Source organism: Cibotium barometz, chromosome 53 (genome assembly GCF_041138505.1).
Source record: "Cibotium barometz isolate CiBa-2024 chromosome 53, ASM4113850v1, whole genome shotgun sequence".
Classification (NCBI taxonomy): Eukaryota; Viridiplantae; Streptophyta; class Polypodiopsida; order Cyatheales; family Cibotiaceae; genus Cibotium; species Cibotium barometz.
In genome coordinates this window covers 12,496,129-12,568,217 of record NC_141098.1, presented here as the reverse complement: position 1 = coordinate 12,568,217, position 72,089 = coordinate 12,496,129, and the positions used below count along the sequence as shown (strand labels likewise).

Genomic DNA, 72,089 nt, shown 5'->3' with positions numbered 1-72,089 from the left:
CCCACCTCCCTTCTTCAACGGCCCCCCTTTCCTTGACTTCTCTGCAAACTCCCTCACACGCACCCCAACCCCTTCTTGTTTATATAAAACCACCCCCTCTCTTCCAAACAGGGGACTTACACCCCCCCTTCTCTACGGCCTTTCCCCCTCTTATTATTGTCGTGCTGTTTGCGACCCTCTCGAACTCTCCCGTTCGCTTAGTCTATCATCAACCCCTCACGTACTCCCTCTCCAACTCTCATGTTCGCTTAGTCTCTCGCCAATCCCTTATGTACTCCCTCTCTCTCTCTCTATAGCCTTCCCGCTGCTCGCTCAGTCTCTCGCTAACCCCTCACGTACTCCCTCTCCCTCTCTAGTCTTCCTGTTCACTCAATTTCTCGCCAAATCCTCTCTCTCTCTCTCTCTTTGTCTCTCACTCTCTTCCCCTTATATGTCTCTCACTCTCTTCCCCTTATATGGCTCTCTCTCTCTTTATCCACATAGGATAGTATAAGAAAAAGCTCTCCTTTAAGTTTATTTCCTTTTATCCAAACCAAATAAAATTGAATGTTTAATTCTCAGTTCATATATCAAAAGTATTCATAAACTAGTGGTTGAGTATTCCTTTTATAAGTAAGAGGGTTCTCCCACTAAAGCTTTGTTGCTCTTAAGAGGAGATCCATGCCCAAACGAGAAAGCATCTAGCCTTTGTCCCTAGGGGATGGCTCGTGGTGGTGGACACGTAGAGCGAGGTGGGAGGGGTGGTCAAGAACGGATGATCGTGGTGGCGAGGTGAGAACGAGACCTCAAGTGTGACGGTAGTTACGAATCACTCACATGGAAGTAGAGGATTGGCTCACCTTCCCGTAACCATGATTATTAGGCCTCCTCCTCATCGTGTAAGTGGGACTAAGCCCTAGAAGTGTTTAATTAAGAAAGGATTATATGATGTAGTTAGCTATGGAACTTTTGACTAAATAAAGAGAAGAAAGAAAAGGTTATTTTTCTTATGTGAAAATGTTTATTTATTGCATGGATTGTTGAAATATGGATGTAAGATTACAACAAGACCGGTAATATATTTTAAATTTTTTTATAAAATAAATCAAGGGAAGTATTCTCTTGGGGGGGATAACCATTCTGAAGTGATCGGTCTGGGGTTACTGGGTATTACCCCACCCAGGGCAACCAACTCTTGAGTATTTACGGAGTTAGGGCAACTGCCTATGATGAATAACCATTCTGAAGTGATCGCTCTGGGGCAACTGGATATTGCCCCACCTAGGGTAACCAACTCTTGAGTATTTATGGAGTTACGACAGCTGCCTATGATGGTTAACCCATCATAGGGCAGGGCAAGGATTCCTTCTAGGATTACAAACCCAAGCTTAATAAGTTTCATGTTAGTGTAAGTGAGTGAGGGGACATTTCACCTTACTATATGTGATAATTTATCGTCACGACGGTCGCAATGCCTAGATTGTATGTAAGTCAATGCACTGAGGGATACTTTCTAGATTGTGTTATAATTCTCTTACTATAATTCAAGTTCATAAATGTAATGTATTTAAATGATTTATTAGCATTGAGGGATAAAGAAATTAGTGAAGGGAATTAAATTAAGGAACCTTGTTGTGTGATGCATCTGTATTAACAACGTGCTTAGTAAATAAAAAACCTCATAGATGAGACCGTATTTCGAATCTAGAAAGTGGGCAGTAGGGTGGACCCAATTAATCGAGTACTTCCCAAGCAAAATATAGGTAAATATTAGGAATTCGTATGTTGGATAGTCAAGGATTGGCTCCTGATTAGGTGAACTTCATAGAAAGCTTGGGGTGTTACTTACCACAGTGAGATTGCTCCCTACCTCGAAAGAAGAAAGGGTACGGGTTATAGGTGGTATTAGAGCAAGGTTTAGAGTAGAGAGAGAGTTTAAATTCGATAATTGAATTACATATACGACTCTGTATGAATATTGATTGAAGAATAGAAATACTCAAGTTAGCCTTCAACCACTTAATGGGGCGGTTAAACCAATTGACGAATGGAGAGTTTGAACATGCTACTTTTTAGACTTCTATTGATCACCAACATTGAGGATGAAGTTTCTACAATTTTCCTCTAATGGCGAATATATATTTGCCAGTAAATTCGAACTTATAGACATTGAGCTATGCATCCTACAAATTTTAGAGAAGCTTAGGTACTAAAATATTTCATATTCTATGGAATTGTTCCCAGATCAAATTGTAGCTGTGAATGTGGAGACTCATTACACATCCAAACATATCTACAATCAGATCACTCAATTCATCCCTAAGCATAGGATTCATTGTTGTGATAGGTTTCAGTTGAAATTTTTGGGATCACTGATTCCACAAAAATCAATGTCTTGGATCTTACCAAACAACGTCCCAAGTTTGTCTCAAGGATAAATACTCTTCGAGAAAGTATTTTTCACAAAATAATCTCTAATAAATAATTAGCATTTAATCTTATTTAATTATTATTTAACCTTGTTCACAAAATGTAATAAAAACTTTAGAAGAACTGAAGGATAAAAATAGCCTCCATCAACATACTTAACCAATTGATTGGTTGGGGGCCTCTACCGTGAACAAAGACACTTACCCTAAATCGTCTAATTTAGGGCGACCCTCTCAACCACCCTTCAATCGACTGCCAATTAGTGGTCAAAATTCACGACCACTCTTGCCTCACCCAAAAACCCTAAAGAATGAGCTAGCATGGCGAAGTGGAGTATGTTACAATTTCCACCAACCACGTCACCATTGTGCTGAATTCCCTCATCCACCCAAGGCACTTAACCTTTCAAAATTACCTCCTCCAAACTTTCCCAAGAATTCACAAACTAATCCTAGATGAATAGCTACATACATTTAATAACCCAGTTAAGTAAGAAACGGAGTTCAAGGTTCTAGAGGTAGATGACATGGAAGAGGTCATGGCAGAGGAAGAGTTGCTATGATCCAAGCTGAAGAAGCAACCCTTAAAGATAAAGAGGAGGATAGAGCCCGGGTTCATGCTGTGATAGAGCACTAAGGTAAAAATAAAGAATTTTCAATGATCCAAACACTAGTATCTCATCATGGTAAACATTTTAAATTCCTGATTATTGATTCTAGAAGTATTTATTCATTTCTTTCACCAAAGTACATCAGACAATCAGGTCTTGATCAAAAACCATGTAGGAAAATAGTCATCAAGTAGCTAATGGCAAGGAAGTAATTTCCTAACATACCATAGGGGATCGATCTAGAGTTTGATCTTGATGTGGCACTGATGTCCTTAGGTATTTATGATGTTATTCTTGGAATGGATTGGCTAAAAGCAAAAAGTGATGCCATCCACTATGTGAAAGTGGAGACTCTCATTCAAGGATGCCAAAATAAAGAAGTAGTGGCTTCAAGGAGGACTGATCGACCTAGCTTATAGCTAGTAAAGGATAGTAAATTCCTAACGGGTCTTAGGAAGAATCAAAGGGTGTTTGTAGTAAAACTTAATAATGTAGAGAAAGATACTATAGGAAGATGAACTTGATTGGCTACTGGACTACAATTGAAGGAAACTCAAGGATTACGAAAGAAACTATGCTACTTATGATCTAGAACATTTTTCTGTAATTCATGCCCTTAAGCTATGGTGGCACTATCTACTAGGTAGAAAGTTCATGCTTACCACATACCATAAGAACTTAAAGTATATTTTTACCTTGGTGGCAGATCTCAACATAAGGCAAAGACACTAGATGGAGATCTTATCAGAATTTGATTTTGAAATCAAATACAGACAGGACAAAGATAATGTAGTTACAGATGCATTGAGTAGAAAGTTCTTTGTGGCTACAAACTCTATGTCAAGTAACCCTTTACTTATGGAAGTGAAGGACAAAATAATCTTAGATAAGTACTTAGAACATGTTACAACTCATAGCCCAAACAACTCACTCTAAGAAAGAGAGAAGGATAATCAAAGACTATACTCTTAGTGATGGATGCTTATTCTATCAACTAAGGATGTGTATACCAAACATTAAAGAGTTAAAGGATCGAATTCTATATGAAGCTCATGATGCATTCTCAACCGGACATCCAAGATATATGAAGATGTTAAATGTTCTACAAAGGAGTTTCTTTTGGTCGGGATTGAAGAAGGATGTACTCAAGTATGCCACACAATGCTTAGTTTGTCAGAGGAACAAGGAAGAAAGAGTAAAGATGCCAGAAAAGCTGCACCCTCTAGACATTCCTAAATAAAGTGAAAGTGTCTGTATGGATTTTGTCACAAGTCTTCCTTTTATACAAGGGCGATAGGACTCTATCATGGTGGTGGTAGACAGGTTGATGAAAGCAGTTGATTTAATTTCTGTCAAAAAGACCTTTAAGGTAATCGAAATTGCAAGAATATTCATCAAAGAGATATTCAAATTGCATGGTTTATCTAAAAGGATTGTTAGGTGAATATGAATGACAAAAAGTTTACTTCTCAATTTTGGACCGCTCTTGAGACTCAATTAAACTTCAGCACAGCCTATCATCCAAAAACAGATGGTAAAAAAAAAGGGTAAATCAAGTTGTTGAAGACATACTCATGGCATATTGTTACAATTGTGAGCCAAAGCTGTGGCTTCATTACCTACCATTAGTAGAATTTGCCTATAACTTAACCTATCACAGAAGTACGGGTATGTTTTCTTTTAAGACTTTCTATAGTCAAGATTATATAACACCATCAAATTCTTCTAATCCAATGAATGGAGTAGAAACCTCTAAAACAAATGTTGGGGATGACATGGATTAACAAATGAAAGTCGTCCAAAAGGAGATCAAAGCTGCCCAGCATAAACACGTGGATGCTAGGATAAATCGACGATTATTCAAAGAAGGAGATATGATATTTTTTAAAGCTATGTCTAAAAAGAAGCTCTATATCTCTAAGAAAGTACAAAAATTGAGCCCTCACTACTGTGGTCCTTATGTCATTTTACCAAAAGAATCAATGATTAAGCCTATGAGCTATTGCTACTTCCTCATTTAAAAATACATAATGTATTCCATGTAAGCCTATGTACCTAGTCATGACCATATTCTAAATGATGAGCAAATTGTTATGCCATTCCAAAGCACTTTGAAAATTCAACTAGACAGAATCCTTAGTTCTAGAGAAAGGACTCTTAGAAATAGAGTCATTAGAGAAAATCTAGTTTGATGAAAGATTTCCCAGCAAAGATGCTACTGTTAGAAAGATGAATCTAAGTTGTATCAAGACTTTTCCTACCTATTTTTTAGATGAGGACATCTCAATTTCTTTAAGGGGCGAGGGATATAAAATTCCTAATTTTTTTCTCTCTGGCTTGCATGAGAACCTCCCCTTTCCACCTTTTATATATATATATATATATATATATATTAAACGAGAGGAGACGGTTAGCACTCTGCCAACCACCCTCCACGTCTCTCTCTCTCTCTCTCTCTCTCTCTCTCTCTCTCTCTCGGATTGTCTAATGCATTTAGCTAGGGAATTTGTGACTAAATAAAAAGAAAGAAACAATTATTTTTCTTATGTAAGAATGTTTATTTATTTCATGGATTGCTGCGTGAAATATGGATGCAAGATTACAACAACACTGATAATATATTTTAAAATACTTGTAAAATAAACCAAGGGAAGTATTCTCTTATGAATAACCATTCCGAATTGATTGGTCTGGGACAACTGGGTACTCTTTCACCTAGAGCAACCAACTCTTAAGTATTTACAGAGTTAGGGCAACTACCTATGATGGTTAACCCATCACAGAGTTTTGGGATCACAAACCTGAGCTTAATAAGTTTTATGTTAGTGTAGGTGAGTGGGGGGATATTTCATCTTACTAATATGTGATAATTTATCGACACAATGGTTGCAATGCCTAGATTGTATGTAACTCAGTACGCGAGAGATTTTCTAGATTGTGTTGTAATTCTCTTGCGATAATTCAAGTCCATAAATGTATTGTTTTTAAATGATTTGTTGTTGGAATTAAGAGATAAAGGAACCGTGAAGGAAATAAAATTAAGGAATCTTATTGTGTGATGCGTCTGTATTAACAACATGCTTTAGTAATTTAAAAATCTCATAAATGAGACTATTTCAAATCTAGAAAGTGGGCAATAGGATGGACCCGATTAGTCGAGTACTTTTCAAGTAAAACATAGATAAATATTAGGTAAGACCCCCCAAGATCATGAATGTATTCGTTTATCGCATAGTCAAGGATTGGCTCCCGATTAGACGATCGTCATAGAAAGCTTGAGATATTACTTATCAGTGAGATTCCTTCCTACCTCGAAAGAAGAAAGGGTAAGGAAGGTATCTTCCAGAAAAGAAGATCAACGATGCCTGTAAACACTCAAATGTAGAATATAAATCAAGCGAAAGTAGTTAAGAACGTTACACGAGTAAAGGTACTTCTTCAAGTCGTGTACTTGATAACAATTAGAGACAAGTCTTTATCTGACATTCAAAAGAATGTGAAAGAGTTTTTGTTTTTTAAAATGCCAAATGTTCCCACTCAACGAAGCTATGGTACATATTTGTCATCTTCATCAGCCCATCTATTTTAAGAAGCTTGTTATGCATACTTTCATGAGAAGGTCAAGTAAAAGATTATTAATGGTCCATTTTACTCACTTATGGTGGATGAAAGCACAAATGTATCCAATGAGCATCACATGATTGTATGTCTTACTTATTTGAGTAATAAGAGAAATGAGCCTATATGCAATAGGTTTGTGACATTCTTACGCGCAAGTAATGCGACATCTCTAGGTTTGTATGAATAACTATGCAGCTTTGGTTTACCAAAATCAAAGCTAATGGATTTCTCAATACATGGATGTAGTGTAATGATGAGAGCAAAGAACGGCTCTTATTGCTCATTTTACTAGAGAAGTTCCACATTTACTAAGGATGCACTGCATAGCTCACCAAAATACATTGTTTGCTAAAGATGCACTGTGTTCTTTTTATATCTTCAACTTTATGGAGAAGACAGCAAGAAAGTCTTATACATGGATTAATAGCTTATACAAATTACATAAATAATTGAAAGAGTTAGCCAATGAGTTTCAATTATATGTTCATGAGGTGTTGAAGATCGTGCGAGGATCATTGGCTCTCATGAGGATAGCTACTAAAAGGCTAGTAACTCTCATGTTAGCTCTTTTACGCATATGATTGTGTAAAAGATGTGAGTTATATACTATTTTTAATTCAAGATCCAATTATTTTTATATCTATAGCCGATATGCTTTATTATCTTAATATCTTAAATAAAAAGTTTCAAGCTAAGCATGTGGATATCACTTTCATTAAGACATAATTAGTGGTCACTCTTGAGGTGCACTTTCTCTCAAGTGAATTTAGTCTCACTGAGCTACTTATATTTATGCATTCTTTTAACAAGTTAAAGATGGATCCATGACTTTTGAAAGTGGCACTTAAAGATATGAGAAATATTCTCTTCATAATAAAACTCTAGGACACAAAGATGAATGTTAACATTTAATCACTTGGAATAACTACATAGATAATAACAAACAATTTGTTGGTAAAGTTATATCTTTCTTACATAGTCATTTTCATAATTTGAAGCTTTTTGAGACTACAAAGATCTTTAATCTAAGGGACTATCTTTCTGATGCACATGGTTGCTTTTCTATGGGTGCCATTTAAATAAAGACCTAGTTTAAAAAAATAGATATTTAGTAAATATTAATGTATGCAAGACAAAATATGAACATTTCATGATTAAGTTAATGAGAATATATTCTGAACAAAGTATGCATATAGCTTGACAATTTTGTGAACATGATGTTGAATGGAATCAAGCTTTTAGGGAGATGAAAAAGCTATGGTGGTTATTGTAGCAAGCATAGTTTATTGAAAGGTTTCTCAACGATGAACCGTATCAAGTCTAATGATCGTAATAGACTGTCCTTGGAAACATTGAATAAGATTATGTTTCTCTCATACACAATGGTGCAAAAGATACATTAGAGATAAATTGTGATGTAACACAAGGATGATCTAAAAGTCCATCACAATGCTAATATGATCACAATGGAATAGTGTAAAGAAGGTAGTTTTTTATTATCCATGACATTAAAACTTATTTGACGTGTTAATTATTATTCATGCCCTTAATACTTGTATAAGCTTTTGCTGATGATTTATTGTATAGAAACATTTGTGATTTTTTACTTTTATCATTTAGTTTCTAAGATACTAGATTATAATGAACCAACATGATGATGAATTTACGAGTCGAAAATTCAATGCTATATAATTTATGAGATTTATTGGTTGTACTCTTAAGTATTTTTTCTAAAAAGATAATCTTTATATTAGAGGTAATCTTTAAGTATTACTAATTGTATTTTATCTAGAAAGATAACTTTTATGTCAAGCCATCTCTCAAAAGACAAAAGAAAAAAATTACATTTCTTAGAGAAGAATAACTTAAAAAGATACCTTTCTAAAAAACAATGTACCTTACTTGCAAAAATAAGTCTATTTTTGTAAGTGAGATACCTTGTTTTCTAAGGTCGTCTCTTTTTAAATTGTCCTTCTCTAAGAAAGGTAATTTTTTTCTTTATTATCAGATGGTCTGACATAAAAGTTATCTTTAAAGATAAAATACAATAAAAGTTATCTTTTTAGATAAAATACAACAAAAATACTTAAAGATTATCTCTAGCATAAAGATTATCTTTTCATAAAAAAATGCTTAAAAGTACAACAAAAAATCTCATGAATAATGCATCATTAGATCATCAATCAAATCATCGACCCATAAACTCACCATCATGGTGATCCATTATACATAATCTAGCGTCTTAGGAATCAAATAATAAAAGAAAAATCCATAAATATTCTAATTTAAAAAAATAACCAAAATCTCATATAAGAATCAATGACATGAATAATAACCCACATGTCAAATAAGTTTCAACGTCATGAATAATAAAAAACTATCTTCTTTACACTGTTCCAGTGTCATCACATTAACATTACGATGAACTTTAAATTATCCTATGTAAGATCTTGTATCCCAATCACCTCTAATGCATCTTTTGTACCATTGTATGAGAGAAATATAAGCTTATTTAATGTTTCCAAGTATAGTCTATTATGATCATTGAATGAGAGACACATGAGCTTATTGAATGTTTCCAAGGATAGTCTATTATGATCATTAGACTTTACACGATTCATCTTTGAGAAACCTCTCACAATTCATTGTGCTTGCTATAATAACAAAACATGCATGTTATAGCTTTTTCGTCTCTAAAACCTTAATCTCATTTGACACCATGTCTACAAAATTACCAAGCCATATGCATACTCTGTTCGCACGACATGTTCTCTTCAACTTAATCATGAAATACTAAATTTTATCTTGCATATATTAACATTTATTAAACATCTAAATTTTCTAACAAGATCTTTATCCAAATGTCACCCACCATGAAAAAGCAATCATGTACATCAGATAGATAGTCTCTTGGAGTAAAGATCTTTGTAGCCTCAATAAGCTTTAAATATAAAAATCAACTATGAAGGAAAGATATATCTTTATCAATAAATTATTTACAACATCAATGCAATTGTCCTAAATGGTTAAATATTGATATTCATCTTTTTATCTTAGGGTTCCATTGTAAAGAGAATACTTCTCATACGTTTTAGTGTCACTTTAAAAAATCATGCATTTATCTTTAACTTGCTGAAAGAATACATAAATATAAGTAGCTCCATGACCAAACTTACTCGAGAGAGCACGTCTCAAGAGTGTCCATACAATCACTACTAATTATGTTATAATGGAAGTGATATATAGAGACTCGACTTGAAACTTATTACTTAAGATATTAAGATAATGAAGTACATCAACCAAAAAAATAATAAAAAGAATTGGATCTTAAACGAACTAAAAACAATGTGTAATTAGCATCTTTCACATAATCATGTGTAAAAAAGCTGACATGAGGATTACCAATCTTTTAGACCCTTGCTCTCGTGAGAACTAATGAATCTCATGCATCTTTAACACCTCATGAACATGTCATTGAAACTCATTGGCTAGCTCTTTCAATTCTTCATATCGTTTGTATAAGAGCTATTAAGACTTTCTTGGTGTCTTCTCCACAAGATTGAAAATAGAAAAACAACACAATGCATCTTTAGCAACCAATGCATCTCGATGAGCTATTAAGTGCACCTTTATTAAATGTGGAGCTTCTTTAACAAAACGAGTAACAAGATTATTCTCCGCTTCATCATGACATTACATCCACATCTCTTAAGGAACCCATGAATTTGATTTTGATAAAACAAAGTTGCATAGATACTTTGTAAGTATCTTATATAAACCTAGAGACATTTCATTACTTGTATGCAACAATGTTACAAATTGATTACATACAAGGTCATTTCGTTTATTGCTCAAATAATAAGTAAGACATACAATCAAGTGATGCTCATTAGATACATATGTGCTTTAATCCACCATAATTGAGTAAAATAGACTGTTGATAAATTTAACTTGATCTTCTTATGAAAGTATGCATAAAAAGCTTCTAAAAATAAATTAATTCATAAAGATGATAAATATATAGCATAGCTCTGTTGAGTAGGAACATTTAGCATTTTGAAAAACACTAACTCTTCCATATTATTTTTAGAGTCAAATAAAAGCTTGTCTCTAATAGCTATAAAGCATATGACTTGAAGAAGTATCTTTACTCTTGCAACCTTCTTATCTACTTCTACTTTATCTATGTTTTGCACATGAATGTTTATAAGCAAAGTTGATCTTCTTTCCTTTTGAGCCTCTATAAGAACTTTGCTTTTTCATGATCCTTTAACTTCTCATGCACCTCCAATGAAGACCTTTGAAAAATGCACCTTCTTATCTACTTTTGCTTGATTTATGTTTTACACGTGAATGTTTGTAGACATAGTTGATCTTCTTTCCTTTTGAGCCTCTACAAGAACTTTGCTTTTTCATAATCATTTAACTTCTCATGCACCTCTTATGAAGACCTCTAATAGCTATAAAGCACGATTCGAAGAAGTACCTTTACCCTTGCAACCTTCTTATCTACTTCTGCTTGATCTATGTTTTGCACATGAATGTTTACAGGCATAGTTGATCTTCTTTCCTTTTGAGCCTCTACAAGAACTTTGATTTTTCACGATCCTTTGACTTCTCGTGCATCATACTACCAACTATAGTAAACACGTTCCTTATCTTAAAAGAGTACGCATACAACAATGTATTCTCTCTTTTTTTCCATCATGCAATGCATAGCTTTATGGAAAGTATATTTTCCAATACTCTTTATAAGATCGTTGGTCATTTATCTTCTTTGTAATATTTTCTTCATCATTCAATATGACATCTTCATAAGTAGTATGTTGTTCTCTCACCTTTCGTAAGCTTCTTAAAGCATCTAAAAGTGGTTTCCCCATTTTATTATCTTGTATATTTTTCAATCGAACATTAAGATCCAAGCTCACGTTCATAGTAGATTGGTTAGATGTAAAAGATTATGAATGTGATGCATTAACGTTTGATACATATTTACCATATAAAGTGCTCGCTTTCTCTACTCTTCTTTTTCTATAGAAAATCCTCTTCTTTTTCTATAGAAAATCATCGAAAAACTCAATTATTGAGCATCCTTTTTAGGGCGGTCAATCCTTAATGATAAAGCTATATCTTTTTAAAAGACCTAATATACACAATAAAGTTGAGGAAATAGGCACACTAAAGTAAACATTGCAATCCATTTCAACTATGAACTAAGTAAGAATCTCAATAAAGAAGATATTCCTGAAGGAAAGTTGATATATCCCACTTAGTCGTGGAAGTTCTTATGGCTCTTTACCTTCGTTAGTAGAAGGTGCATTTGTTCTTCATCAAGGAAAGAAGAGACCTTAGAGAGAATATCTAAACATAAGTGATAATTCATTTCCAGTCCTTGGTTTGTAGCCAAATTCTTAGATTGACTTGCACAAGATATTGAAAGGGCTAATTAAGCCCTCCGCCCCCCCCCCCCCCCCCCCCCTCCCTTTTCTTATAGTTGTTGACAAGTGGCAAACATATGAGGAGGAAGATAGATAAGTAAATCTAAAGAAGCTCTTTGCATACTGGGAGAGTAATGCAACTAGAGACAAGAAACCATTCAATTTCAAGTGAACCATTCAACCAAGAGTGAGAGGCTTAATGTTTATAAGAGTCATTTGTATGTTTAGATCATAAAATACTAGGGATCTAGGCTCCACTCCCTACACTATTTCAAGGATATTACTAGACATTGGTAGAATTTTCATAACCAGAAGGATACGCACTTTTGTCTTGGCGCCTAATCCCAATGGCAAACCGTCTTGTTACTATGTCTACATTTGCAAATCTAAGCAAATGCTAGTAAATGCAAGCCTCATCAAACTATGAGAGAAAAGTCATTCATGCATGTCCATATGTGAAAAGATCTTCGAAGGCAAACAACCACAAACTCCTCTGTGTGTGTGTGTATATATATATATACATATATGTATATTATATATACATATACATACATATATATTATGTATATATATACATATACATATACATATACATATATACATATATATATGTATATGTATATGTATATGTATATATATACATAATATATATATACATATAGTATATACATATAGTATATATATATGTGTGTGTATCTTTATCTATGTATATACATATATATATATATATATATATGCACACGTGTGTGTATACACAACACACACACACACACACACACACATATATATATATATATAGATAAAGATACACACACATATATATCCACAAACGAGAGAGAGAGAGAGAGAGACTACTTGTTGAGAGCAGCACATGAATCACAGTGTTTCACATCATCCACCTGCTAGACAAAGCCAGTGTGACGCTTGGAAGTAGCTGAGTGCACCTTGGATGCTGTGATTGGCTTGTTGGTGGATAGAGAGACGAAGGTGCCTGCATTTCTCCAAAAAACTCCATCAAAACTCTCTCTCTCTCTCTCTCTCTCTCTCTCTCTCTCTCTCTCTCTCTCAATGGTGAAGATCATGTCTAGTTTCAAAACAATGCACCATGCTAAATCCAAATAACAAATCGCAACTAGATCCATTACCCCACCTGCAAAGCCCGGAAAGTGAAGGAGTGCATCTTTTGAGCGGACATAATCTTGGAGAGTTTGAAGTTAGAAGCATCGCTGCAGTCCCCAGGAGATGGAGTTGTTTTCATGAGTGGTAGCGACAACGAGTTGCTAAGAAATGCGAGGGTTGTGCAGTGCGGATAACATCTACTCCATGGGGACTCCACAGTGGAAGCTTCATGGACAGTGGTGACTGGAGTCTGAACGGTGGAACGGTGCCGAGTGGAGCCAAGAGCATGCGCTGGATGCTGGAGGCTCACGAGCCATAGATAAAGTTTAACAAAAAAACGAATGACTCATGGGCATGGGTAAGGTTTAACTTTAACAGCTAGTAATTATAAATTTGGTTAGCAAAAAAATCATATAATTTAACACTATATCTATCTATATATATATATATATATATATATATATATATATATATATATATATATATATAACCTTCAAAAATAAACACTGCATGACATAAATTGCAATTATATATCAAAAACGTTATAATAATGGTAAATGATATGAAAAAATAGAACTTGCACAAATAGCACTGAAAGTGTCTGAGAACTGTTTCATCTAATTCACGCTTCCATAATTAATTCCTGATGTCACATGTAAAATGACATCGACATGGAGTCTTGAGTGGTACAGAGTGCATGACATTTATATACATATACATATATATATATATGATACATACAGAAAAATACTCATCTAAGGCTGTTCAAAGGAGTCATTTCCTCCTGCAAACAAGGGCTTTATGTACAACACAAATGTAAGTATAATGCTTAAAGATCCAACAATCCCCACCCAAAGAATCTAAACTCAGTTACGAATGAAACTTGCCTAGACCCTGTTTTTGCCTAGACCCTGTTCTTGTCAATGAGCAATTTGCCAATATGGCAACCTATTTGCACTAAGTTGCACAGACCCAGTCTTAAGTAGAAGATGGGGATTCATAGCCAGAAGGTAACTGTAAAAGTCCATAGGGATCTTCAATCCCCACACATTGATAGAGTACAGACTTGGACAGCCGCTGCCCAATGCCAAAAGCCCGTTTTCGGTAACATGCCTACATCCCCAAAGGTTTAGAACCTGAAAATTTTCATGTTAGAAAAGCTTAGAAACTCAAGCAAATTGCACAAGTATGCTTCTCTGTCTGATTCTCATATCTTCTGTTTGCATCTCTCTCTCTCTCTCTCTCTCTCTCTCTCTCTCATATTGTCTTGACATCCAGTCATGGATCACATGCAGCAGCTCTTTGGTCTCATAGACCCTTTGAGTCTTTTGTAGGCATTGATACAATCTTTCTCTCTTTCTACAAACACACGTGCATATATCTATATGAAGAAAAAGTTTGAAGTAGAACAAAAAAAGCTATCCAACTACACTATTGAAAATACCTTGAGCTTTTGACAACACTTAGAAATGGCAAAGACAGAAAGATCCGTAATGAATGTGCCTCCAATGTTTAGATGTTGTAGAGAGAGAGCCTTGGACACCTGAAAATGAAACATAACAATTATGAAAAGATAAATTTTAAGAAGAGATTAAATTCATAAGACTCAAAATGACACGTGCATTCATGATGACACTGATTATTGTAAAAAATTTAATCAAGTCAGCCATGGTTTTGATCCTTCATGAGGAAGACAGCCATCAAATCTTTTCCGTAGTGGTAACTTATGAAGCTCAGCTTAATACAAAGTTCTTGCAATTAGATTGTAAAAAATCACCCTTTGCCTCTGTTGCTCAGTATTTTTGGGAGTTGGGCACAAGGTGGCACTGTTAGATCAGGTCGACGTCATTCTAAATCAACCACGATTGTTTGAAGTCAAACAATCATGGATGATGGCCTAACACAGGGAACAGGACTTCAATTCCAAAGTTGCCCAAGCCTCCATTTCAGGCTCCCTGTAGGCTGCACAAGCCCAAGCTTATGAAGCTCCAGGAGATGTTATCTAAAGGTTTGATCCTTTTGAAGCTCACGTTCTTTTGGTCAAGAAGAAGGATGGAAGTATGCACATGTGCATGGACAACAGAGCTTTGAACACATCATCATCAGAAAAAAGTTATCTCCTTCACATTGATGATATGCTGAATCACCTAGCAGGAAGCTATTAGCAGTCATCTCTTGTCTGTACACTATGTCACGGCCTCTATTGTGGGTGTGCCCGCCTGTATTTGGTGTCTTCCCATTTTTCCTCTCTCTCCGTATTTTTTCCCATTTATTTGGAGCTGTGTATGGGCTGTCGGCTGCCCCCAGATGGCTGGCTGACTGTATCGGTGATGCCCGACTGATCTGGTGCTGCCCGACCTTTTTTTTCAGTGCTGGCCGACTGCTTCTTTTCAGTGTTGGCCCACACACTCCATCATTGTGTATTGCGGGATTTTATTGGTGTATATAGCAGAGTTACTCAAGCTTCTCTCTCTCTTTCATCTGTGTATTGCTCTCTACAGCAGTTGTCTTCATTTCCGCTGTGCATTCTGACATGGTATCAGAGCCCCAGGTGGCTTGAATCTTGGAGACAGTGGGACGTCGAGGGTTTGCTGATTGAGGTGCTGATTGGAGACTGTTTGGGCTGTACGGGACTTGGAGATCGGGTAGAAGGTGGCCATCACCGTTGGACAGCCACCTTGCATTCTATTTGCAGCCTCTTCTTCTTCTTTTTCCCACCCACCCTCTCTTCACAAGACCTTGTGAACCCTTGAGATGGCAAATTTGCTTGAGATGGCTGAGAAGCACGTAAAGATCCTACAACTCCCCGGTGGACCGACAGTTGGACGGGAACTACGGCATATGGAAGGTAATGATGGAATCTGTTTTGGAGTCCTATGAATTGGCTGATTTCATTGTTGTTGGGGTTCCACGGCCGGAGTTGGAAGAAGGGGAGTTACCCTCTATTCGGAAGGAACAGGAGGCATAGGCACAGTTATGGGATCATGTTAATGTCCGAGTCCGTTCTTCATCTTCCTCAATTGCACACACAGGTGATCAATCACATAAAGCATATGACGCTGGCCAGAGGGATTTGGCAGCATTTGGCTTCTCTCTACAACAGGGTATCACCCATGAAGAGAATCTCCTTGGAAGTTCAGATGCGGGTGATGAATCCTGCAAAGTTGTCGACGATGCGGGAGCACATCAACAAGCTGCAGGCTCTTTAGCAGGAAGTTCTCCTGGCCGGGAAAGAGATATCGTCAGAGGATATGGCATAACGTTGTTGTCACACTTGCCCTCTCAATACTCAACATTTTACTCCTCTTTGTGGCAGGCTCAGCACCATCACATGGGAGGAGCTTGTACCCATGGTCTTGGACCAGGAAGAGCGATTCACGAACCCTCCACATGGCAGAGGTTCTGAGGCCTTGACTGGCCAACGGTCGAAAGGCCGTAGCAACAACAAGGGCAAAGGAAAGTCTTCATTGGAGAAGTCTTTTGAGAAGAAGCCCGATCCAGACCGAGAGAAACTGAAAGCCGAGAGGACATGTAATGATTGTGGCGAGAAAGGCCACTATTGGAGGAAGTGTTCCAAGCGGATTGGAAAGAGTGCTGATTCTTCAGCTTCAGCTGCAAAGACTCCAGCCTTTGTGCACTTGGAGATGTTAGACACTAATGCTTCATCTTCTTCGAGCGAGGAGGCAGCTGGCTTCACCGCCAAGGATACTTAGGAATGAATTCTTGATAGTGGTTCTTCCAGGCACATGACTCCTTCCCATGACTTCTTTCAGGATCTGAAACAGCAGTCAAGTCACATTTTCATTGGCGACAATTCCACCATACCAATTCACAGTGAGGGCCGGATGGAGATCATTCCCGATGGCAAAAGGGGGAAGCATTCCTCTTGTGTTCTTTATGTCCCCGCACTTGGTTTTCATCTGTTGTTAGTGCATGAGGTGTGCAAGACTGGCTTCCGGGTGGAGTTTGAGGAGCATTTTGTTGCTCTACGGGACCGCGAGACTGGCCAGGTTGTTTGGGAAGGCGGCGTGGAGAATGGTATATACAAACTCTCCGCACTCTCTTCTTTGACAGGTTCTCAGATTGGTGATTTGTGGCACTTTCGGTTTGGCCACTTGAATGTGGATGCACTGCGGCAAGCTTTTCGAGACCAGATGGTGGTTGGCTTGCCAAATGTTGGCAGCAGGCAAGGACGCTGTAGTTCTTGCATTCGTGGTAAGCAACACAACGAATCTTTTCCGAAGCACGCTTCCAAGCGGGCTTCAAAACCCTCGGAGTTGTACACACTGACTTGTGTGGCCCTATGCAGATAGCATCCTTGGGAGGTTCTTTGTACTTTATGCTGATTGTTGATGATTGTAGCAGATTCACATGGGTTTATTTTCTCTCAGGACCAAACTTTTGCTTAGTTCAAGGAGTGACATGTGATGGTGGAGAAAGTGTCTGGCTTGCAGATAAAGACTCTTAGGGCTGACAAAGGAGGAGAATTTTCTTCCAATGCATTCGTGCGGTTTTGTGCGGAACATGGCATCAAGCGAGAGCTAGCCAATACAGGTTCGCCATCAGAGAATGGAGTAGTTGAGCGTAAGAACAGAACTGTGGTGGAGATGGCGAGGACGATGCTGGAGAATCGGATGTCCATATTCTCAACCGTTCTCCGACGACTTCAGTACCAAACATGACTCCCTTTGAGGTGTATTTTGGCAGGAAACCTGATGTCTCCCATTTCCGTGTGTTTGGAAGTGATGCATATGTTCACATTCCAAAGAAGCACAGGAGGAAGCTCGACTCAAAGTCCCAAAAGCTTGTCTTTGTGGGATATAACTCTCTTTCCAAGGGATGCAAATTGTATGATCTAGAGAGGAACGAGGTCGTCATCAACAGGGATGTGATTTTTGACGAGCATGTTCCAGTTTCCACTATTGATGAGCCACCACTTCTTGGAGACCCAGACGATTCTAATGATGATTCCCAGTCGATTGCTCCAGCTGGACAGCCTCAGTCAGTTGAGGAGGTTGAGTCCACAGCTGGAGATGAGCCCCCACAACAGCAGGAGGCTCCGCGTTCTGTTCGAGTACCTAGGTGGTTGGTAGACACCCTTCTAGCTGAGGTGACAAGTGTGAGGCCACTTGTCTCACTTTGATCCACTTTCTAACAAGTGTCAGGCCACTTGTCTCACTTTGGTCCACTTTCTTGCCACATGTCCCAATCTAAAAGATGGGTCCTTCCATAAACTTTATCTCTACAAATATCCCAACTGGTAGACATTCTCTCATAGGCACTTTGCCAACTCTTGGTATCTGCTCAATTCGAGATGTAATTGATGCGAACAGAATTTCCATCGGAGTCGGGCCAAAAAAAGCAACTCTCCTAAATTTTAGGAGTGTGGTCCTTTGTATTCTAGGATAATCCCCCATTCCCAAAGCTTGTACTTTCCAAATATTTAGACATCCTAGAGTCCACCAAACCCCTTTCATACTAGGAAATGTCCAAGCTAGTGATAGCCCTTGCACGGAATACTTGGAGGAAAGCCATACAGGTGGAATTGGATGCCATTGAGAAGAATAACACTTGGGAGTTGGTTCCGAGGCCGTCAAAACAGTCTGTCATTGGTGTCAAGTGGGTCTTTAAGACCAAGTATACATCAGATGGGTCGGTGGAAAAACACAAAGCCAGACTTGTGGCTAAGGGTTATGCTCAACGGCCTGGCATCGACTATGAGGATACCTTTGCACCGACAGCGAGAATGACCACGATTCGGACCGTTCTTGCCCTTGCTTCTTCTCAGCGATGACCCATATTTCAGATGGATGTTAAATCTGCGTTCCTTAATGGTGACCTGCAGGAGGAGGTGTATGTTGAGCAACCTCCAGGCTTTGAGGTTCCAAGATCAAAGGGGATGGTTTATAGGTTGCAGAAGGCCTTGTATGGTCTTAAACAGGCTCCCAGGGCTTGGAATCAAAAGATTGATTCCTTCTTTCTACGGACTGGATTTCAAAGATCTGTTGCAGATCCCAACCTCTATCTCTTTCGGGAACACGGCATGGTCACATTGATCATCCTTCATGTGGATGACCTCATTCTCACCGGCGGTCATATGGAGCACATTGCAGTGGACGAAAGACTGCCTTGTCAAAGGAGTTTGAGATGAGTGATTTAGGCTTACTCCACTTCTTCTTGGGATTGGAAATCTGGCAGACCCAAAGGGGTTCTTTGTCTCTCAACAACGGTATGTCCATGAGTTGCTAGAGGCCTTTGGGATGAAGAACTGCAAGCCTATCACGTCACCGATGGACCCGAACACGAAACTTACAGTTAATGATCCTTGTGAGCCAGTTGATGCCTCTCTGTACCGAAAGCTAGTTGGTTCATTGATCTGGTTGCTGAACACTAGATTGGACTTGAGCTTTCTTGGGGCTATTGAGTTCATTTATGCAGATACCATTGAAGTCTCATTGGGACGCGGGATTACGGATCTTGCGGTATCTGCAGGGTACGAAGGATCTTGGACTCTTCTACACCACTGGAGGTGAAACGAAGGAACGAGTTCAACTCCAAGGTTGGAGTGACTCAGATTGGGGAGGAGATCCAGACACGAGGAGATTGTTGGGTAGGAGGGAAGCTAGCCTGCACACACATACACATGCACACAACCTCAAGCACAAAGAAACGTGAGAGTGCTAGAAAAGATGTACTCTATAATATAATGAAAGTAGCCTAGGGCAAGGTGCCCAACACACATAAGTGTGTTCACACGGGGAAAAAACCTGTGTCTAGTCACAGGAAAAAAGTGCCCGTGAGTAAGCTGTGTTCACACCTGAACTAGCCGGGAGTGGTCATGACCACCCTCAAGTGAATGGTGTGAACGGGGACAGGGTGTAGCAGACTACCCTGGAAGAGGCTATAAGCTTAAAGCTTCGCGGAAAGCTTCAAACTTTTCCCTCGAAAGAGGCTTTGTAAACCCATCTGCTATATTGGCATGTGGACACATAAGCCAAGTCAATCTCTCCTGCATGGAGCCTTTCCCTGACATAGTGATAGTGAACCTCAATATACTTTGTGCGGACATGAAATACTGGGTTTCGTGCCATTGCCAAAGCACTCTGACTGTCAGTGTAAATGGTGGTAGGGGACTGCTGTCCAACACCAAGATCGGCTAGAAGGTGTCGTAGCCAAACACATTCCACAGTAGCTATAAAGGCTGCCCTGTATTCAGCTTCACAACTAGAAGTGGCCACTGTAGGCTGCTTCTTACTGAGCCATGAGATGCATGAGTCACCAAGAAGAAAACAGTTACCACTGGTTGACACTCGCGTGTCATAGCAACCTGCCCAATCACTGTCTATAAATGCAAGCAAGCATAGTGTAGAAGAACTGCCATAAAACAAGGCAAAGTTTGCAGTGCCTTTGAGATGGCGAAAGACACGCTTACACGCTTGCCAATGCATAGTGCTCAGACAATGCATGAATCTGCTCAACTGGGAAACAGCATACTGTATGTCCAAACGAGTAGAGCATAAGTAGATAAGGCATCCCACAGCTTGCTGATAGGTGGCAATATCAAAAGGCTCATCGGCATGCTCAAGTGACAGTTTTAGACCTGGTTCCATAGGAGTAGAAACAGGTTTACAATCTGTCATGTGAAAACGCTCAAGGAGCTGCTCAACATATCTGCACTAAGATAACATGATACCACCCTCAAAAGGTATAAATTGTATGCCCAAATAGTAATGTAAATGCCCCATGTCTGTGACATCAAATGCATACTGCAAATCAGCTTTAAAAGCTGAAATATCACCCTCTTCAGGACCAGTGACGAGCATGTCATCCACATAAAGAATAAGGATGAGAACATTGTTCCCAATGTGGCGTACATAAAGTGTACTCTCAGCTAAACTATTCTGAAACCCTTCAAGTATGTATGAATTTTAGCACGAGGGGCCTGTTTAAGACCATACAGTGCTTTATGTAAACGGCATACTTTATTTTCTGAACCTTTTTGAACAAAGCCAAGAGGCTGAGACACACAAACTTCCTCCTGCAAATCGCCATTCAAAAAAGCAGTTTTAACATCCAACTGATGTACATGCCACTGCTTGTGGGCAGCCAATGCAATAACAGTACGTATGGTAGTCATACGTGAAGTGGGAGCAAAGGTCTCCTCATAGTCAATGCCCTCACGTTGGGCATACCCTTTGGCGACCAAGCGAGCCTTATGGCGATCAACTGAACCATTAGGCTTACGCTTAAGTTTGAAAACCCATTTTGTGCCAATAGCACGCTTGCCCGGGGGCAAGTCACATAACTCCCAAGTACCGTTTTGTCAATGGAGTCTAACTCCGAACGCATGGCTGCCACCCAATGGTCATCCTCCAATGCATCAACATGAGAAATGGGTTCCTCATTACAAGCGGTGGCAACAAGAGCTGTATCCACATAATGTGAAGATGCATGGCGAGAAGCAGCACGTGTACGACTTGGCATAAATGTAGACTGTTTGCTATCACGCAAAGTGTCAACCAACCATCTAGGAACAATTTTTGAATTCCTAGTATCTGCAATCTTCCTCTGCCAATGCATCACCCAAGGTATCTTGATGAATTTGAGGCATTTCAGGATCAATTTGGGGCAAGTTCAGCTGCTGATTTTGCTGGTTTTCAGCAGGCATAGGTGGCTGTAAATGAGCTGAAACTGGCTCTACATTGTCCACATTTGAATTGAATAAAGGCAACAAAGTATCAAAGACATCTTCCGGCCAAATAGACGGCTGTTTGGTACATGAGACAAGTGGTTGAGATGCATATTCGTCAAAGATAACATCTCTTGACACAATGATCTTGCCTGTATTAGGCACATAGAGTTTGTATCCTTTACTCTCAGTACTATAACCAATGAAAATGCATTTGATTGCCTTTGCATCAAGCTTATGTCTTTGTTGTGTGGGCACATGCATATATGCCAAACACCCAAAGACTCTCATATGAGTCACCACTGGAATCCTGCCATTCCATGCTTCATAAGAGCAGTCTTAGATTTCAAGGCTTTAATGGGGCAACAGTTAAGCACATAATTGGCACACATAACCACCTCAAGCCAAAACTTACTGGGCAGATCCTTGCTTTTGAGCATGCAACGTGCCATCTCCATGAGTGTTCGATTACGTCTCTCTGCTGCAACTCCATTTTGCTGAGGAGTATGGGGGGTAGTACACTAATGAGAAATACCATGTAATTGCATGTAAGCTGTGAACTCATTTGACAAATATTCTCCCCCTCGATCTGTACGCAATGTGACAAGCTTGTGTCCACAAGCATTTTCAGCCATGGGACGGAAGTCTCTGAAAGCTGCAAAGGCACCTAACTTCATTTTTAAACCATACACCCAACAAAACCAGGTGTAGTCATCAATGAACGTGATGAAGTACAAGTGTTCTCCAAAAGATGGAGCCCTCATGGGGCCACAATGATCACTATGAACAAGCTGTAATGGTCGGACAGCCCTCATAGCCCCATCTTTAGGAAAGGAATTCCTGTGCATCTTTCCAAGGATGCATCCCTCACATACATGCTTGAAGGGAACCTGCATAGGAGGAAGCTCATGCACCATACCTTGCTTCTGCAAGCGTACAAGAGATGGGAAGTTCAAGTGACCAAACCAAGCATGCCATAACTCAGTGTCACTCATCACACGGGATGTGGAGGCAATCATAGCATCATGAGAATAAGTACTCCTGTCATACGTATCAAGCTTATACAAGCCACTGCATAATGTCCCAGAAAGTATAAGCGAAGCTGAATCTCTGCTCTCATACACTGAGCAACAATGATCAGAAAACTGAACCTTAAACCCAGATAATGCAAGGGCTGAAATAGAAATGAGATTCTTCTTAATGCCTGGTACATATAAAGTGTCACAAAGAGTAAATCTATCCCCATCACATGCTATTAGCTCCACATTGCCAATGCCTTTAATGGAGTAAGAGGCATCATTGGCACACATAACTATGCCACCTGGAGGTAATTCCTGCAAATTGGCAAAGAGATCTTTGCAAGAAGTGATGTGCTTAGAAGCACCACTGTCAAAGTACCAATCTCCAGCTGAGATAGACATACAAGAAGCAGGCAAACTGCATGTAACCACTAATGCATTTCCCTCATGAGCATAGTTTGACTCGTCTTTAGTGTCCATAGTAGTAGCCAAACCTTGCTGCTTCTTTTTCTTTTCACTCTCAATGCGCTTCCTGTTGAGATATCGAGCTCATCTAGTGAGGCGGTGGACACTGATGACCCGCCTGGGGGATAGGCCCCACACTTACACCACTGGCATGGTTGGTGAGATCATGGGTGATATGCGGCTAGTGGGATAACAGGCTGTGTGTCAGCCATTCTAGAGACTGGCATAGTTATAGCGCCAGCTCATTTAGTTGGGTTCACACTATAGAGAACCCTCGTATGTGTTTGGTTGAGTACCTTTTCATATTGGTGTACTCTTATCTTTGTATATGGTGTGTTGAGTGTTGAGTGAAGAAGAAGAAGATTTTCAGCCTCTCACCTTGTGTGTTCTCTCTTTTAGGGTTTTGTGAGTGTGTGTGTGCTTGCAAGAGCTCAAGCTCTCTTCTCCCCTGCATCTTTTCATGGTATCAGAGCCTGGTTCATGCTAAGGACTGAGCTGCAAGCAAGAGAAGCACAGGAAGCGGTACGAGGGTAAGAGCTTCAACTACTCTTCCCTATTTGTGTTGGCGACTACACCCTTGTCGGGAGCTCTACGGGAGGCACCGGCAAACGATCTCTGATTGAGGAGCTTTCTTCGCGGAAGTAAACCTATAGGGCAACTATAATGTCCTATCGGATAAAAATTTTTGCGGAAGTAAAGCTATAGGGCAACTATATCGAGCACTGCGGGTAAGTCATCGATTCTCTGCAGAACTCTGTTTTAAGAACTGCAGGAAGACAGATTGGTTGTGCAGACATTGTGTGTGCTGCAAGGAGGTCAACAGTTGCCATTGGGTGTATGTATGCACATTGAGGTCACTGGTTGTTACATTTGAGTGTACTACAGTACCGCTGCAGAAAATACAGCAGTTTGTGCAGGACACACCAGAGTGCTGTTTCTGGTAAATTTGTGTCTGGCAAGATGTCAAATGATGGCATAAACCAGATTGTTGCTGAGAAGCTTGATAAGAATAACTTCCATGCTTGGAGGTTCAGGCTGACAAATTTCCTGATGGGAAAGGGTTACTGGGACTATATAGAAGGTGAGCATGAAGAGGCACTGGAGATACCGGAGATCAATCCGACTGCTGCAGATGTGAAAGAGTTCAAGGATTGGAACCAAGGAGCCAGAAAAGTTATGTATTGGCTCTCTATCAGTATACAGGACACCATGATTGGACACATACAGGATGCCAAGTCCCCCAAGGAGGCGTGGGACACCTTGGTAAAACACTATGAAACAAATACCAAGGCACGAAAGATACAGTTGAATAATGAACTTCATACTGTGGAGAAAAAGAGTATGTCTGTAAATGACTATGCATTGAAGATAAAGGGTATTGTGGAATCCCTTGCATCTATTGGTGTTTCAGTAGATGATAATGATAAGGTGGAAGTCTGTCTACGTGGTCTCGGGCCACAATACAAGGCGTTCAAGACGTCTATTCAGACTCGGAAAAACATTCCCAATTTTACAGATTTGGTGTCTATGTTGATTATAGAAGAGAAGAGCTTCGGTGAAGACTGTTGGGGTGAAGACCAACAGTCTTCACAAAACAAAAACAGTTCAGAGCAACAGGCCTTCTACACAAGTTCAGGAAGAGGACAAGGTAGAGGAGGCCGTGGACACGGCAATGGAGATGGCCGAACATGTAATCAAAATTACGGCCAGCAGCAGCAACAACAACAGTCCCAGAATTCACAACAACAACAACATGTAGGTGGAAGAGGCCAATTCAAAGGCAGGGGGAGTCAAAGAGGTCGTGGAAATTGGCAAAAGCAGTATAATGATACACGTGGATGCTTTTATTGTGGTAAGCCTGGACATGTGTAGGCAGATTGTTATAAGAAGCAAGCTGACATGCAAAATGAAAAATTGCAACAAAACAACTATACATCCTCGAGCAGAAACAATGAGGATAATGAAAGGTTGTTTGTTATGCAGGATGTCGTTAATGCCATGTCTGAAAATGTTGAAGCAGCACATAAAGATGATGTATGGTACGTTGATTCAGGTGCTTCGAACCACATGACAAGTCATGGGGAGTGGTTCAAGGAGATGAAAAACCTTGAAAGACCAGGTTTTGTGGAAACTGGGGATGACACTGCTCATCCAATTGCCCATGTTGGAGATGTGCCATTGTCTATGCAGGATGGCAAAGTGAAGTACCTTGCAGATGTACTTCATGTTCCGAACATAACAAAGAATCTGGTTTCAGTTGGCCAAATGATTGAGCAGGGTTTGCAGGTTCGGTTTAATCCTGATGGTTGTTATGTTGAAGACTATAAAGACAAGTGCAGGTTGGTTGCAAAAGGCAACAGAGTGGGCAGAATGTTTACATTGAATGTAAACATGACTGAAGTGAGTCCTGCGATGTTTGCAAATGGTTCAGGAATTGTTGCAGACACAGACATTTGGCATAAAAGAATTGGACATGTGAATGTGTAGAGAATGAAGTCTATGCAGACTAAAGGAATTGTGACAGGGCTGCCACCAAAGTTTAAAGTTGAAGGTATGCAGAGAATATGTGAAGCATGCCAATTTGGAAAGCAAACAAAGCATGTATTTCCACGTAACAGAAATGTGAGCAGAAATGCACTAGATGTTATGCATTCAGATGTATGGGGTCCTACGAAGACCATGTCTATGAGAGGCTGCAGGTACTATGTGACATTTATTGATGACCACACAAGGAAAGTGTGGGTATACTCAATGAAGGAGAAGGGTGAGGTGTTCACTCATTTTAAGAATTTCAGAGTTATGGTTGAAAAGCAAATAGGGAAATATCTAAAGTGCCTAAGGTCAGATGGAGAGGGAGAGTACTTCTCTAATGAGTTCTCTGAATTTTTGAAGAAGAATGGTATTCGGAGACAGTTTACATATGCAGATACACTCCGCAGTAAAATGGAGTTGCTGAGTGGAAAAACAGGCACATTGCTGAGATTGCGCGAGCATTGATGGAAGAGAAGAATATGCCGCATAGCTATTGGGCTGAGGCTGTTTCTACAGCAGTTTACATCATGAACAGAACTCCTGCTGCAGCCATACATGATGTAACTCCAGAGGAGAGGTTTACTGACAGAAAACCTGATTTGTCTCATCTGAAAGTCTTTGGATGCATTGCATATATGCATGTGTCAGATGAGCTGAGAACTAAGCTGGATCCAAAAGCTGAAAAATGTGTGTTTATTGGGTATTCCCTTGAGCAAAAGGGATACAAGTGTTATAAACCTGCTACACGTGAGTTGAGGGTAAGCAGGGATATTGTTTTTGATGAGATGAGCAGCTGGTATGCTGCTGAAAAAGAAGCTGTTAGGGCTGATGTGAGTGGAAATGTGGTTGCACAAAATGCAAGTCAGCAATCACAGTCTTTGAGTGGACCAGGAGAGTCCTCATCTAGTGGTTCAGTTGATAGACCATGGAGTGGCACGCTGCGTCAAAATACCAGTCCTCCAAATGTGATTAGTACATCACATAAAGGCAAAGAGAAAGTGGTTGAGACCCTTAGTATGCCTGACATTTCTGCAGGGCATTCTCATGTTGATGGAGAGTCTAGTGGCTCAAAGATGAGCCTTGATGAGGATCTTGGGATACCAGCTATGAGAACACCTGGTGTAAAGAAGGCTATGGAAGCCATGAATGCAAAGTTGCGAAGATCTGGGAGAGTAAATAATCCTATGCAGAGGTTTACCTATGATGGTTATGTGGCACATCACTATGCATACATGGCAAAAGTTGTACAGGTTGTAGAGCCCACATGCATTGATGAGGCTGTTGGAAATGTGTGTTGGGAGAAAGCTATGGATAAGGAGATGGATGCACTATATGGAAATGAGACTTGGGATTTAGTGTAATTGCCTGAAGGAAAGAAAGCCATTGGATGCAAGTGGGTGTACAAAGTAAAACATAACAGTGATGGAAGCATAAGCAGGTACAAGGCTAGATTGGTAGCCAAAGGATATGCGCAGACATATGGCATTGATTATGAGGGAACTTTCAGCCCAGTTGCCAAGATGGCAACAGTGAGAGTTGTGATAGCAGTGGCTGCATCAAAGAAATGGTCTTTACATCAGATGGATGTAAAGAATGCATTCTTGCATGGGGATTTGCAGGAAGAGGTGTATATGTTGCAGCCACCTGGTTATGAGGATGTGAGTCACCCCGAGCATGTTTGCAGGTTGAAGAAAGCCTTGTATGGCTTAAAACAAGCACTAAGAGCATGGTCTGACGAGATTTCTGAATATCTTGTCACTATTGGCTTTCATGTAGCCAATGCAGATTTCTCACTGTATGTGAGACACACTGATAGAGGGGTTGTGCTTGTTGTCATCTATGTAGATGATCTTATCATTACGGGGGACTATGATGCAGAGATCTTTGATGTAAAGATCTTGCTTAGACAGAAGTTTGAGATGAAGGATCTGGGGGAGCTCAGATATTTCTTGGACATTGAGGTGATTAGGTCACCACATGGTATTGGACTACTGCAGAGACAGTATGGCTTGGACATGTTGTCCAGGTATGGTATGACAGGCTGTAAGCCTATCTCAGTGCCATTGGATCAGAATGGTAAGTTGAGTGCAGATTCAGGAGAGATTTTGGAGGATCCTACTATGTATAGGTGCATAGTAGGAAGCTTGATCTACATGATGATCACCACGCCAGATTTGAGCTATGTTGTTGGGTTGGTGAGTCAGTTTATGCAGGTTCCTCGGAAGCCGCATTTGGATGCATCGAGACGCATACTGAGGTATGTGAGGCCTACTTTGCATTGTGGACTATTTTATGAAACTGGGACAGAGATATGTGTACATGGGTACACAGATGCTGATTGGGCTGGTAGTATCTCAGATAGGAGATCTACTAGTGGCTTCATGTTTTCTTTGGGGAGTGCTGCTGTGACTTGGAGCAGCAAGAAGCAGCCTACGGTTGCTCTATCGAGTACAGAGGCCGAGTACAGAGGTGCTGCTATGGCAGCATGTGAGGTAGCTTGGTTGAGAAAGCTACTTGCAGATTTGGGTTTATCAGTGGATAGACAAGTTGTCATTTTCTCTGACAACATTAGCAGTATACAGTTGGCCAGGAACCCAGTTTTTCATGCTCGCACGAAGCATATAGAGGTCCACTATCATTTTGTCAGAGAGAAGGTCTTGGCAAGAGACGTTGACCTTGTTTATGTCAGCACACAGGATCAGGTAGCTAACATCTTCACCAAAGCATTGGGTACAGAGAAGTTCCATAGATTCAGGCTTTGCTTTGTGTACATGAGATGGAGTTGAGCTCGAGGGGGAGTGTTGAGATATCGAGCTCATCTAGTGAGGCGGTGGACACTGATGACCCGCCTAGGGGATAGGCCCCACACTTACACCACTGGCATGGTTGGTGAGATCATGGGTGATATGCAGCTAGTGGGATGACAGGCTGTGTGACAGCCATTCTAGAGACTGGCATAGTTATAGCACCAGCTCATTTAGTTGGATTCACACTATAGAGAACCCTGGTATGTATTTGGTTGAGTACCTTTTCATATTGGTGTACTCTTATCTTTGTATATGGTGTGTTGAGTGTTGAGTGAAGAAGAAGAAGATTTTTAGCCTCTCACCTTGTGTGTTCTCTCTTTTAGGATTTTGTGAGTGTGTGTGCTTGCAAGAGCTTAAGCTCTCTTCTCCCCTGCATCTTTTCACTACATTTCTCAATAAGAAGGCCAGGTTTTCTACAATAGTCTGAACTAGAGGATCCCTTTACAGTAATCTTTGAGTTTACGTTTCCCTGCCTACAAGTTTTTGCTCATGGGATGTTCCCCGCCACCACCGTGTATCCAGAGTAGGAGTTGAAGCCCCAACACGGACATTGTGGGTTCCCTGCTCGCTGCTGCAGCCAGGAGCAACATGTTGTGTATAAAGTGACAAGTTAATTAACCCCTTGTGAAAAACCCTCAAAAAAATTGTTCAGTGTTTTGAGAGGAAGCCATAACCATACGCCTCTGCTCTCATTTGAGATACACTTCATAACCTTGCCTAATAACCTATTCCCCATTGTTGGAGCATTGGCCTTCTTGCAAAGCGCTAATTGTAGGATCCAATAAACCATAGTTATAGGCAAACCGGTCTTGGAAATATTATTCCATAATGGATGAAACATGTGATTTCATATATGAATACAATGCATCCTTGCTGAATATGCATTGAACTTGTTTACACTTCCATCTGAGTTGTATTTGATCCTATAAATCCATTTGCATCCAATGACCTTCATGTAATCTTTGTATGGTGTAAGATCCCAAGTTTGATTCTCTTGAAGAGCATCAATTTCTTCATCCATAGCCCATGGCTTTGTATAGCATCCTCAAACCTTCTTGGTTCTTCCAATTCTATTACCTTGGTCATATAAGCACAATGTTTAACCATAAAGAGCCATAAAAGAGTTTTTGAACTGGCTGTCTTTACCCTTGTAGATGTTCGAGGTTGAATTTCTTTGTCACATGCACCCATGCACTATGGTACATGGTGACAAACTGGCTCATCAACAGTGCAAAATGTCAGGCACGAGCTACGTGTGAAGAAACAACACTTTTTCCAGCCCTAAAAAGGGACTTTTTGGATATTTTATATTTTCTTTTTGGGGGTTTTTTGTCTTGGCTGCTGGCCTACACCTTTATGGTGACCGACCAACACCCCCCCTTCACTATATATAGATTGCCTATACCTCATCATCAATGTACCACTTCATCGCCATATCAGGTACCATCTGACTGCCTACAGCAAGGGCTCACATCACCGTTTTCCTCTGTTGGTCCAGGCCGCCTTCTGCAGGGCTCACATCAGCCTTACATCAGGCTGTTTTTGGCGTTTACATCAGGCTTACTTCTGCACCATATCCACGTTTTACATCTACATATGTCAGTGCCTACATCAGAGCATACATCAACGTTTATACATCAGCTTACATCTGCGTTTTGGAGCATATCGTGCGTTTTGCCACAGCCCTTGTGACAGCAGCCCTCTCTGCTACACATCGGGATGGCAGCCCTCTTTGCTACACATCGGGACGGCAGCCCTCTCTGCTTCAGGTACGCAGCACCCATGTCATCAGAGCTTGCACCACTCGGGATGGCAACCCTCTCTGCTTCAGGTACGCAGCACCCGTGTCATCAGAGACTGCACCACCATCATTGTCATCGACGTTACCTTTTTCCGCTGCCACTATCACCTCGGAGTGCTTTGCCTCACATCGACGCGAGCCTTCGTCATCGACCGTGCTTCAGCTCCGATGTCTTCTCTGCTTCAGCACTGGTCTTCTTTCTGCTCAGAGTCACCTCTCATATGAGGGCTCTTGTACATATCTGCACTCACCCTTTTATATATATTCACTCACATATTTCATGCTGTGTGGTTTTGCTCTAATCTCTCGTATATCTGGTCCTTCCGTCCTTTTGCCCTCACATATCCTTCTTTGTTGAAAGGCTTTCTTGATGACTTTGCTTTTTCACATGGTTCACATAATCTAGACAATGATTGTCCTTTGAGAGTTGGCAATCCCTTTACTAAACTTTTGTAAGCTATCTCCTTCAATCGAGAGATACTTATGTAACCAACTCTCAAAGGACAATGATTGTCCTTTGAGAGTTAGCAATCCCTTTACTGAACCTTTGTAATCTATCTCCTTCAATTGAGAGATACTTATGTGACCATGTCTCTTGTGCCAAAGCTCAACCTCTAACATAGATGAGCTTCTTGTATATGCACATGCCTCTGACGTAGGCATGGCATCCAAAATAAACATCCTTCCAACTTTTTCACCTCTTGCTAAAACCTTGAGTGTGTTAAAACCTTGCACAACACACCCATCTGAATTCATTGTTACTTATATATTTTGCTCCAGAATTTGTCCCACTGACACCAAAATCTTTATGATGCCTGGAACAAAAGAACATTGCTTAAATGTTGAACTCCTCCTTCAAGAATCTCCAAAGATATACTTCCAATAAGAGTAGCAAGATGTGGTGTATCATCTCCAGTGGATATATTCGTCGTCTTAGTGACCTCTTATTTTGATGCAAACAAGTCTTCTCTTCCAGTCATGTGATTTCTACATGCGGAATCTATGTACCATTTGTCTTTTTCCAAAGACTCTACCACTCACTGATGACGCATAGAAAATAAATTGTGTTTGTCTTCTTCTGTTCTCTCTCCTTGTGTCGAGGCACAAGTCCCTTGCTTCAAAGTACCATTCCTTATGTCTCTTTGCTTGGAATAGCAATCTCACGCCCAATGTCCCATCTTGCCACAATAGTTGCAAGCATCTTTGACCTCTTTTTGATTTTTTACCCAAGCTTTTCACAAAACTTTGTGTAATGTAAAGGCTTTATAAGCTTTTTAGAAGCTCTAGAAATGCTGCCACGTGGCCAGGATAATCCCACTTGCAAGGTTCACTAAAAAACTACAAGGATTTAAGACTTGCGTGACCACCCCTTTACAATGTTGAGGAAGCAAACAAGAAAAACAGGGCTCTCTCCTACTCCGTCAATGTGTGACAGGTCTGTCATGCGGGTGTCATCCATTGACGGCTTGTTGTTGCTAGTTTGAGCACCCATTGACTACGTTGTTACTTTCGACCGGCCGTGCTACCTATATGTTGCCGGTGTAGCTCTGCCATTGTTCACGCGAACCTGCACAACTGTGACTCCTTGGCCCTTTCGTTGTTGCCTCAGGGAACTAATGCATTGCCGTTGTGCATCATGGCGCTGTCTCAATGCCTGTAACACACCAACCCTTTTTTGGGGATGCCATCAAAAAACTTGGCTCCGAAAAATTCCACCAACCGAGCTCGATGCTGCCGGAAAATAATGCGCCCCAAGACCTCCACCAATTGAGCCATGATACCAATGTTGAAGCCAACAAACTCTCACTTGTCTATTATGTTTGGGTCCCTTATATACGAGCTTACAAAAAGCAATTTGCTTTTTCTCAAAAACATAAAGTGTGCTTTTTACAAAACACACCTAACAACAAAAAAATAACTATTTAACTTAAGAGTTTGTTCACATGCTATATATGAAATCTTCTACTTGAGCTTGTCTATTTTCAAGAACTTTAAGATACACCCACAAGCCCAATCCATCACTAGTTAGCGTAATATTGATAGCGATCCTGAGCACTCTTTACGCTTTCCATTGCAACTTTCAGCATATCCTGCACATCATGCAAGAAATCCATTGCGGATTGCAACTTGACCCCCTGTAGTCCTACGGCAATGGGTGACTTTGGCTAATAACCGTACATAGGCATAAATGGGCTAAAACCAATAGCCACATCCTTACTACTGTTATAAGAAAACTCAATCTATGGAAGATACCTTCCCCACTCAAACTGTCTCTTGGAGATATACACTCTTAGGATATCCTCCATGGTTCGTCCTCTCCGTCTGGCCGCCCGACTCGCGATGATCCGAAGATGACATGCTCAAGGGTCTTTCCAATTTGGAAAACACTGATTTCCAGAATTGTGCAGTGAATTTGGGATCCCGAGCACTAACAATCTCCTCGGGCAATCCATAGAGCTTGTATAATTGCTCCGCGAAGAGCTGAGCCAACTCGTGACCCCTACTAGTTCGGGGTAATCCAATTGCAAAATCCATCGAGACATTTTGCCACTTGTTCTCAAGAATTTACAAAGGATACAATAACCCTCCAGCTCTAAGCCTTTCAGCTTTATTAAGCTAGCATTGGCTATACTTCTGCACATAATCTTCAACAAATGATTTCATGCATGGCCATGGAAATGCCGACCAACCAAGGCCAAGGTTCTATGTATCCCCAGGTGTGTCATGGCACTCATGCAATATCAAAGATTGGACATCTAGATCACTGGGCACACAAGCCTTGCCATCCTTGAATGGTAATCCACTTCTAATGAAATACTTTTCTGATCTCTTTCTTTCAACAGCACACATCAAGGTGTCCGGAATACTCGCATCTTGTGGGTTGCAATCAACCTGGACTAATAGCCAGATTCAACCAAAATGGGAATCATGTTGGCAACACCCTTTCAGAGAGAAATAGAAGTCAGTCGTTATCTCAGTAAAAGAGATAGCATTGACCTCACGGATCCTACTAAGGACATTGCATGAGGTCAAGCCATCTGACCTTCTGACCCTTTAGGCCAGGTTGATCACAAAAATACTTCAACGAGTTGTGATCCGTCCATACAACAAATCAAGACCCATACAACTAGTGTCTCTAGATTTTCATTGCATGGATAACAACCATAAGCTCCTTTTCCTGGGTAGGGTACCTCATCTATGCATCTAAAAGCTTCTTGCTCTCAAAGGCTATGGGTCTCCCATCCTGGAACAAGGCAACACCTATTGCATAATCACCAGAATCCGTTTTAACCACAAAAGGTTTACTAGGATCCACGATATGCAACATAGGTGCTGAGGTGACTAGCTCCTTCAGTGCTCTAAAACACCCATCCAGCTTACACTCCAACCACCAGAGGACTTATGTTGCCTTTCTTGCTTGTCTCCCCCTTGAAAAGCTGAGTCAAAGGGGTAGCAATCTTGACATAAGCCTCAAGATGAACTTTTGAAAAAGCCAGTGAAACCAAGAAATGATTTCACATGCCCGATTGTCCATGAAATTGGCCATTCCAGGACCTTCCGAACCTTATCCAGATAACCATCGACAAAGATGATGTGACCAAGATACAAGAGTTTCTACTTGAAGAAGTCACACTCGTAGTGGCCATAGCGCGTCCAAAACGCAATCTTAAGCATGTCCTCAGGTTTAATCCTTATTTGATGATAACCATGTCATAGATCAATCTTGGTGAAATACTTAGCACCTAGAAGATGATCTACCAAGTCATCCATCCTTGGCAAAGGATACCTGTTCTTGACAAAGAGTTTATTTAAGCCTTTGTAATCTACACAAAAGCACATGCTGTCATCTTTCTTCCGTGACAGAAGATCAGGAGCGCCTCATGGAGACTTACTAGACTGAACAAGACCTTTATTAAAATAACCTTGCAGTTGCCGAGCAGTCTCATCCTCCTCCTTTTGGCTAAACCAATAAGGTTGCCAGGAGACAGGATTACACCACGCAATAGCTCAATCGCATGATCACTACCCCTATCGTGTGGTGGATCATTTGGTAACTCACTCGAAAATACATCACGAAATTTTTTAAAATATCACTCAAAAATACATCACAAAATTCTTTTAAAATATCATCCAAAACTTGTTGTTCCTTAGAAACCTCAATGCTTGAGATAAAATTTGTTGTTCCTTAGAAACCTCACTGCTTGAGATAGAATTACACTCACAAGCAGATGATCTTAACAAAATTGCAGCATTGAAAAGATCATGAAAACAACAATATGACTCAAAATGTGGATCAAAAAGAGCTTCATAAATATCCCTAGCCGAAGCCTAAGTTGAGTTTACATCACAAAATCCACATGGAACATCACACCGGATTACATACAGTTCACTATCATGAACAAATCAGAGCTTATAAGACCGATAATCCAACATCATCATCTACTAGGTGGAGTTCGACACCCCAACAACTTCGGACCGCGTGCTTCAGCTGAGCCTGTTGCGTTGCGCACAGCCCAGCTGTTTTTTGCACATTGACAGTATGGTTTTGATCCCACCTCTGACCCTCTTGTTGGAGTATCTGGATTCCCGGCCACTCTGTTTCCCAAGCCTCAGAAAGGAGTACTTCCACTTCTCCCCGTCATATAGAGAACAATACAACAAGTGTTGGAATCCTCGATGACAGCCGCCTCGATGCTGGCGCAGGTGACTAGGATTCCTTCACTCTGCATCAGCATTTCCTCTCTTGAGACAGTACCGCATGTCATCTCTCTTCAATGCATCCGAGGGGACCCCATTCCTTCAATGGGTGGAGCACTCACAATCCTTCCCAACCAGCGTTTTATTTGTCATCAGATGGGTCACTTCACTTGAGTTTGCCCTCATCACCAACCTAGGCGAGCTCTGCACCCCCCCCCCCCTCCAAAAAACAAACACACCACCACAAAAGAGTGGAGAGAGTAGACCAAGCACCTCAATGCCACCTCCTCGGGATATGGAAGGGGGTAGGTGGCAAACAATTGGACAAAGGCAACGTGACACCCAACTAGAGCAGCACGCTACCACCAAGCAAGATAGCCCGAAGGGACCCACGCAGAAATGGTCATATCAGAGAACTGTTTCGAGCATTTATCTCAGGATCATTCGTTTGGAGTGGATCTCCCACCGAGCCTGTAACATGCCGCGGAAGTATTCGTAATTAAGGATCCTATCACACAAGTCTCACACCGCCTTCTATATCCTGAGTTTCACGAGTCTAGCAATCCACTTTTATGACTTCAAACTTTAAGAGATTGAGAGAGAGAGAGAGAGAGAGAGAGAGAGAGAGAGAGAAACTATACACCAGATTGGGTCCCGAATTACCCACTAAAGGCCCCCTATCCCATTACCGGAATAGTATTTGCTTTTATTACTTTGAAGAGAATGACTTTGGACTGTCAATAAGCCAAACGCAAGATCTCAGAGGACCAACAGTTGGGCTGAACTGTACATGGCTGTAGAAGAACCAATAATGACCGATCTCGAGCCCATGCACTCTTCCCAATGGAATGTAGGAAGGCTGCAAATCTGACGCTGAGATATGGACTGTTTGGGACTGTTCTAGGCTATGTATGAATGCTGTAAATGAATGAATGCATGCGGGTTACCTTCACCGAAGTGCTGTAGCAAAACGATGATGATACAAATGCTGAAAACTGGTTGCAAACAGAAAACGCAAGGTTCCATGGATGCTAAATGCTGTGGTCTACTGCGTTTTACTGTTGGAGGCTGATTGCTCATGCATTGATGCTCCTAGGGGCTGTAGGATGAAACGACTGATTGACTGACTCACTATGGTTGAGGAATGACCTATGTAGCTCGTAGCTCGTGCCTGACATATTCTGGACTGAGAATTACAATGGGCTCACGGCATACGACAAATATCAAATCCTAACGGGTTCTAATACTGTACAATGTTGCACTGATGATGATGAGCCATCTTGTCACCATGCACTACAGTGCAGAGTGCATGTGACAGAGCCCCCAAAGGGTCCCCATTAGGTCTAGCCTGGAGACCGATCCCATGGAGTGGTTTGGTGCCAATCTCTGCAATTTTTCTAAACCACTCCGCGACACCACACATCCCCAAAAACCCCACTCAAGAGAATCCGATCCCCCACTATTCATGGACAGTTGATAGAGCTCTCACCGCCTGGAGACCGGTGTCTCACTTTTGGCCCTAGGCGCACATGGAGCTTGGAGGATCAAGCCAAAAAAACCAAGATGGTGAGCTAGTAAGCCCAAGTTTGGAGGCGATCCTCTTCATCTACCTTCATTATCCGCTGGCGGTCCCCATCCCCCCTACAGATACCTCTACTGTGATCACCGAGGCCCAATTTATGCATACAACCGAGCCAGAGCGGAATGGGCCCATATGGGGCATAGGACCGGGGAACACCTCAGACATCTACGCATCACGACATGCTGTGACTACTCGCCATCCAAACCCTCACCCAGGTCTCACACGGTGGAAGGCAGCTCAGACAGATCTCACCCTAGTAAACCCCTTTGATGTGGATAGTCTCTTGGAACACTGAAGGATTGGGCAGCCCGCAGTGCTGCTCTCAGCAGGGAGTCCTCTGTGAGGAATTGCAGGGATAGGAACCCTGGCATCTCCCGGCGTAAGGGTGTACTGAGTGGAGTCTAAGACTCCAGATCTAACTGGCAAAGCGCAGCCTGCAAATCTCTGGGTCATGTATCAAGCTCTTGAGTATGTGGAGGCTCTACTGACTATCCTATTGCCAAGAGAGGATGACAGGCGAATGGTCTGAAAAAGTACTACCGGCTAAAATACCCATCAAACCGCCTCATCCTCAAGCCCACTCATCAACGTAGAAACGATCCGACCAAGAGAGGTTGGAGCAAGATTGAGGAGCTATGGGAGAGCTTGGCCTTTCAAGAGGGCACAATGGTGGTGGCTCTGTCACCAGCCTGGACATTTCCTTGTCTGAAAGGGGTCTGGTGGACTCCAGGATGTTTAAATATTTGGAAAGTAAAAGCTTTGGGAATGGGGGATTATCCCAGAATACAAAGGGACCACACTCCTAAAATTTAGGAGAGTTGCTATTTTTGGCCCGACTCCGATGGAAATTCTGTTCGTGTCATTATATCTGGAATTGAGCAGATACCAAGAGTTGGCAAAGTGCCTATGACAGAATGTCTACCGGTTGGGATATTTTTAGAGATAAAGTTTATGGAAGGACCCATCTCTTAGATTGGAACATGTGGCAAGAAAGTGGACCAAAGTGAGACAAGTGGCTTGACACTTGTTAGAAAGTGGATCAAAGTGAGACAAGTGGCCTCACACTTGTCACTTCAGCTATTGTGTGGCTCTCCACTTGTCCTTGTAGCCTTCTCTTGCCATTTTAGCTCATGGGAGGCCCAAATCTATAAATTGGAGCCCTCTCTCTTCATTAATAGAGGCTCTCTTGCTGCACACTAGCCTCTACCACCGTTATAGGCTGCCCTAATGATGGCTACTCTCTTTCTCTCTCTCTTGAAGGCTGCCCATGAAGAATACCGGCCGTTGGGGACTGTTTTGGAGGCTTCCATCGCGAAGAAATACTGAAGGCAAGGGTATTTAATCATTTATTATGATTTCTAGCCATTGTACTTGTTGTACCAGCATTTGTACTTGCTGTACCAGCCCTTGTACTGGCTGTACCAACTTTTGTACTTGCTGTACCACCCATTGTACCGGTAGTACCAGCTTCTGTACTTGCTGTACCTACTGTACCAACCCTTGTACTTGGCTGTACCAGCTTTTGTACTTGCTATACCACCCATTGTACCGGCTGTACCAGCTTCTGTACTTGCTGTACTTGCTCTATCAGCCACCGTATCGGCTGTACCAGCCATTGTACCTACTGTACCAGCCACTGTACCGGCTGTACCAGCCATTGTACACCTGTTGTACCGGCTGAATGAAGAGTTGTACTTGCTGTACCAGCTCTATTGCATGAAGACCCATGGTTTTTGGGGAAGAATCAGTACCCACACGGAGGTATATGGATTATATTGTTGACCCGGCATTTCTACAGCCTATGTTCCGGCTTGGTAGCCTTGTGTTGGGCTGTGTTATGGCATTTGTATAGGGATAATCCGGCATCTCCCGTGGGGAGAGTAAGGCCCTCAAAGCTTGTACATGATATTATTCTCCTTGGGTAATAAAATACTCCAAGGGGGGGAGTCGGCCCATTCCGGCCTCTATGCGGTGTCACACGTGCAAGCTCCATTATCAGCATTTGTGGATGTTTTGTCCAGCTTTATGTTTTATGCAAAGTGATGATGGATATGTGTTAAGGCTGTGGCCATGTTTAAGTGTTTTAACATGCATTGATGGTATCAACAAGTGTGTGAAATGCCCTAGTCTCCCGGGCACCCGCCGCCGCAAGTTTCAGGCTCTGTATACCGGGCTCACTGCGATCAATGCCATTCTCCAAGAGGCAGCTCAGACCAGCCTAGTAGAGTTTAGAGAGAGAGGAGTCTCCACTGCAGCCTAGCCTCCCTTCAGCGCCTGCAAAAACTCACCCCCAACAGCCCTTGGATTGAGGCTCAGATGGCCACAGCCCGCACTGAGATCAGCTCAATAGAGGAGAGGAGAGAGGAGAAAAGATTCCATGCCCGAGCGTCTTTCTGAACTCAGGCTGGAGACACAGGCACAGGGGACTTCTTTGAGCGGACACGGCCTCACCACCGGAAGGGATGGCATCTGGAGGTTTAGAGGATCGGGACAGCACCCTTCTCTCCGAGCCACCCCAGGTTCGAGCAACAGTCATTGACTTCTTTGGTTCCCTCCTCGCTGCAGAGCCTCACTCCCCATTGGTACAAGATGCGAAAAAGAAAGGGTTTGGCAACACACACATGAGGTGGTGATCCCACCAGCTCTCTGGAGCTTCTTGAACCACCTCTCTTCCAAGGAGATTGCAAAGGCTTTGTAGGTGCTCCCTAGGGGCAAATGCCAAGGTGAGGATGGGCTCCCGGTTCCACTGTTTCTTCGTCACTTGGAGCTCATGGAGGGCACCTTCCGATTGTTTCGGGAAAGGAATCATTCAAAGCAACAAGGCTGCCTATTGTTCGGTCTGGGTGCCAAGGCCACAATTCATCTAAGCAAGGAGGAGAAATCCTAAGGTCAAGGATTCATATCTGTAATGTACTCATTTCAGCTTCATAATAGAGCCACCGAAACGTGGGAGACCTTCAGTGGGTTGCTGACACCAAATCGGGTGTGTAATAACACCAGTTAGGTGTGAATGTTCCTGGGTACCGTCTCATGAACATCAAGCTCTTCAACACTTAAATATGAACCACCAAAAACGCAACAGATAACTGAAAGTACACAACACTATACAAGATAACATTGCAAAACCATTGGGGCCATGAACAGGCCGAACCCCCCTCAATGTTGTTGTATATTATTGGAGTATTTAATCTATGTACAAAGTTCCAAGGACTTTCCAGCCATATATTCCATGCAATGCAAATAATGAATACATGTTACCCAAACAAAAGTGTGTCGGAGTAGAATGTCGATGTAGGACTTGTTGAATAGACCACCAACCTCATACACGTGGAGTGGAGTGAACACAAAACTGTAGTTCCAAGACCACATGCACGAATAGGCACTCGCACTAGAGCCTGGCTCACTCACTCGCAGAGGTTGTGGTATAAATCCTAGTAGCACAAGTACATGAACAGGTACTCATACTGTGACAATTACACAAACAGTTACTTGTAGAAGAGCAGGTATGAAGCAGGTACCCGGTGCTGCAGGTAGTAGAAGGTACTAAAGTGGATACATTAAGTTCAGCCGGTACAACAAGTACTGTAAGAACAGCAGGTACACATACAACAGGTAACCGTAGGTACAAGAAGTATGGTGGGTACATCAAGTTCAGCAGCAAGCTCGGTAAGTGCTGCGACAAGTACAGGAAGTACAGGTGTGTACAGCTGCAAGTACACAGGCAGCTGCAGGTACAGTCGGTGGAGAGGAAGTGGAGTGGGGTCCAACCCCCTTATGCCATGTAGCATTGCCCACCAAGATTAATGGTGGGCACCTCCATTAAGTGCACACACATTAAGTGGCCACAAAGTTGGTTTAAATGACCAAAAAGGGCACCCAAAGTTTGGGCTGCCCAAACATGGCTCTTGGGCCCCGGGCACAACCCAATGGTGGGCCGTCCAGATTTTAATGAATTTTGAACGCCCAAAGGTTATAAAACCTTTGCCCAATATTTAAGGCTTAAACAAGATACTTACCACCTGTTCACATGCCACAAACCATGTAGAATACAGAGCATTTGCACGGTTCACGGGTGGGCTGTGAACCACACACATAACCTGTACTCTGTACAAAGCAGTATTTTTCTAATTGAAAATCCTATTTTTGAAAATAAATATTCTATAAACCTTTATGTTGAAATAGTGGACACCCGAGGGACACAGCTGTCCCAGTTGACTTAACATGGGAGCTATGTAGCAAAAGCTGCACCAGAGATTCCTCCCTCTACATTATCGTCAAAAACTTAAAGACAAATGCATGGTCTAGAATCGGAAGTGATTTGCTCAAATACACCTAGCCATTGAATTTCAAGAGGGTGAGTCTTGCCACGGCCTGAGACCTCCCTGTTTAGATTTAAGTCAGACCTCGAGAGCTATGTCAAAGCTTTGAAAACAACCTTGCTTGATGAAGCCATTTGTCACTAGCCTAGACATTTCACAATATGAAAGGAGTCTGGTGGACTCCAGGATGTCTAAATATTTGGAAAGTACAAGCTTTGGGAATGGGGGATTATCCTAGAATACAAAGGACCACACTCCTAAAATTTAGGAGAGTTGCTATTTTTGGCCCGACTCCGATGGAAATTCCGTTCGCGTCATTACATCTGGAATTGAGCAGATACCAAGAGTTGGCAAAGTGCCTATGACTGATTGTCTACCAGTTGGGATATTTTTAGAGATAAAGTTTATAGAAGGACCCATCTCTTAGATTGGGACATGTGGCAAGAAAGTGGACCAAAGTGAGACAAGTGGCCTGACACTTGTTAGAAAGTGGATCAAAGTGAGACAAGTGGCCTCACACTTGTCACTTCAGCTATTGTGTGGCTCTCCACTTGTCATTGTAGCCTTCTCTTGCCATTTTAGCTCATGGGAGGTCCAAATCTATAAATTGGAGCCCTCTCTCTTCATTAAGAGAGGCTCTCTTGCAACACACTAGCCTCTACCACCGTTGAAGGCTACCCTAATGATGGCTACTCTCTTTCTCTCTCTCTTGAAGGCTGCCCATGAAGAATACCGACTGTTGGGGACTGTTTTGGAGGCTTCCATCGCGAAGAAATACTGAAGGCAAGGGTATTTAATCATTTATTATGATTTCTAGCCATTGTACTTGTTGTACCTGCTGTACCACCCATTATATCGGCTGTACCAACTTCTGTACTTGCTATACCTACTGTACTAGTCATTGTACATGCTGTACCAACATTTGTACTTGTTGTACTTGTTGTACCAGCCACTGTACCTGCTGTACCATGTTAGAAGTCATCTCCTATCTATATTTATACACCAGGGTCTCTGTTGTGGGTGTGCCCGCCTTGTATAGGTGTTTTATCATTTTTCCTCACTCCCCATATTTTTTTCCTGTTTTTTCCATTTTTTCCATGGTGTGGATGGATGCCAGATGGTTGGCAGGAGCCTCTGGTGGCTGGCCGACTGTCCATTCAGCAGTCCTGTGGCTGGCCGACTGCATATGCTACAATCGTGGAGGTGCTGGTGGCTAGCCGACCTGTTTATGCAGTCGTGGAGGTATCTACTGCTGGCCGACTGCTTCATGCAGTCGTGGAGAGCCACTAGCGCTGGCCGACTACATGCATGGGGCATATAAATAGGCCCCATGCCCCCCACCACTTATTCATTCAGTATTTTGCGGGATCTTGTGTATAGAGAAGAGTTTACACACCTATTTATCTGTGTCTCTTGTGCTGTCTATTTTCTGCATTCTACTTGCTCTTGTCAACCCAAGTTTGGTTATCATTTCCGCTGCATATTCTGACATGGTATCAGAACCCTAGGCTCGTGATAGATCTTGGGAGTTTTCTGAGCAAGAGGGGGATCGTTAGGTTGCTGATTGGTGGACTGTTGTGGACTGTTTTGGACTGTTTGGGAAGAGAAGGTGCGAGAGAAAGGCGGGCTAAGGTGCTGGACAGCCACTTGCAGGTTTTAGAGATTTTTTTTCCCACCCACCCACCCTTTTTCAGTTTAATCCCCGCAATGGCAGATTTACTAGAGATGGCTGAGAAGCATGTGAAGATCCCGACTCTCCCCACGTTCCCAGTGGAGTGTCAGTTGGACGGGTCCAATTACGGCATCTGGAAGGTCATGATGGAGTCTGTGCGCTGGAGTCATATGACCTTGCTGATTTCATCATCATCGGGGTTCCACAGCCGGAAGCAGAGGAAGGGGAGTTACTGTCGATGAGGAAGGACCGAGAGGCACAGGCACACATGTGGGATCGTGTCAACGCCAGGGTCCAGTCATTTATTTTCCTCAACTGCACACCACAAGTGATCAATCATGTAAAGCACATGACCCTGGCGAGAGGCATATGGGAGCACTTGGCTTCTCTTTATAACAGGGTATCACCCATGAAACGGATCTCCTTGGAAGTGCAGATGCGGGTTATGAACCCTGCAAAGTCCTCGACGATGCGGGACCACATTAACAAGCTGCAGGCCCTTTAGCAAGAAGTCCTACAAGCTGGGAAGGAGATATCATCTGAAGACATGGCCATCACTTTACTGTCCCACTTGCCTGCTCAGTATTCTGCTTTCTACTACTCGTTCATTACGAGTGGCAGGCTCAGCACCATTACCTGGGAGGAGCTTGTGCCAATGGTCTTGGACCAGGAGGAACGTTTCACGAACCCTCCTCACAGCGGCGGTTCGGAGGCCTTAACTGGCCAACGGTCGAAAGGCCGGAATAACAGGGAAGGCTTCACCGGAGAAGTCTTCTGAAAGAAGCCTGACTCAGAACGAGAGAAGCTGAAGGCCGAAAGATTCTGCAATGATTGTGGCGAGAAAGGCCACTATTGGAGGAAGTGTCCTAAGCGGACAGGGAAGAGTGCTGATTCCTCAGCCTCAGCTGCAAAGACTCCGGCATTTGTGCACTTAGAGATGATGGACTCCGACGCTTCATCATCTTCGAGCGAGGAGGCAGTTGGCTTCACCGCGAAGGATACCCAAGAATGGATTCTTGACAGTGGTGCTTCCAGGCACATGACTCCATCCCGTGACTTCTTTCTGGATCTGAAACGGCAGTCAGGTCGCATCTTTACTGGCGACAACTCCACTATTCCGATACATAGTGAGGGTCGGATGGAGATTATTCCCGACGGCAAGGGGGGCAAGCATGCTTCCCGTGTTCTTTATGTCCCTGCTCTGGGTTTTCATCTTCTGTCAGTGTATGAAGTATGCAAGACTGGCTTTCGGGTGGAATTTGAGGAGCATTCAGTTGCTCTACGGGACCGTGAGACTGGCCAGGCTGTTTGGGAAGGCGGTGTGGAGAATGGTATCTACAAGCTCTCTGCACTCTCCTCGTTGACAGGTTCTCAGGTCGGAGATTTGTGGCACTTTCGTTTTGGCCACTTAAACATGGATGCATTGAGGCGAGCTTTCCGAGACCAGATGGTGGTTGGCTTGCCACATGTTGGTAGTAGGCAAGGGCGTTGCAGTTCTTGCATACGTGGTAAGCAGCACAGGGAATCCTTTCCGAAGCAGGCTTCCAGGCGGGCTTCAAAACCATTGGAGTTGATTCACACTGACTTGTGTGGACCTCAGCAGACACCATCTTTGGGAGGATCTCTCTACTTTATGCTGCTTGTTAATGATTGTACCCGATTCACGTGGGTCTACTTTCTTTCCCAGAAGGACCAAGCTTTTGTACGGTTCAAGGATTGGCACGTGATGGTGGAGAAAGAGTCTGGATTTCAGGTCAAGACTCTCAAGGCTGATAAAGGAGGAGAATTCTCCTCGACTGTATTTCTCAGATTTTGTGCAGATCATGGCATCAAAAGGGAACTGGTCAATACAGGATCGCCTTTGGAGAATGGAGTTGTCGAACGCAAGAACAGGACTGTGGTGGAGATGGCGAGGACCATGCTGGAGCATCGTGATCTTCCTCGTCCACTTTGGGGAGAGGCTGTGGCAACCATAGTCACATGGGAACGCCGTTCCATTGGTGTGGAACGGGGGAACGTGGAGGAAGCCACCTTGGGAACGGTGGAACGTGGAGCAACGTTTTTTTTATTTTTTTTCCCTTGATTCGCGAAACGGCATCGTTAACGTTTTTTTTTTCCACGTTTTGGCAGCCCGGCAGCGTAATAGCGTATCCTTTTGTTTTTTTTTAATAAAATGGGTTACGGGTGCCCAACGTTTTGGGCACCCTTTAAAAAAGGCCCAAAAATTTGGGCCTTTTTTAAAGGGTGCCCAAAACGTTTTGGGCACCCTTTGTATTAAAAAAAAAACGGATACCTGCTTTGAGCGCCGCCACCGACCCCTAAAAAAAACATGGGAAAAAAAGAATAGATTATGCAACGTTTAAAAAAAACGTTGAAAGACGACCTGCCAGGCTGCCCTGCAACGTTCAAAAAAAAACGTCAATATCAACGTTAAAAAAAAAACGTACCTCTCTGAGAACTTATAAAATTCTGCAGAGTGCAGCTGCAAGTACAGTGTGCATAGCCAAGTACAATCTCTCTCTCTCATAGCCAAGTACAATCTCTCTCTCTCTCTCTCTCTCTCTCTCTCTCTCTCTCATAAGGGAACCAAGACAGCTTTCTCTCTCTCATAGCCAAGTACAATCTCTCTCAAAGCCAAGTACAATCTCTCTCTCTCTCTCTCTCTCTCTCTCTCTCTCATATAATGCCTCCTAAGGGAACCAAGAGAGCCAAGAAGAACGAAGCATGGTCATGGTGGGATGAGGTGGATATTCTTGAGGCCAATCAAGGCGGAGGAGCTAGGAAGTGGAAATGTCGCTATTGTGGCAGCACCAAACATGGGGGAGTCAACCGAGTTCGAGGTCACCTAATCCATGAGCCGGGACAAGAAATCCAACCATGCTTGTCAATCTCAGCTGAGAAAAAGAGAGAGCTAGAAGCTAGGCATAATGAAGTGATTTTTCGTGCTCCTCCTTCAAGAGCTATGGCTGCGAACCCATCATTCTTTACAACTCCTTCAAGCAACTTCTCCAAATCCGTAGGCTCTTCTTCCGTGCATCAACCGCCACCCCCCAAAGGCACGCAAAGAACTCTTGCGGGTTCTTGGAATCCACGCAAACGAGAAGCCGTGGATGCAGCTATTGCAAGGTTCTTCTACCATGACCACATCGCTTTCAATGTGGCAAGGTCCCCTTATTTTCGGGAAATGGTTCGTCTCATTGCTGAATTTGGACCAACCTACACTCCCCCTTCTTCGGAGAGCCTTCGAACCACGCTTTTGGCAAAGGAAAAGGAAGCTGTTGAGCAAGCCATGCAAAACGTCAAGGAAGGGTGGCAACGCAACGGTGTCTCCATCATTAGTGATGGATGGAGTGATAGCCAATCTCGCTCCATCCATGGCATCATCGCATACTCTCGAGGGAACACATTTTTTGTGTCTTCCCATGATGCCTCTCCAACGGGCAAGTATGCCGACGTCATTGTGGAGGAATGGGCAGAGGCAATTGAGCAAATGGGTCCTCAAGATGTGATCCAGGTCATTGGTGATGGGGAGGCCTCAAATCGAGCTGCAGGCGACCTTCTTTTGGCAAGGTATCCACACATCACATTCACTCCATGCATTGCACATGGCTTGAATAATCTTCTGAAAGACATTGATGGTCTTTCATGGGTAGCACCATGCATAGCAAAGGGAAAAGACATAGTTTCATTCATCACTCGGCACACATTTAGCCTCTCCGAGTTTAGGAAAAGATCCCCAAACTTGGATCTTAAAAAATATTCGGAAACTTGTTTTGCATATAATTTTATTATGCTAGAGAGGCTAGTTGCACTCCATAACATTCTCAAGCAGCTTGTAGTGAGTGATGAGTGGAGCACGTGGCCCACTGCCCGTAGCACACAAGGAACAACTTGTTACACCCACATCATGGATGCTCCTTTGTGGGTGAAGATTGAGCATGTTGTCAACATTACGAAGCCCATTATCTACATGCTGCGTATGGTGGATGGGAAAAAACCTTGCATTGGCAAAGTTTATGAGGGCATGGACAAGATGGTGGAGCGTATCCTCTCTTTGGAGCCCGACACAACAAAGAAGACAGAACTTCAAAGTTCGTGTCAAGCAAGGTGGGACCGATATCACTCACCAATGCATGCAGCTGCATTTGTGATTGATCCAGAGTTTCAAGGCAAAGGCCAGGAATCGGATGAAGAAGTCACAAATGGCTGGGACAAAATTCTTGCCAAATTGGTGCCTGATGCTACGATGAGAAGCAAGATTAGAATTGATTTGGGAAAGTACAGAGCAAAGACAGGTAATTTTGGTTCAGCAGATGCCCAGCAAGATAGGACACTTATGGGAGGTGCTCTTTGGTGGGAGAACTACGGATCGGGTACTCCATAGCTACAACGGCTTGCAATGCGCATTCTCAGTCAGAATGCAAGTTCTTCTCCAATTGAGCAACTATGGAGTGTTTTTAGCCATGTTGCCTCGAAGAAGAGAAATCGGCTACTCACTACCAGAACAAATGACCTTGTGTATGTGTCAGCCAACTTGCGACTATTAGCCCAGGTTGCTAGTGGTGACTTTGACCATGAGAGCTTCATAGATATGGAGCCACAGTCTGAGTCGGATGATGACGACCCTCCACCTCCACCTCCACCTCCACCTGCATCGATGCATGATGCATCTATGGATGATCTAGCTGACATCTTTGCACCTATTTGATATCACCTAGGACTTAAGGTTTCTTTGTTCTTAGCTATCTAGCTTTCACTATGTGGCTGTACATTGTACAAGCTATTGTACTTCTGGTTTTCTAAATATGAACAAGGTCATTGAGTTTGCTATCAAATTCTTGTCTTTTTTTGTCTACTTTCAATTGTATATTTGTCTCTTTTTGCCTGCTTTTAATTGTATATTTGTCTACTCATGTGTATTGAAATATGATAACGTGTCATTCCGGATCCCGTTCCGGATTGCAAGGGGTCCCGTTCCCGTTCCGGATTGGCCCCTCGTTCCCATATCCGTTCCCGTTCCCTGGTGACTATGGTGGCAACAGCTGTCCATACCCTCAATCGATCTCCAACGACTTCAGTACCCCATATGACTCCATTTGAGGCATACTTTGGCAGGAAACCTGATGTCTCGCACTTCCATGTTTTTGGGAGTGACGCGTATGTACATATTCCGAAGAAGCAGAGGGGGAAGCTTGACTCCAAGTCCCGCAAGCTTGTATTTGTGGGGTATAATTCTCTTTCCAAGGGATACAGATTGTATGATCCAGATAGGAACGAGATTGTTGTCAGCCGGGATGTGGTCTTTGACGAGCATGTTCCAGTATCCACTGTCGAGGAGCCGCCACTTCTTGGAGATCCATAGGAGTCTGATGATGATTCCCAGACCATTATTCTAGTTGATCAACCTCAGTCAGTACAGGAGGTTGAGTCCGCAGCTGGAGTAGAGCCCCCGCGACCACAGGAGGCTCCACGATCTGTTGGAGTACCTAGGTGGTTGTTAGACACCCTTCGGGAGTCGGGTGTCACGGAGTTACCCTCCAAGTGGACCACAGAGGACGGCCCTCGAAGATCACATAGAGTCCGAGATAAAAGCAATACAGCGGAGCTTCTTCAGGTGAACTATGCTTTGATGTCTCGTATTATGCGGGACAAGGAGCCCACTTCTGTCAAAGAAGCCCTTTCACAGGATACTTGGAGGAAAGTCATGCAGGTGGAACTTGATGCCATCGAGAAGAACAACACTTGGGAGTTGGTACCGAGGCCGTCGAAACGGTCAGTCATTGGTGTCAAATGGGTCTTTAAGACCAAGTATGCGTCTGATGGGTCGGTGGACAAACACAAAGCCAGACTTGTGGCTAAAGGTTATGCTCAGCGGCCAGGCATCGACTACGAGGATACCTTTGTATCGACAGCACGGATGTCCACGATTCGGACCGTTCTTGCCCTTGCTTCTTCTCAGAGGTGGCCCGTGTATCAAATGGATGTAAAATCTGCGTTCCTTAATGGTGACCTGCAGGAGGAGGTGTATGTTGAGCAGCCTCCAAGCTTTATTGTTCCAGGATCTGAAGGGATGGTTTACAGGTTACGTAAGGCCTTGTATGGTCTTAAGCAGGCTCCCGGGGCTTGGAATCAGAAGATTGATTTATTCTTTGTTCAGACTGGATTTCAGAGATCGGTTGCAGATCCAAACCTGTATCTCTTTTTCGGGAACCCGGCATGGTCACGATTATCATTCTTTATGTGGATGATCTCATTCTCACTGGCGGTCATGTGGAGCACATTGGAGTGACGAAGGCTGCCTTGTCAAAGGAGTTTGAGATGACCGACTTAGGCTTACTCCACTTCTTTTTGGGATTGGAGATCTGGCAAACCCAGAGGGGGTTTTTCGTCTCTCAGCAGCGGTATGTTCATGAGTTGCTTGAGGCCTTTGGGATGGAGAACTACAAGCCTATTACTTCGCCGATGGACCCGAACACAAAGTTAACCGTTACTACTGATCCTTGTGAGCCAGTTGATGCCTCGCAGTACCGGAAGTTGGTTGGTTCATTGATCTGGCTGCTGAACACCAAATTGGACTTGAGCTTCTCCGTGGGGCTGTTGAGCTCTTTCATGCAGACGCCATTGAAGTCTCATTGGGACGCAGGATTGCAGATCTTGCGGTATCTGCAGAGTACGAAGGATCTAGGACTCTTTTACACACGAGGGGATGGAGTCAGGCTCCAAGGTTGGAGTGACTCAAATTGGGGAGGAGATCTAGACATGAGGAGACCTACTTCAGGATACAGTTTTACCCTCGGCTCAGGAGCAGTTTCTTGGAGCAGCAAGAGGCAGCCAACTATTGCCCTCTCTTCGACAGAGGCAGAGTACCGGGATGCTTGTGGTGCTACTTGTGAGGTTGTGTGGCTGCGGAGGCTGCTAGGCGAGATTGGGTTTCCACAGAAGGAGCCCACAGTCATCCAGTGCGATAACCAGAGTTGTATAGCTATTGCTCGGAACCCGGTCTTCCATGCCCGGACCAAGCACATAGAGATACAGTATCACTTTGTACGTGAGAAGATCTTGGCTGGTGACATCTTGCTACTTTATTGTTCGACGGAGGACAATGCGGCGGACCTCTTCACGAAGTCTCTACCTCAGGCTACGCTCAGGCGGCACTCCAGCTCCCTTGGGTTGATTTCACAGCCAGGAGCTGAGAGGGGGTGTTAGAAGTCATCTCCTGTCTATATTTATACACCAGGGCCTCTGTTGTGGGTGTGCCCGCCTTGTATAGGTGTTTTATCATTTTTCCTCACTCCCTGTATTTTTTTCCTATTTTTTCCATGGTGTGGATGGATGCCAAATGGTTGGCAGGAGCCTCTGGTGGCTGGCCGACTGTCCATTCAGCAGTCCTGTGGCTGGCCGACTGCATATGCTACAGTCGTAGAGGTGCTGGTGGCTGGCCGACCTGTTTATGCAGTCGTGGAGCTATTTACTGCTGGCCGACTGCTTCATGCAGTCGTGGAGAGCCACTAGCACTGGTCGACTGCATGCATGGGACATATAAATAGGCCCCATGCCCCCCACCACTTATTCATTCAGTGTGTATAGAGAAGAGTTTACACACCTATTTCTCTATGTCTCTTGTGCTGTCTATTTTCTGCATTCTACTTGCTCTTGTCAACCCATGTTTGGTTATCATTTCCGCTGCATATTCTGACATACCAGCCAAGACCCGTGGTTTTTGGGGAAGAATCAGTACCCACACGGAGGTATATGGATTATGTTGTTGGCTCGGCATTTCTACAGCCTATGTTCCAGCTTGGTTGCCTCGTGTTAGGCTGTGTTATGGCATTTGTATATGGATAATCCGGCATCTCCCGTGGGGAGAGTAAGGCCCTCAAAGCTTGTACATGAAATTATTCTCCTTGGGTAATAAAATACTCCAAGGGGGGGGGTCGGCCCATTCCGGCCTCTATGTGGTGTCACATGTGCAAGCTCCATTTTCAGCATTTGTGGATGTTTTGTCCAGCTTTTATGTCTTATGCAAAGTGATGATGGATATGTGTTAAGGTTGTGGCCATGTTTAAATGTTTTAATATGCATTGATGGTATCAACAAGTGTGTCAAAGGCCCTAGTCCCCCGGGCACATGCCGCGAGTTTCACCATTGCCTTGTTGCTTTGATGTCACAGTCAGCAGAATGGGGTAAAAAGCATTAAAAGACATTCCAATTGTTATTAAGAGCACCTGAAGGGTGGCCTGAACAAAAGGGAAGAGAAGACTGAGAAGCACCTTCCAGAGTGTTTGTCCTTAGAGGAGATTAAAAACCACAAAAGGGGGAACAGAGAATTCAAAGTGGGGGTCAACGCAAGTGGCAAAATAAACTACTGCAATATTCCAAGGCATTCACACATAAAATATCAGCACAGTAGACTTAAAAGAAAAGGTTAAGAGCAAACCAATTGCATGACACCCTCATCTGTAATTGCAGTGACGCCCCAAAGTGAGATAGATGTCAGATTTGAACAGCATGCTGCAAGGGAAATTCTCTTCAGCCCAGAATTTGTGATGTGACATCCCCACCTACTGGATGAGCTGAATACAAAAAAAGCCACGACATATGTCGTCAGTCTCACCTTGAAAGCACTTCATAGCATCCAGCTGGGAACACAAGACTCAAATACAAATAAGCACAACCTTTAAAGCCTCTCTCTCTCTCTCTCTCTCTCTCTCACTTTTTTTTCTCTTCTCTTTTATTAAGCATTTCTGTGTGATGTATGACCATAGTTGTCACGGTACGAAAATACGATACCGTACGGGAATTTTCGGTACGATATGAACTTTTGGGATACCGTACGATAAAATACGGTTTTTTTTATTAAAGAACACCTACAAACATAGACATTTTCAATTTGGAAGGGTAGAGTCTAGAGAAGTTGTTTCAAACCAAAATATCATTAAAAACAACTAAACAAGTTTGAAGTGACAAACAAAAGTACAGAAAGTATAGAGGTGCGATGCGATCATGCGCGCTAGGCGCGAGTACAGAGAGGCTAGAGCCAAGGCCCAAGGAGAGACTAGAAAGGCATCACTATCAAAGCTCTCGCTGAAATCATCCTCATGAGAAGAGGACACATCAGTGGCCTCGCCGAAGTCGCCATCGCTAAGAAGGTTGCCCTCATCATCGAGCTCGGGCTCTCTAAGCTCATGTGAGAAGCCAAAGGGAGCATCCTCATCTGCAAGAGCGAGTGTGGAGCTACCCGATCCACGCCGCACATAGGTATGCACTATGTCCCTGGAAGCACCACGAACCGTGCATCCACGGCTTCCTACTTGCACTCCTCTGCCACTACCTCCACGCCCACGACGAGTGCAAGTAGGTCGTCGATCAAACGACTCGAGCTCTCGATAGATCTCTGCATAGATCCTCTCCTCCTCCTCATCCTGTACTTTGTTTACACTCTCAAGAGTGCCCCTTGTGAGCTTGAATGCATCCACATTCACCTACATTGTACAATGATCAAGTGACAAGCAATGTATGTATTAGAATTTGGTTCCAAATTTCAATAAACATTGAAGTTTGAAATTTGAATGCTTATAACTTATAACTTATAAGTTGTAACTTATACCTGTCTCGTCGATTCCATCTTTTGCATTGCACGCACCATGCACAAGTTAGCGCGGCAATACACTAGCCGCTCTAACTGTTGCGTGCTCAAGCGATTACGTAACTTCGTGTGTACAAGTGAGTAGGAACTCCAGTTCCTCTCACATGCACTTGAAGAGCAATCCTGAGCTAGGATTCTCAAAGCCACCTTTTGGAGGCTTGAGAGCGCATACCCAAATGTCTCCCACCAATAGAGGGGCTTCACAAGGGATTCCCTCTTCCAACAGGTAGTAGATGCAAACGCAGCTCCTCCCCTTTGGTCATTGTAGCTTATGAGCTCCTCAAGGAACTTCCCATGGCGATCCTCCGGCAATGCTTTGGGCAAGTAAGCATCTCGGGCTTCAAGTAGCTCCACGTTGGTGAAGAGGGCGGGTGATTTGTAAGCCGGATGCAATAAAGCGGCAAGACCATGGATAGGTCTTCGCATCCACTTCCATCTCTTCTCCACAATGGCCAACATACCATCGCGCTTCTCCTCGTCGATGGAAGGAGAAGCGCGTAACTCTGCTATGGCCTCTCTCATGAAGTGAACAAGAAGGCCCATGGTGGCTCCCTCCATGTCGGTCATCCGCAATACCCTATAGAAGGGCGTGACCGCAATGACAATAGCGCGGACCGATTGCCAAAACTCCTCCTTTAGGCAAAGCCGTTGCATGGCTTTGGCCTCCGCCGATTCTCGCTCATTCCACATTGTGGAGACCACTGTTTGGCGAAGGGAGGATTTCACATCGTGGAGGCGCTCCAAGAGGAGCCACATGTAGGCGAAGCGTGTAGATGAAGGCTTCTTCAATTCCAACTTGCTATGTTCGCGGAACATGGCAAGCACCTTCACCTTTGTGGTGAATAAGGTGACAATAGAGATAGCTTCGGTCATTACTTCCTTCATCCACACTAACTTGCCCATATCCTCCATGAGCAAGTCAATGCAATGGGAGGCACAAGGCGTCTATACTATGGAGGGATAGTCCTCCTCGAGCAACTTCCCCATCCGACGGCAATTTGAAGCATTATCGGTGATGACTTGCACTACGTTCTTCGATCCAACCTACATGTCACAATGCACATGAATGGATGCAATGAGCGTATGCGGTGTGAGACTTGAGTCATGATATAGCCACATATGATCATATCACATATACTAAAGCCTAAACTTTAAAGACTTGAGTGCAATTTGAAAGTTGAAACTTACCTCCATGATGGCTTGCTTGATATGGCGATATATGAATGCACCCGATGTTTTCCTCCCCGCCTTTCCGGAATCCATGCCCCGCACAAAGTATGTGCCAAGAGGACAAGAGACAAGTATATTGATGATGCCTCTCTTCTTCCGGTCACTCCATCCGTCGGAGAGGATGCTACACCCATACTTGGACATGCCGCCCGCACCGGATTGAGAGATCTATCGATTATCTCCCTCTCATCCACAAGCCTCTTCGTGTGCATGTCATGATAGGAGACGCCGGTCCATCCTTCACATGGACCCACATTTGCAATGGCTTTCACCATTGACTTCCATTGATCTACCTTAAGCACATGGAATGAGAGATTGCACTCAATAATGGTGCGTGCAATCTCTATATCCGCTAGCCGTTGCCGTTCTCGGAGATGTGATAGAGAAGAAGAGAACCCCCCGGTGGCTTGGGCTAGAGTGGCTTGCCTCATGGGAGACTCAAGCCTTTGTCTCTTTGAGGAGGCGGAGGCGGCACCGATGGAGGTGGCACCAATGGAGGCGGCGGGGGAGGATGTATCACAAGGCGGGGAAATGACCTCATCATCCGCCCTTGAGCTTCTACCACTATCATAGTGAGCACCCAATCCACCCTTGATCTTGTTGAAGATCTCATCGGATATAGCAAGGGGGACTTCCTTGCATGGCGCAACTTGCCCCCCCCACCTTTCCAAGATGTTGGAGAAGCCTAGTAACTCCACTTGTGTATTGTTTGCCACAATATTTACAAGTCCACCTATATGACTTGGACTTTCCATCGGCTTTCTCTACATGGATAGCATGCACATTGAAGGCTTCATTCTTCTCCCTTGTCATTGTAATAGAGAGAGAGAAGTTAGAAGATTCAAGAGATGGATAGGCTTGAGAGAGAGAGAGAGAGAGGCTTGAGAAAATGAGAGAGTGAGGCTTGAATCTTGATTCTTGAGAGAGAGAGAGCCTAAAGGCTTGAGAGAGAGAGAGAGGCTTGAGAGAGGGCCTATGGGGGGGAGAGTGGCTTGAAAGTTGAGAGTTGAGAGAGAGAGAGAGAGAGAGAGAGAGGGGGGGGGGGGGGGGGGGGGGGGGGGGGGCTTGATGGTCACTTGAGCAAGACTCAAGAGGGGGGGGGCTTGATGGTCACGACTCACTTGAGTAATGAGAGGCTAGAGCCTTGAGAGAAGCTTAGGGGGTGGGCACTTTATAAGCATGTAACATGTCCAATGGGCCAAGCAAACACATGGGCCACAAAGCAAGCCAAAAACAGCCAGCAAACGGCTACAAAACGGCGAAAGAAACGGCGCAGGCGGTAGCGAAACAGCTGTAAACGGCCATATCGTACCGTACGATACTGTACAAATTCGTAAGGTATTGTACCGTACGAACCTATTCGTACACGTACGAGAAACAACTATGTGTATGACATAAGACCCAATTTTCAAAAAGCCTTGAAGAGAAGATTTTGTTATGACGAGAGTCTAATGTAACCAATGAAGTGATAGCCCAAGTGGTCAAGGTGTTTTCCTAGGTCTAGGAGGTCCTGGGTTCAAAACCCCACAAGGTGCTTCCTCGGCAGCATCGCCTACGGGCGGGTGCCTATACAGGCGGTTAAAAACGGTAACTACAGGAGGATCTTGGGCCTAAGGCTAGTCAAGTGCGGAAAAAAAAAAGAGTCAAGTGCCATATCACACAGATATGCTTAATAAAAAGAGAAGAAAAAAGAAAAGTAAGAGAGAGTGGGAGAGAGTGAGAGAGAGAGAGAGAGAGATATGTTATTGTAAACTCACATATCAAGTTCCTGAAGACTATAAGCACCTTCCACCAGTCTTGCTACACAGTCATCATCGACTCTCCGACCAGAAAAACTAAGCTTTTCTCTATACATAAGCGCCTGTCGTACCCCCTCTCTCCATTTTCTGCAAACTTCACTTGCCCTGCAAAGAGAAGTACCAAATCATTAAAACCATTACGCTAGATTACAATTACTCTTCTTGTGTGAGTGATTTAAAACAATTTTTAGACCTTGATTAAGGAATTTAATTAACTCACTCACACCCTTTGCAGACACCTGCAGCTAACTTAGGGGCTTGTGTTCATTGCCATCCATCTCTCTCTTTCTCTCTCTCTCTCACACACACACACACATACAACCCACACGCATACATCATATTGTGCTAATTAGAGGGCTTTTATTCATTGCCATCTCTCTCTCTCTCTCTCTCTCTCTCTCTCTCTCTCTCTCTCTCTCTCACACACACACACACGCACGCACGCACGCACGGTAGAAACTTACATGGCCAAATCCTTAAATGATTGAAGGCGCAGGAGGCAGCAAGCAATCAAGTCTGCTGGAAGGACGTCGATAAGGCAGCCGTCCTGAGAAGTGTGCGCCATGGCCTCTGCTGCGTCCATGACGACTAGGATTCTTTGAGGGGGGGAAGGGTCAAAACAGGGGAGTGTAAATACATGAGGAAGCCCTAACTGGGCAAAGGAATAAGACAGAGAAGAAGGGTCTTCATTCTGCATTTGTTTGTATGATGGAGAAGGAAAGCCAAATTATAATTCTGTATTTGTTTTTGTTTTTTTTTTTAATGGAGAGGGGCGAAGCAGTTGTTTGGCTGAGAGAAGGAATCTCTGGCAGAATCTTTTATCCCAATTATTTGCCACCACGTGTCAGTGCTGAAACCCTTCGCACACCGCCTTTCACGCGAGTCACAGCACACCCGCAAGTGCTCACATAACCCAGTTCGTAGTGCAGTTTTTTCGGCTGAAATTTAGAAATCCCGATTGGAATTCGACATTGTCTTTAATTTTAAGGATTGAATTTTGTAAATTTTAGTTATAAATTCCAGCTTCTAGGGATTTTCAAGTCCAAATCTCGGTTAAGCCAAAGCATTGCCTTTAATTTTAAGGGTTGAAAAAAGCATTAATGTCGAGCAGCACAAGCATGCCATTCTATAATTAGGGGCATTATGGAGAATAGCTACGGTGCTACCTTGTGCTTTAAGCAAATTAGAATGCTTGGAAGTTGGGTCTATTATGATCTTTTCCCACGAGCCTACCTTGTGATTTAAGGAAAGTAGAAGGCTTGGAAGTTGGGTCTATTAGAATCTTTTCCCATGGGTTGTGTTTGAGAGAAAACAAAAAGAAAAAGCCAAGTTTGAGAGAATATTGTTGTGGCAGGCTAACTAGGGCATGGGAATGGTAGGTTCTTTGACATTGTCATAGTCAAGCATTGAATGAGGCACTTGGGTTGCATTCCTGCGTAGTATTGCTCATTTTTAGTCTTGGTATACTATTTTAGTGTAATGAATAATGTGTCAACAAAGTTTCTTTTATAGTTTTGTACAAGTACTTCATGGCATACATATCGTCGTTAAGTTCGACTCCTTTTTTTCCTTGGTAGTTGTTAATTGGTTGATATGCATTAAGGGTATGGTTGCATGTAGGTTACTTTGCCCTTCTTATTAGTGGTCCCCTTTGTGTGTTTAGCCAGTTTCACATCGTTGTTTTATAGAGGTCTCTAGTTTGCAATCATTAATTCATGTAGTTAATGATTACTTTATACATGTCAATGTCATCTTTCTTCGTTACTTATATACAATATGGAGCTTTGTATTTTGAGCTGCTCATGAAAGGTTTGTTAGATTACTTTGATCATAATTTATTACGTTAATCCCTTTTACACAGAATGAAATAATTTTAGATGCCATATTACAAGTGTGGAAGTTTTGTTTTTGTAATTTTGTTATCAATTTTTTGTCAAGGGTGATTAACACGCACATTGAGGGGCAAGGATACATGGTTGTGGGAGGCCTCTAACATGTGGTGCCACATGGCTTATAGTTCCATATGGTGGCTTGGAGTTTCGTACAATAAAAGACCCAAGGGTTGCAAATGGGTCAATAGAATAAACCTTCCAAAATCATAGGAATGCCTATATGACTAGACTCCTTGGAGTTATTAGTTGAAAAGATATAGAGCTATTTAACCTTTATTTTCTTTTACATTAGCTAAGCAATCAAGGAGATTATTTAACCAACATTTCTTGATCTCATAAGACTTTGTAAATAAACCATCCTTATATGCATTAAAAGATTATTGTGTTTAGACATAAGAACTAGGTAGGGATTTTTATTTTTTAGTTTATTTGTGTCCAACAAATTAGCAATGAAGAGCCTTTAGCATACCAAAAAGTTTTGGTTGGTACAACATGTTGCATACCCTTAATAAGCATCCTAACCATTGAAGTAGAGATTATATATTGTGTTTGTTGGCTTTACATCAATAATGAATATGCATGTAGCTCTTTTGTGTTACAAAAGTTCACAAAGAGTATATATTGTATTTGTTTGCTTTACATCAACAATGAACATACATATAGCTCTTTTGTGTTACAAAAGTTCACAAAGAGTATATGTTATATTTGTCAGCTTTACATCAATACTGAATATACACGTAGCTCTTTTGTGTTGTAAAAGTTCACAAAGAGTATATATTGTATTTGTCTGCTTTAGTATCAATAATGAATATCCATGTAACTCTTTTGTGTTGCAAAAGTTCACAAAGATTTACTTCTTTAGGTTTCAATGATGTTCACATGTTTTTTTAATTTTAATGATTCCCTTTGTAGTGGCCAATTCATCAGCAGGTTGAGCATCTTAGCATTTTTTTTTCAATATTACAAACCATCACAACTCTCATTTTTTTACATGGTCCAAAATAAGCAAGATGACAATGACATAGTCCAAAACAAACAAGATGGCAATAGATGCATGTTCTTGATGACTTGACTAGACATTTATATGCCAAAACATATAAATAATGCTTCATTGAATAGTGTATAGCACTCTCTTCACTTAAGGCCTAGAATTTGTCAAAAGGCCAAGTACTTTGAGAGAGAGAGAGAGATTTATCAATTTAACCTACCCAACCATGTGACTCACATGTGTTTGAAATAAATCAAGTACTTTGAGAGAGAGAACCCAACCATGTGACTCACATGTGTTTGAAATAAATCAAGTACTTTGAGAGAGAGAGAACCCAACCATGTGACTCACATGTGTTTGAAATAAATCAAGATAAAATCTAATGCATGTCTACTAGATATCAATGCTCCATCCTCATATTGTATTTCCCAAGCATTAGCTAGATCGTGTCTGTACAGCCCCCAATATGAAGAGTAGCCATGGTTGAGCAGCTTGGGCACCTTGTATCCTTGTATTCACATAGGAAGGTGGCCTACAAGGCTAGATTGTTTAAAGACAGCTTGAATTAGATTTGGCACACTACCAATAGGCAGGGGTTGTTAATGAGGGAGTATGGTGGAGGGAGCTTTCCTTGGGTGTAGGTGTGTACGTGTGTGTGTGTGTGTGTGTGTGAGAGAGAGAGAGAGAGAGTGTGTGTGTGTGTGTGTGAGTGTGTGTGTGTCAGAGAGAGAGAGAGAGGGTGCATGTGCATGTATATGTGTGTTTGAGAGAGGGAGAGACAAAGAGAGAGTGAGATCGGGGCAGACCTGGGGAAGAGAGGGAGAGAGAGAGAAAGGGCAAAAAGATATATATATAAGTATATTTCAATAAAATGTAAATATAAATATAAATAAAATATATGTGTGTATACATATGTATGTGTATTTTTATTTACATTTATAAATGCCCATATATATGTTATGTATGTGTGTGTAATAAATATATGTATTTGTCTATTTATACTATCTATTATACGCAAGTTTTTGGGAGGAGTTTTTGGAAGGGAAGGAGAAACACACATGGCAGTTGAATGATGGCCAAAAGTGTTGGGATTGGGACAGAGAGAAGAAGCTATGATGGGGGAGGGGAGGAGCCACGTGTTGGGGCAGAGAGAGAGAGAGAGAGAGGTAAGGGTATGTTGAGAGAAGAGAATTCAAATAAATAATATAATACACAAACATAAAGATATATAATAGATAACTATAAAATATATATAGAATACAAATATATATAATAACAAAATATAAACAAATAATAACTAAGGATATTAAATATATATATATATATATATATAATTAATAAATATATAATAATAAATTACATATATAATACATAATAATATATTTTAAATATATAATTAAAAAATAAAAATATTAAATAGAAAACTAAAACTCTATATAGTAAATATACAATAATATAATCTGATAATGATATATAACTCAATATATATATATAGTAAATAATATAATAATATTATATTAATATTATTATATATAAACACACATTCACACACATACATACGCGCATACATAGTCATGCACATGCATGTGGAGGGTACGTGTGTGTGTGTGTGTGTGTGTGTGTGTGTGTGTGAGAGAGAGAGAGAGAGAGAGAGAGTATGCGAAATGAGTATGAGAAGAGAGCATGTATGTACACTTGTATGTGTGTGAGAGAGGGTTGTGTCTATGCACGTGACACAGATATAGAGAGAACACATGTGAGAGAGAGACACACATATATGCATCCATGTGAGAGAGTCACATAGACACATGCACACATGCATACACATGTCGTGCACATAAATATGCACGTGTATACAAAAACACACACAAATATACATGCATTTGCACACTCACTCATACATGCTTGCATACGCATACATATGCCTAGATACATAGACACATGCATGCAGTCACACACTTGCATACACACATACGTATGTATTATGCATGTACATATGTTTACAAGCAAAAAATTCATGCCACAGCAACACGCGGGTCACCTACTTGTCACATTGAAAAGAGGACTCTTAGCCACGCACCCAATCCCCCTCATTTCCCACCATTCACATGTAAAGCCATTTAAATTCTGCATGAAAGAAAAATCCTACATGTCAGGGTAGGAACCTTGCACTTTTGCCTTGGAAGCTGGGCTCCATGAACACAGCTTTTAACTTGAGCTCAAATCTGCAACCTACATTTGCTTTATTATAGCTTGTAACCTTGTGTGGAAACTCGAATTTCACATAGAGGCTTTCACTTACATGTTTTGCACCAAAAAATCCAGTTGGCATTTGTGTAGCATATCAAGACATCCCCCTAGATTTGTGAGAGGTAGGCTGTCTTTAGCTCTTCTTCATCAGCTTTGCTTTGTTTTTTGTTGTAGGAGAGGACCCAATGTGATTTAGTTTGTTCTAGGTCACTAATGTCAGACATTAAACTTTGTTGACGTGCTAGAAAAGGTTTTTGAGTCACATATTATCATGTGGGATGTAGCCCTAAAGCACTAAGAAATGTAAAGAATACTAGTGAAGACTAACTCATGCAATAGTTCAAAAGTCAATGCGTTACTACTATGGCACTCAAGAAAATGTATATACATTTTTTGTGTGTGCTCCTCCATTAATCAGCCAATGAATGCTTAACTTGTGCTCCTCCATTAATCAGCTAGCGAATGCTTAACTTGTGTAATAGTTCAAAAGTTAACGTGTTACTATTGTGGCACTCTAGACTGTATAGTGGGTGCTCCTCTATTGATCATCCTAGTGAATACTTAACTCGTGCAATAGTTCAAAAGTCAATGTGTTACTACTGTGGCACTCTAGACAATGTACATTCCTTTTTGGCATGTACCCCTCCATTGATCAGCTAGTGAAGACTTAACTCGTGCAATGGTTCAAAAGTTAATGGTTATTACTATGGCACTCAAAAAAATGTATATACATTTTTGGCATGTGCTCCTCCATTGATCATCTAAAGGTATCATAAAGTGCTTTTCTTTGGAGAGGGGAGACGGTTTTTGACCATGGGTTATTTATGGTATCACACTTTAATGTGCTCCTCCATTGATCAGCTAATGGTATCACAAAGTGCTTTTCTTTGGAGAGGGGAGATGGTTTTTGACCTGGGTTATTTAGAGTATCACACTTGCTTTTTGTAGGGAGTAAGGGTTAAATTTGTGACCTCCACATTGGGACTTCAACACAATAAGCACTTGGCTACATATAATAGGGTTCATTTCTATAATTGGGGAAGCTCACAAAGTATGTATCTTTTAAGGGAAGGGCTTATATCATTGTATGTTGTTTATTTTAGAAATCTTGGTAAAAATGTCCAAGACCATATAGCACACATTTTTTAATTATACTAGTTTTTTGAATTTTATTATTTATGCAAGGTAAAGTTGCAACAAGAAGGTATACTATGGCAACATCAACAAACACAATATGCATGGGTTTTTCAAGGTAGCAATGTTACATGAAAGCAAGAAATTTTAAATCATTGCATGGCCTATAATGCAGGATGAGAAGCCATGGTAGCTTGGTCTTGTATAATGCTTTGCCTTAAATGTTCTTATAGTTGATGGCTCAATTCATGCCGAACGACCATTGCTATAGGAGTCAATCTAAGATAGTTGTGAATGTAAATGTATGCACAAATTGAAAGGATAGTGTTTATTTTTAAAAAAAATTTTGAGTAGAGAATTTTGGATTCTTATTACAAAAATGATGAATTTAAATAGGAAATCTATTTTTGGTTAGAGCTATTATAAACACACCCGCACATACCCACACATTTGTGACCTTTGGTGCATAGGTGAGTTATTAGAGAGCTCAAAGTCCCAAACAAGGGTGCAGGGTTTGAGTCATCATAAAATGTTTTTTTTTCGTTATAAAAATGAATGTGTGTATGTATATGTGTGTGTGTGTCTGTGTGCGCACGCGCATGCATGCAACGATATAGAAAGTAACAACTAACAAAAACACCTCAAATAACATCCATAGCTAGAGAGAGTTACCACACAAACAAGCATGCCACTACCCTTCCCAACTGTATTCTTAACCCACAAGAGAACACAAACAAGCATGCCACTACCCTTCCCAACTGTATTCTTAACCCACAAGAGAACATACATCATGCAGGGAAGAGAAAGTTATGATTTTCTCCTTTTCCCAATGGAACCCAGAAGTTTTTATGGGTTAACTGTAACCTCAATATAACCATCTAGAAGAGTGACCTTGTAATCAAGTTTTACATGATACCATCCACAATCTTGGCTAATTGGAGACTAGTGATTCCTTTGTCATCCTTTGTGTATCCCCATCTTGCTCACTTTCTAGTATATACCACAACCTGCTAACGACTTCTTGTAAAACCTCCACATAGCCATCATTAGACATGGGTACTCTAGAGCCATCCTAGGCCCACTGTCACCCTGTATAAAAATAATTACAAATTGCTTCCTGTAAAACCTCCACATAGCTAGCCACTAGACATGGGTACTCACCCTGTATAAAAATTGCTTCCTGCTTCCTGTAAAACCTCCACATAGCTAGCCACTAGACATGGGTACTCTAGAGCCATCCTAGATCCACCATCATGCTATACAAAAAAACATACAACATTAGCGACAAGTATATGTCTCACTGTTGTCTCCAATGTATCACTATCCATGGGAAAGATGAGCAAACATAACCATTAAACCAACTATATGATTCATGGCCCCATATCTCCAACCAGCATAAGAACTTAAAACACATGCTAACTATTGATATTAATAGTAGTAAGTATAAACCTTCAAATCTAAATGACCATAATTTACCACAACCCCTTCTCTTGCTTAGATATTAATAGTAAGTATAAACCTTCAAATCTGAATGACCACAATTTACCATAACCCCTTCTCTTGCTTAGATATTAATAGTAAGTATAAACCTTCAAATCCGAACGACCACAATTTACCACAACTCCTTCTCTTGCTTAAACCAACTATATGATGCATGGCCCCATATCTCCAGCCAACATAAGGACTTAAAACACATGCTAACTATTGATATTAATAGTAAGTATAAACCTTCAAATCTTAATGACACAATTTACCACACCCCTTCTGTTGGTTAGATTCCCCCAATGCAATGTGAGTACCATCATGTACATAAAGGAACCCATAGCACAACTTGCTATCTACCTAGCTCTAGAGGAAGATGTAAAAGGAAATTTAATTTTTCTTATTAGAATATTTTCACTTTGAGACGTGTGGTTTTGGCTAGGGATTGAGATATTAAGGGACTTACACATTAGTCTGCAATAACACATCCTAGGAATAAGGGGAGCCCTTGTGTAAACTACATCTTCAAGTGTTTACACATTTTTTTGTACCCCACATTTCTCACATCATAGTCACCACCCACCTCATGCATAGTTTTCCTTTGCTCATAGAGGACTATGGAGTTTGCCTAGCAGACCCTTTTTAACCAATTAATTATTATTTTTTCAAGGATGGGTAAGGGTAATGTGCGAACCATTTTTGAATTGGCTTGAATACAAGTAATTATGGTTATTTTTCATCCAATAACATTGATGTCCAAAATCTTGGGCATGGACATTACCTTTTTCTTAATTGTGCTCTATATTTGGACATGCAGTTTATACTGATATAAACGATAGTTTCTTGCATCCCACATGGTGGGATAACTAGGTTGGTACAAGATGTGTGAAAACCCTTTAAAACTGACAAGACTTATCAACTATTATGAGCTAAGATTTGTGTCTCCCACACATCCATATGTGACTTCCCAATCTGACTTAACAAGTTAAAATTTTTTGGTGTTCCACAATAATGACCTACATTTGGAAAAACATTTGCTTAATGCTCTACCCTTGTGTTATTGTAAGTAACGATGACCTCTATTTTTTAAGACCTCCTTTATGAATTGTGGTGAGCATGCAACTCCCAATTTAGACACATTGGTGGATGATGGCCAAATGTGGTAAGATGGTTAGGTTTAGGCTGATGTAGACTTGGCACTCTACCAAGTAGGATGCATGCTGGTGTGGGATATGCAATTGTATTAGTGAGTGCCCATCAAACCAAAGACACACTATTCTCAAGTCACATAGTCGGCCGATGTGGCCAACAACAAACCATGTCCATGCCCTAGGTACTACTATATATAGACTAGTTTGGTAGCCTTAATTTATCATCGAGTTCATTATGTTCAAGCACTCTTGTAATAAAGTAAGACATCCTGAGACTAGAGTTTGTCTAGATCACCATCAAAGCTCCTTACCTAGAGCACACGAATGAATAAACATCCATCAGATAAAGTTTGTAAGCAGTAATATTATTTACTTTCCACTTCTTTCTATAATTTACTACTTTGTATTATGTTAATCCTACTTCCACTATTATTATTTCTTACATGGTATCAAATTCTAAGCTCTAGGACACTCTCTCGAAGCTCAAGGTTAAGTCTATTATTGGTTCCTATAAGTTGTGCGAAATTGCAACAAGGTTTGATACAAAGTTAGGTCATCCTACTCTGGATCCAGCAGATCCGCTATAGATCATACCACTAAATCCTTCTCTCACTTTCACATGGAGGCAAAGGAATGTAGATACACTATGTGCCATCATCTCACTAGTGTCACTGATTTGGTGATGACCTTGATTCAGCACACTACCACAGCTTCTAAAGCATGGCAAGTTTTTAAGAACCAATATGAGACAAGGAATCAAGCAAGGATTCAAAACTTTGAGAATCAACCTATAGCATTATGAAGGAGAAGTAGAAGAGCACTTCATATTGTGGGATAAAGAATCTTTGCAAGATTAGATAGCAACATGTGGATCACTAAGACCACTCAAGAATTGGCACAAAGATGCATCAGAGTGTTGCCCTCACCAAAGTATGACAATTTGATGCCCTCATCATCACTGAGCACATAGGTGTACAACCCGCCTCATCATCACTGAGCACATAGGTGTACAACCCGCCTCTTACTTTCGATGAGTTTGGCACAATGTTGGTGGAGGAGGAGATGCATTTTAAAGTAAAGATGGTGGTGACACTACATTCTCTATAAATGCAAAGAAAGGCAAGGGGAAGGACTCAATGCTTTTGAGAAGAAGAATAAGTCAAAGGAGAAGTGTTTCTACTATGATAAGTGTTGCCATTGAACTCGTTGTTTGTTCATTAGTTAGAATGTGCTTCCCTCTATTTGTTGAGTTCCATAAGGGTATGGACATGACCTTCTTGCATGTGCTTATCAATGATGTTCATTCTTCCCATTGGATATTGCATTTACTGGCACAGATCCAAGATAGTCCTAGAATCATCTCTTCTTCCATGGAACCTACAGGTATGACAACCACCTTCCCGACCAAGGAATTATTTTTGATGGAAATGTTAATATTTAAAAATCCCTCGGCTTTTGTGGTTATCAAGTGAATGCTATGAACTTGCGCATTAGTGGGTTCAAGGTGTGGTTTACCTAATGCTACCCAGGTTTCATATGAGATCAAGTTATGACTTGACCCCGTATCTATTAATGCATGCTTGTTGCATGGCCTTTAACTGAAGTCCCACCTTGAGTCATGCTGGCTCAATGTTTAGTTCCCCTTCGTCCAAAAGGATCACAGAAGCCATGTTGACATATATCAGTCTTTTGTGCAGTAATTGTTTGGTTTTGATCTCTCTAGCCTTAGCCTCTTCTTGTGCTTGCTGTATCTTTTCTTTTGCAAGCTATTTCTGTTGTTTCAAGAGATGTTCTTGCAAGAGCATCTCTTGGGTCAGTGGTCCAAAGTATTTTTTTAATTTACTTCCATTGACATAACCCTCCATTTGGATGCCGTCAATTGTCTCAATTTGAACAGACCCCTGAGGTGTGATTTTCGATACTCGGAATGGTCCCAGGCCTTGGTATTTAAGTTTCTTTTTCCTAGTGCTATATCGACACCATACATGAGGACAAGGTCCCCCGTTTTCAAGTTCTTTTTGCTTAAGGTTTCTGTCGAACCAATGTTTCCTTCGTAATTTTTCAACCATGAGTCCATGTGATGCTATCAATCTCGTCTCATCAAGCTTCTCTAAGTTAATTAGCCTTTCAGCTAATGTATTCTCCGTTAGACGCTCTTGTACAGTGATCCTTAAGCTTGGAACTAGGTATTCCATAGGCATAACTACTTCCACACCATAAGCTAGACGAAAGGGAGTGTAACCTGTCGCTACCTTATATGATGTTCGATAAGCCCATAGGGTTGCTGTGTCAGCTGATGTTCCCAGTCTGTTCAACTTGCTTCCAAGGTTTTCGTCAAGATAGTATACAAAATCTTGTTTGTACTCTTTGCTTGACCATTGGCATGTGGATAATAAGGTGATGATTTTCGATGGATCACTAAGAATCTCGCAAGTAAATGATCAATCACCTCATTGATAAAATGTGAGCCGCAATCACTCACCAATTCCAAATAGACTCTTATTGAAGCTGCTGCTTGTTGAAGACACTTGTTAGTGAGGCATGAAAGAATTACGTTGACTTGCGAGGTTAATTTAGATCTCTATACTAAGAATTAGAGATCAATGTGTTGTGAAGATTTAAGTTTTCATTTGGAGAGGTTTGCAATTTGAAAGAAAATTCCAAGCCATGGGTTGTATCATTGACAAGTTTTTTGCCCACCATGACCCCCCCATCCAGAGATGTACCTGGAAAGTTGTCGAGATGGTGAGGCTTTGGTGCAAATGTCCTCTAGTGCATGAGTATGGATATGTACTCATGGAGCAACTGCTACATTAACTTAGCCAAAAGTTGTCCATTTCGTGAAATAGTTTGTGGCCATGATCACGTATCGAGCTTGGGATAGATATGCCGCTGGACTAAACGGTCCCACAAAATCATGATCCCCCATTTCTCAAATGGTTGTCTTACAATAATAGGGGTGAGCGGCATCTTGTCCTTTTGCAGTGAAATAGCGAAACATTGACATTCTTCACATCTTTTGATAAATTCTATGGCATCTTCGAATAACATAGGCCACCATAGTCCTGCTTGAAGCACTTTTTGAGCTGTGATTTCTCCAGCAAAATGCCCACTGCTATCCCTGAATGAGCTTCTTCCAATATGATGACGAACTCATCCTCTCTAACGCATCTTCTGAGCACATTATCTTTTCCTACCTTATATAGTTCTCCCGCAATTAGTTGATAAGGTGCAGCCAGCTTGATAAGCAACTGCATTTTATCTTTGTTCAATAATTCTCACTCCTAGGTGCCCACATGGAGACCCTTACAACCCAAGGTTCTTATGAGGGCACTAAAACTCTGTAAATTCCCTGAAGATCCACTTCCCCCACTCACACCCCGGCAAAACCAATTACTTGTACCTTGCGCCGCCCTCTAATAAGATAGCTACCAGCCCACAGGATGTAGGGGAACCCTAGGCGAAGACCTTCAACGCAGCAAGACTGTCATCACCACCAGCCTCGTCTACAAGCTCAACAATTCAATGAAGACAATCGGCACATCTAGTTACCACGACAACCGATGTACACCATTTCTGCTCCCATATTCCCGACACCGCAAAAAATCCAATGCCGTCCCAAGATAGCCTCTGTTGTCTCACCACCAATACTATTGCACAAGACAAAAGAAAAAGAAAAGATTTAGGAGGAAGTCATGGCCATACAACCCCCATCCACTCTCTCCAACAGTGATATACCTTCAACCTCGGATACTCCACTGGTCGTTATCATCCGACTCCCTTGATGCACCTCCACTTAACCGTTTGCTTCTCCAACCCCCCTTTACTTAGTCGTTCCCTTCGCGATGAAGTCTCCAAGCTCCTATGAGACGGGGTTGCCAACCTCACCAAAACCTAATTGATCCACCTTCTGACTCTCACAAATTGGGCAAGGAGTCATTACAAAACCCGTAATGGGGTGCTGGCTATATAGCCTTAGGGTACAAAACTTGTTTGCAAGGTGCCCCCCAAAAAAATTCTCTCTCCAAAGTCATGGGCCGTTCACTTCCATAATCCACAGCCATTCCATCTTCGAAGCCATGACAGTTCACTTTTAATCTGCTAAGCCATGGCCGTTCACTTCACAAACCTATGGCCATTCACTTTGCGATGCCACGACCGTTCACTCCCAAAAGCCACAGTCATACCTCTGTGAAGCCACGCCCGTACCTTCTTGGGAAATCTATGTAAAGGGCCCACCACCTTCATTTCACCCACTCTTCTCCCTTCCCTCTAGCCGAACTCTTACAATTTTTCCCCCCAAGCTCTCACACTCTCTTACCAGTTGTTTATCCTCTAATTCATGGCAACCCCTGCACACTCTCGTGCCAGCTGTTTAGCAGCCCCCACACACTCAGATTCCTCCTATAAGGTCCTACCTCATACCCCCCAAAAGAAGAAGAGACTTGTCGACGGCCACTGCTTTAAGGAGTATGGGAAGTACCCAACTAAGCTCTCCCATGTGGGTGAGACCCTCATCAAAAACAGCCACATTACTCAGCTTCATGAAGAACACCCACAAGGTGGAGCACAAGTTGCCTTGTCATACCGAACCTTGTTACTGGGCTATAGAGCAAACCCCACCATTGTGGCCCACATGGAGCATATAGGGCTCAGTAGCTTACCCACCCTTTAGCCCTGGGGCCTTGATCTTCTCAACTGCCTATATTTTATGGAGACATATGATGCCAACCATGTTACAAGGCAGTCCATTTAACGAGGGCCACCACCTTAGCCTAGACCTTGTTAGGAATGCCCTTCATCTTCCCCGTATAACAACCCTATGTACGGCTCACCAATGTTATGCGCTATGTGCACAATGCCTACTAGGGGCCGGCCACAAAGGATGGTGTGGAGTGGCACATCATCTCTCACCTTGAACTCGTCATGCTGGCCAAAGCCCTGACCTTCCTCCTCAACACCCACCACAAGACCAACAAGTTTAACTGATGCAACCTATCCACCCTAGCCCGTGTCCACCAAGAGGTCCAAGTCAATTGGGAAAAGTACATCCATAAAGATCTTCATTCATTCTACTCCAACCCCCTGAAAGCTCGTCACCTCCTCTCTCCTAACAAAGGTGATCTACCATGCAACCGATTGGTAGGAGCTGCCATAGCCCATTCGCATTCAGAGCGCAACTACCCTTCCAACTCCTCACCCAGACCCTCTCCAACCTCTCTGCCCCCCAAACGCCATCACATCGAGACCCAGCACCAGGAGGCTGCCCGCTAACAGGCTATGCTGTTGTGGTCAAAGCTATAGCATCAATCTATATTGCTTAACTCTCTCAATAGGTGAGTTCAAAGCTCAGCTATAGCATCAATCTATGATTGCTTAACTCTCTCAATAGGTAAGTTTAAAAACTTGGAGAGAAGAAAATTCTTTCAAGTTTCTTTTAGATAATGTTTTATCTTGCAAGGCTTTATTGAGAGGATAAAATGTTAAAGTTTTAGTGTCTTAAGTGTGGTAAGATCATCATCCTCTTCTATTTCATATTATGTTTTAATATAGAAATAGGTATGAATACAAAGACACAAATTTCTCTATAATTTCAAATTACTTTAGAATTATCGAATTCTAGAAAAATATATGTGTGATATCTAACCTGGATAGGTTGAAAAAATAAAAATCCTTTAGTAGAAGAGAGTCAAGGGATACACAATATCATTTTTGGTATAAATATCTTAAATATCTATTTTGTATACATGAATTCTTGTGATGTCTCCAAGTTCACAAAAAATGGATATTGTGTATTCATTTTCAAGTTTATTAACACTTCAAAATTATTCTAGATTGTTCACTATAATATTTCATTTAGTAATAAGATTTTGCTACCATGAATTTGTTTTTTGGTCTATCGTATTAGAGATAGTTCTATGCCTTTTTTAGAAAAAAATACCACAACAAGCAAAAGCTCCTTGCTTGTTTAGCAAATGGATACAAAGTATCTACATTGTGTTGAAAACACACAAATCTACATACTTAGTACCCATTTTCTAAAATGGACAAAGAGCTCCTTGCTTGTTTTGAAAAATGGATACCAAGTATCTACAATTTGTTGAAAACACACAAAATTAGATTCTTAGTATCCATTTTTATAAAACAAGGTAGGGAGCTTCCAAAACAAGTGAAAGCTATCTATTTGAGAATCGTGTTTTTAACATACCAAGCTGAAAGGCTCATGTGTTTTCACCCACAAACTATGGTAAAAACACAAAAGACTTTCAACTTGGTATCATTTTTTGAAACAAGCAAAGATATTTTACTTGTTTTGGGTTTTCTTAAAAAAGGGACTATAAAAAATCAAGTTTTTTTTTCAAAATATAATAGCTTGAGCTACATGCTCAATTTTTTAAATTTTTTGGCACCAAGGTAATATTTAGATATTACAATCAAAAGACATGCCTCCAATCTAAACGTTACGTTGGTGCAAAAAGATATGCATGCAATCTAAATGATATGTTGGTGCCAAGATATTTAAAAATTATGTATTATAGCTCAAGTTATTGTATTTCAAGAAAACTTAAACTTTGGCAACTGTTTAAAAAAAAACCAAAAAAACAAGTAGAATATCATTGTTTGTTTCAAAAAATGGATACCAAGTTGAAAGGCTTGTGTGTTTTCAACACAAGAATTGTCTTGAAAACACACAAGCCTTTCAACTTAGTATCCATTTTCCAAAATAGACAGCTTTTACTTGTTTTAAAAGTTCTCTGCTCATTTTTAACACAATTAGTATTGCAAACACACAAGATTTTCAAGTTGGTATCCATTTTCTAGAACATGTAGCTTTTACTTGTTTTAGAAGCTCTTTGTTTGTTTTAGACTAGATTTGTATTTTTCAACACAATCCAAATTGTGTGTTTTCAACACAATGCAGATACTTGGTATCCATTTTTCAAAACAAGATAAAATCTTTTACCTATTTTGATCTTTTTTCTTAAAAAAGAATTTTTAATATAATAAAGCAATAAATGAATTTATGGCATCAATATCTCACCATTAATAAAATATTATAGTCAATAATTTGGAATAAATTGAAGTGTTTAAAAAACTTTAAAATGGATACATGGTATCCATTACAAAAAACTTTCAACATCTCAAATATTTTCATATTCAATATTAATACCTAATATACATTTTTCTCAATATCTAAAATCAATATCCAATATGTATTAAACTTAAAATGTTTATGTATACTAACCATATTTGAAATCAATAGCCATCATCTATATATCATCTTTAATATTTTTATGATATTAAATAGAAAACTTAAAAATTTTAAAATTTATAATAAAGTAAATAAATATTATCAAAAGTTAAAATAATATATTTATTATTTTATTTTTATTTATATTTTTATAAAAATATATTTAATTGATGTAAGTTAAAAATTAAAATGATAAATTAATTTATTTAATATTTTTTTTAAATCACTTCATTATCCTTGACTAAATTAAGAAGTGTGTCTCATAGAGGACTTAAAAATAAACTATTACAAAAATGTTGATGAATTCTTTGTAAGCATTTGTCGTAAAACTCAAAATCTTCTTTTGGGATTATTTTGTATCAAGAGTTTTTTGGATTTACCTTTTTAAATTTATAAAGTGTATTTTAAAGTACTTTTGCACTTTTAGCAATTTTAGCAAATCCCAAAACATAGAAATTTAGTGTACTTTTAGATATGATTGTAT

General features: G+C 41.6%; 2 protein-coding genes across 4 annotated transcripts; both read right to left on the bottom strand.

The window, feature by feature from the left end:
* Positions 1-12,887: 12,887 nt before the first annotated feature.
* Positions 12,888-56,218, bottom strand: LOC147608304 (F-box/RNI-like superfamily protein). 3 transcript variants are annotated; one of them, XM_086789556.1, is made up of 6 exons: positions 55,921-56,218; positions 55,415-55,561; positions 51,219-51,354; positions 14,642-14,740; positions 13,229-13,495; positions 12,888-13,069 (listed from the first exon to the last, which is right to left on the bottom strand). In XM_086789556.1, exons 1-6 carry the CDS (start codon positions 56,151-56,153, stop codon positions 12,965-12,967), a joined length of 987 nt encoding a protein of 328 aa, XP_086645682.1. In that variant the 5' UTR covers positions 56,154-56,218; the 3' UTR covers positions 12,888-12,964. The 3 variants fall into 3 exon arrangements, with proteins under 3 accessions (XP_086645682.1, XP_086645684.1, XP_086645683.1); XM_086789558.1 differs by lacking the exon at positions 13,229-13,495 and having other exon boundaries at positions 12,893-13,069; positions 55,921-56,212; XM_086789557.1 differs by lacking the exons at positions 12,888-13,069; positions 13,229-13,495 and adding an exon at positions 13,770-14,333 and having other exon boundaries at positions 55,921-56,209.
* Positions 51,612-53,300, bottom strand: LOC147608305 (uncharacterized). Its single transcript, XM_086789041.1, has 2 exons — positions 52,389-53,300; positions 51,612-52,263 (listed from the first exon to the last, which is right to left on the bottom strand). The coding sequence occupies exons 1-2, from the start codon at positions 53,298-53,300 to the stop codon at positions 51,727-51,729; spliced, it is 1,449 nt and encodes a 482-aa protein (XP_086645167.1). The 3' UTR covers positions 51,612-51,726.
* Positions 56,219-72,089: the final 15,871 nt, after the last annotated feature.

Excerpts from the sequence above, each read along its gene's own strand:
- LOC147608304 (XM_086789556.1), bottom strand. The coding sequence starts at position 56,153 with ATGCAGAATGAAGACCCTTCTTCTCTGTCTTATTCCTTTGCCCAGTTA. Across the intron at positions 13,496-14,641 it reads AGTGTTGTCAAAAGCTCAAG|CATCCAGCGCATGCTCTTGG; the intron begins GTATTTTCAATA and ends GTGAGCCTCCAG. Across the intron at positions 13,070-13,228 it reads TCACTTTCCGGGCTTTGCAG|GCACCTTCGTCTCTCTATCC; the intron begins GTGGGGTAATGG and ends GGAGAAATGCAG.
- LOC147608305 (XM_086789041.1), bottom strand. The coding sequence starts at position 53,300 with ATGACCGAAGCTATCTCTATTGTCACCTTATTCACCACAAAGGTGAAG. Across the intron at positions 52,264-52,388 it reads AGATGGAATCGACGAGACAG|GTGAATGTGGATGCATTCAA; the intron begins GTATAAGTTACA and ends TGTACAATGTAG.